The 72,089-nt window shown below is 41.9% G+C and overlaps 1 long non-coding RNA gene across 1 annotated transcript; it reads right to left on the bottom strand.

The window, feature by feature from the left end:
* Positions 1-23,981: 23,981 nt before the first annotated feature.
* Positions 23,982-57,623, bottom strand: LOC142830501 (uncharacterized). The gene is made up of 3 exons (XR_012905798.1): positions 57,466-57,623; positions 47,013-47,110; positions 23,982-24,610 (listed from the first exon to the last, which is right to left on the bottom strand). It is a non-coding gene; the product is annotated as an uncharacterized LOC142830501 (long non-coding RNA).
* Positions 57,624-72,089: the final 14,466 nt, after the last annotated feature.

Genomic DNA, 72,089 nt, shown 5'->3' with positions numbered 1-72,089 from the left:
GGTCAGTAACAGTTAAATATAGTTATTGATTACTGGGTAGTTTTAAAAATTGGAAGGGGTACTAAGAAGCAGAACCAGAGTAAAGTCTTTGTAGGCCGTAGGCACTCTCATAATCGTAGGTCTTTAAATTAGATCATATATAAATATATAAGGAATTCATGGTATCTGATTCTAAAATATGAAGGTTTGACCAAAGACAAAGAAAGGCACGTTTATAAGCAAAGTGAACAAAGCCATCTTGAACAAGAACTTTCACTGATTAAATTCAATTTTAGTCTTAGAAGCGTATTTTTCCGTTTGTTGGTTTTTTTTATCGCCATTCTTTCTACTTGCTATCATTTCAACCTATGTCCTTTTGTTAAGGAAACTTGTTTTTCTTCTACCATAAGCCAATTCAGTGCTTTGACCGAAGTGGAGCATGTGTCAACCACATTAATGTTAATAAGCTGCAGTGTAATGTCTTTTTAAAGAAGCAGCAAATTGAACTTCTGTAAGTTTTAAACAAGAGGGTTGAACGCTACTGTATAGGGAAGACAGTTTTGAAGAAATTTGGGACTGGAAGGATGCTGGGGTCACCCTGCAAAAAGTAACTAGGCAGTGGAAGTCAGGGTATGACCTGCATGCTTATCTGTCAGCTGTTGGTGTCAGGGCTGTGAGACACAGCTGCATAGCATTTAAGAAACCCAGAGTTGCAGGGCAAGCAGTGACACCACCCCTTTTGGAGCTCAGCTGAACCGCAAAGCATCACAGTGGGTAACCCAAAGCATTGCACATACAGTGACAGTGCTTAGACTCATCAGATATAACATTACACCTGTGTGTTTGTTGACTAAAGATAGAAAATTAGCAAACTATTATGTTTGACTTAGCAGTTTTCTTATTTTTGAACCAAATATGAATATTTTAGGCCCTCAACATTTCATAGGCTCTGAAATTTTTCATGGGCCCTAGGGACTGTGCCTATTGTAGCTAATGGATAATCTAGTCCTGCTAAGAGGACATGTGATGAGCACTCCTGGTATGCATGTGATGGGAGACACTCATTTTTTGAATGCCTCCTAGAAGATAGGTACAATACTGCAATCTTTCCCCCACTCCTGGCTCCCCCAGTAGGGTTGCTATCGTTGCCAGGATTTTCCAGTCCTTCAATGACTCTGCCCTCCTGCCAAGTCATATTGCCAAAAATGGACCCTCTTCCAGAATAAGGAAGTTCACCAAACTGTCTGCTCTCATCAGGGTCTTCATCTCTATCTCAGCATCTTTTAGAAGCCCAAGCAAAGGGCTGCATTAAAGAAACCTTGTCCCATTATGAGGGCTTAGACTACTTTCTCAGTGATTGGTGGGGAAACCCAACTACTCCAGGTTCCAACATTGGGCCACTATAAATACAGTAGCCACATACTGCTTTCTTTAAGTAGTTGCATCTGTATTCCTGGTCCCTCTACCTTTGACCATTACCTTAGAGTTAAAGTTTTCAGGTTTTTCTTTCCGAGCCAGTCAAGGTCCATAGAGCAGCACTCTTACTCACCCCTCTGATCCCAAGTATGAACTGATCTGCTAAGTTTCTGCAATTCCTTTTATCTGAGTCTTCTGAGCTCTGATTGGCTGATTCTATGAAGCCTTTTTAGGCAGGCTTGGCAGACTCACCTCCTCTGTGCCTCTCCTGGGACAGCATGTGGTAGTATTACAGGGCCTCCAGCAGGGGCCCAAAAGGAACCAGGTACATCAAGTCACAGTATGTATTAAAAATGAAAATAAAGATACAGATAATTCACTTTCAAAGCACCAAAATTCCATAAAAAGTACCAAAAAGGTTATTCACTCTAGTCACAAGAATCTTTCTCTCTACTCCAGAGTTTCTACAATAAACTATTGCTCTTGTCTGCAGACAATTTCATTTGATTGATCTTATTTTAATCTTTTGCAATCATGTTCTCCAGAATGAATTTATGACTTTTATTTATGTGAATCTTTTCAGCTCCTTACTAAGAAAAAAAATAAAATCAGGGTACAATTAATTCTTTTACTGATACTTTATGAAATGAGTGCCAACTCTGTCTTTTCCTTTACTACAGTCTGGGAGGCCTTAAAAATGTAATTTAAGAGGTGATCTTATAATCACTTCCTCATTCAGGAAAAAGCAAGAGGAAGAAAACAAGTCTCAGGAAATATAAAACGTATAGAAGATGATTATTTTGTAACTATAGTGAGGGGAAGTAGTCTATGTTGTGCCCTTTTAAAGTGGATTATGACACTAATTAAGCAACTAGTCAGAATTCTACTTTAGAAGGTTAAATTATGCATAACATACAATTAAAAGAAGTCTCAAAAGGCAGGAGTCAAAACCTTCCACTTAAAAATAAACCAGACAACACCAAATCAATTATTTTATATGGTCAACAGGATACAATGTTCACTTACATGTAATTCATCATAAGAAATACATAGGAGGAGGGGGCAGGAGAAAGAACTCTGAAACAGTCAAACCTGAAATAATTCTCAGTTGTCTCAAAATACATAGATGAGAATCATGGAACTTCATAAATAAATTTGATGCAATGAGCTTTTTAGTCACAAATCAAGGTAATGATTTTGCTTAGTTTTTAACTGTAATCAGTATTTTTTGCTGAATCACAAGTATTTCTTCAGATAATGTAGTTTTAAAGTGGATCAGTTAATAAGAAATATTTTTTTAATCCAAAGAAGAGTTTTTGTTGGCTTTTACAATTTTCCATTGAAGTGTTGGCAGTCCAAACAATGTAATAATGTTCTAGAGCATGAAATGAAAAAGAAAAATGGCTTGAAATAAACTATAAACAGAAATGAAACCCTGATTCATCAAGTGAAATTCCAAACCTGGAAAGTATTAAAAAGATGAAAAGTTAATAAGATTTTTACTTTTTTCATTTAATAATGAATTGTTAAGAGGGAAACACTTTTATTCTTTGAAAAATGTATGATTTTGCAAACTATAAAAAGAAAGATTACTAGGTGTTCTATAATAGTACTGAAAACCCAGGTGGTGCTTATGGCATAATAACAAAAGGACAAAACCTGTGACCTATCCTTAACACAATTTACCAGAATTAACCAAGTATTCACTGAGATAAGCGTTTTAAGCTTCCACATTACCAAAATACCTTTTAAGGTGATCAATCAAAAAATTGTGATCAGTAATGTCAAAGGTCACTGTTAGATCTAAAAGAACAAAACAGTCACTCCCCCCACCCACGCCTATCTAAACTGGTCAAAAGGTCATTATATTCTGTAAGAAGGTTTTGAAAGCATGCCACAACCTAGAACCCTAGATGATACCCAGGTTGAAACCTAAGCCTCGCGCTGCACATTTGAATTGGCTGAAGATACGTTATTTAAGTAACAGTACTGAATATACAAAACATTATTCATTATGAGTCTTCTATAAGCATTCCTCTTTATACAGATTCCATGCTGGTTTATGGGGTGCAATAGGGTTCCTAGAGACCCTGAGTCTTCTGAGGGAACAAGAAGATTTAAACATGAAGTGGGGTGAAATACTCTATCCACAACACACACTATGGAGCAACCTAGCTGAGACCATAATTTCACAGCCATTTCCTACTGGACCTCTGGTACAGAGCCTACAGGCTCTGTCAAGGGAAGAATGCCCCACACTATGTATCATAGTGGGCATTTCACAAGAAAGATGCCTCATGCTTTTGAATGGAGCAGCATCAACAGAGCTAATATTCAGTCTTTGTGACTACAGGCAGTCCCCGGGTTACGTACAAGATAGGGACTGTAGGTTTGTTCTTAAGTTGAATCTGTATGTAAGTCGGAACTGGCATCCAGATTCCGCCGCTGCTGAAACTTATCAGTTTCAACAGCTGCTGAATCTAGACACCAGTTCTGACTTACATACAGATTCAACTTAAGAACCCCAGACGTCCCCAAGTCAGCTACTGCTGAAACTGATCAGCAGCTGATTCCAGGAAGCCCGGGGCACAGCAACTCTGCATCGGGCTTCCTGTAGTCAGCCGCTGGTCAGTTTCAGCAGCGGCTGACTTGGGGACGCCTGGGGCAGAGCAGCTCGGGTGCTGCTGGGTTGGTCCCGTAGCGCGGCCGCTCCTCGGCGCTACTGGACCAACCCAGCAGCACTCTAGCTGCTCTGCCCCAGGCGTCCTGATTCAGCCGCTGCTGAAACTGATCAGCAGCGGCTGAATCAGGACTCCTGGGGCAGAGCACCTGGGGTGCTGCCGGGTTGGTCCAGTAGCACCAAGGAGCGGTGCTGCGGGACCAACCGGCAGCGCCCCACCTGCTCTACCACAGACCCCGGGCTTTGCTCCACATCTCCCTGGTCTGCTGGGGGGGGGGGCACTAGGTGCGTCCCCCCCCCCCCCCAGCAGACCAGGGAGACACGGAGCAAAGCGGCGGAGGACCCGGGGCCGGACCCGCGGCGCTAATCTGGAAGCGTCGCGGGTCCGGCCCCGGGTCCTCCGCCGCTTTGCTCCCCGTCTCCCTGGTCTGCTGGCTCCCCCAGCAGACCAGGGAGACGGGGAGCAGCTTTTCTCGCCCCGGAGGAGGCGGGCGGCGGGACCAAGTGTCCCGCCGCTCCAGTCCTCCGGGGCGAGAAAATCCCCGTTCGTAACTGCAGATCCGACATAAGTCGGATCAGCGTAACTCGGGGACTGCCTGTACTGTATAGCTCTTGGGAAATGGGACAGGAGAGTTTGAAACAGCCTTACAAAAAGAGATTGATTCTCTTCTCACCACAAAGGGAACCAGGTTTCAATAGGAATGTTTCAATTGCTTTTAATGGATTTTGAAGCAGGCTTAGGATGTTAATACTTTTTTCATCATAGAACCCAGGTTTGCAGAGATGTTTGTATAGATGGTGAGGTGACTGGATTTTTTCACTGTAGAGATCCACTGCATCTATTCCATGCAGAGAAGAATACAGCAACTGCAAGAGGCTACAGAAGCCCTGAAGTAATGAGTGCTCCTCAGTCAATAGATAGGAGACTCAGACAAGATTTGAGAGAGATACTATTCTCCTGTTGGATTACTGTTTTATAATTATTAATAATGTATACTGCAGCAGCATTTAGAGAGGCCCAGTCATGGAACTTCACCACTGTGTTACACACTAACCAAAACCAGAACTTAACAGTTCCCCACTCCCATATCCACTCCCCACAAAGTTTATGGCTTGGATGAGACACAAGAAAGCAAGTCAACACAGACAGCCATTGGGGAGCACAAGAAATCAGTGAGACAACACTGGTCAGGGCATTAGGCAGTAGTCATGTCACACCAGCCGTTAACCACTGTGAAGTATTATTAACCATTGTTTTGCAGTTTGCCTAAACTACCTTTATAACCACTACTAATTGCACTCACACAGCACTTTATGAACATGGCTACAAACAAGTGATTAATCCCATTTTCATTTTCTCTCTATATATCAATTATCTGGGCACTTGCTTTGCCAGAAACCCAAGTACCCAGAATAAGTGTTGCATTATTTCATCCATTTATAGAAGTAGAAGTCCGGGAAATAAGGTTCTAAAATCTAAATGAAAGGTACATCAAGGGTCAAAATTATAAGCAGCTTTTATATACAAAAATGGCCTTATATAAACCTAGCTAAAGCAGCCACAACATTATTGTAGATAATGAGTTAAAGCTATTTATACCATACCAGGTCTGAATTTTGCTCAGACAACAGCTCCAGGTCATTTGCTTTTTTGAGGCATTGATATATTCAGACTATACTGCCAGGAATCTTCAGGAAGCTCTATTATTATCATTTGAAGCTGTGGGCCACAAACTGTTGCCTTCAAACTGGACCAATCTAGCATTTCAAATTTGCCCCAAGTTCCAGGAATTGAACCATTTTATGCTCAACAGGAGTGAATCACATTTTTTAAATGGCTAGAAAGCCAAATCAGTCAATAAATAGTGTGTGCGTACACTATTACAAACACATTCTTGTGTTATCAATAGATATTATTTGAAGCTAAATATTCAGAGCTGTAATGCATGGAATAAAGTCATCTGTACCTATGATAGGAAATGAAGAAATAGCTTAAGCAGCTGGTGAGGTGTGTAACAGAACTGACTGTAAAAGGATTCATATCAGAGTTAATGCAAGGATTGAGAAAGATGTGATGTCTAAAAAAATGTTGGTATAGATTAAGCATGTCCAGCTGCAGGAATCTGCTATAATGTACCAATAGGCACCCTTAAAGTAGACAAATGCAATTTAAACTTACACAGACAATAAAGCACTCATTCAGAGCAACAAATATATCCGGCAAGGCTCAATCAGTCACTGCATCAGAACAAGCCAGAGTCTTTAATTTTGGCACATCACATATAAAAAATGCGATTCACTTAAAATGGAGTACCAATACTTATTCCCAGTTGACAAACTGCAGCAAAATCCACTCGCCAGCCCCACACTGCGCATGTGCCAGACCCGCATTGCACATGTGCGCACCGCTGGTGAACGGGGCAACCGGCTGAAATCTACTTGCCATAGGCGAGTAGATACACTGATCTGTCGAGCCCTACCTATTTATTATAGCAATGTGGCACCTTGGAGTTGACAAACACACCATATACATAACTCAAATTATGGGATTTCACGTACATACCAAAATGCACAGTTAAACCCATTAGTGAGATTCTAAACAGGAGTGGGGGCAAATGGATTTCTGATGGTGACTATATCTGGGACAGCAAATTCACGTATATCTGTGGCTCATTTTTGTGGATATGGATAGAGCTACAAATTTTGTATCTAAAACCCTGCAAATTTGCTAATATGTGTTTTATATCTGTGGGTACCGGATGTGGATATCTGCAGATAATTTTTGTGGATGAAGATACAAATTTTGTATCCAAGCAGGGCTCTAACTAAAGGTGCCATGCTGCTAATTGTCAGAGAGCATGGCCGTGCATATGGTTTTACAGCAATATCCTAGGTCAAGTATATGCATAAAAAGCCACTGAAGGGAGACAGAGTCTCGGCTAAGAGCCAGCCTACTGCAAAATATATGTACAAACAATATTAAAAGGAATTATGTATCTATTCTGAAAATTATGTCCTTAAAAAGGTACTGAAATTAAGGTGGGTTACCGGGAGGTGACATACAAAAGCTACGTTCTTCTGAGGCAGGAGGTAACAGACACTTATCTCCCTGTCTAGTCATTTGGATATTGTATGTAGCAGGCCTGTCACAATATGCTTATTGACGTGCTAAACCAGTAGCAAATGAAAGACTACAAAACCTTCAAGTCACAACAAACTGCACTGGGTATTCTGTTTATGAATACAGACAAAGAATGGGACTGATTTGTGATGGAGGACGAAGAAATGAAGTAAACAGTGAGGTGACAAAATCTGCAGATGATACAAAACTGTTCAAGGCAAACTGAACTGTTCAAGACAGTTAAGTCCAAAGTAGACTGTGAAGAGCTTCAAAAGGATCTCAGAAAAGTAGGTGACTGGGCGGCAGATGAATTTTAATGTTGATAAATGCAAAGTAATGCACATTGGAAGACATAATCCCAACTATACATACAAAATGATGGGGACTAAATTAGCTATTACCTTTCAAGAGAGAGTTCTTGGAGTCATCATGGATAGTTCTCCGAAAACATCCACTCAATGTGCAGCAGCAGTAAAAAAAGCAAGCAGAATGTTAGGAATAATTTTAAAAAGAATAGAGAATAGGATAGAGAATACCATATTGCATCTAAATAAATCCATGGTATGCCCACATCTTCAATACTGCATGCAGATATGGTTGCCTCATATCAAAAAAATATTTTGGCATTGGAAAAAGGTTAGAAAAAGGGCAAAAAAAGTGATTAGGGGGTTGAGCAGCTGCCATACGAGGAGAGATTAATTCAAGAGGGACTTTTCAGGTTAGAAAAGAAGAGACAAAGGGGGATATAACAAAGGTCTATAAAATCATTACTGGTGTGGAAAAAGTATAATGAAATGTGATTCACTCATTCCCATAAAACAAGAACTAGGGGTCACCAAATGAAATTAGTCGATAGCAAGTCAACCTGTGGAACGCCTTGCCAGCAGACATTGTAAATCCTTGATCTAGGAGTCAAGATGATGGCATGTATGGCTCATGAAAGCAGAAACATGGCCAGACCTTGCTGTGAGCGTTTCAAAGATTTTAGGTGAGAACCAATCTCTACATGACATGAAAATATTTTCTTAATTAAATCTAGACTCTAGAAGCATGTTTTGATTTTATTTCACATGTAACCCTTTGTTTCCAGTGCTGCTTCTACTTGCTATCAATTAAATCTCTGTGCTTTGTTAAATAAACATATACTATTCATTATAAACATAAATAAGTGCTGTGTGTTAAGTGGACTGGTGAGCGGAGGTGCTCTGTTTCTTTGGAAGCAGAAAATCTGAAAATTCCATGTGTGGAGCAAGGGCTAGACACTCCAGGGAAAGTTAGAAAGGGTTGCAGCATGTCTCTTACTGACCTGTAGCTTAACTGCAGGCCTTATAAGACCAAGAGGAGAGAGGCTGCGTTCCCTATCAAGTTGGGGAATTGACTTCTGGCAGGCACTGACCAGGTTTCCTCATGTTAAGGGCAGGTAATAGCAAGATGCCTCACGATCTTGGGTAGCTCTTAGGAAGCATCGCTGATTTACCTTACTTAACTATAGTCTTCTACAGTGAGCATCTTAGCAGGCTTCATAGCATAAAGCCAATTTACCTAGCAGGAAAATCAGTTACATGAGTGTATTTGTATCTCAGGGTATGTCTACACTACCCTCCTAGTTCGAACTAGCAGGGTAATGTATGCATACCGCACTTGCTAATGAAGCCCGGGATTTGAATTTCCCGGGCTTCATTAGCATAAGCGGGGAGCCGCCATTTTTAAATCCCCGCTGCTTCGAACCCCGTGTAGCGCGGCTACGCGGGGCTCGAACTAGGAAGTTCGGACTAGGGTGCCTATTCCGAACTACCGGTACACCTCGTTTCACGAGGAGTAACGGTAGTTCGGAATAGGACCCTAGTCCGTACTACCTAGTTCGAGCCCCGTGTAGCCGCGCTACACGGGGTTCGAAGCAGCGGGGATTTAAAAATGGCGGCTCCCCGCTTATGCTAATGAAGCCCGGGAAATTCAAATCCCGGGCTTCATTAGCAAGTGCGGTATGCATACATTACCCCGCTAGTTCCAACTAGCGGGGTAGTGTAGACATACCCCCACTTCCTCTAGCCAATGTGTGGGAGGGCTTGGGATTACAGCCCTTTGTCCTCCTTTCTCAGTTGAAAATGGTATCACCAATATGTCTTGGGAGAGACGGGGACCCTGGGTAAGTCACAGATTATCTTGCTGATCCGGCTGCTCTTTTCTTCACTACAATGTTTTGCACACAGTACTGTATGGCATGCAAGAAGAGCACCCAGGGTACAAAGATGAGAAGTAGCATAGAATTAAAAAGTAGATAGCCACATCTTCCAAGACTTGTTACTCTAGTGACTTAATACCTTGGCCTCATGACAAAAAAATGGCAATACATCATTCTACTACAGAAAAAAAACAGAGGTCTTCTATTCAAACTTCATTCTATTCTCCATCAGTTCCACCTAAATACCTGTCCAGACATAAATTGGATTTGGGGGAATATGATGGGATGTGTAGCTCCTACATCTAAAATCCCTGGGTGCATAGTGACACATGTAAGGCAGGGGTCTGAAGGACTGCTTGCAATGCAGCCAGCTGAAGTTGTTGAGCTCTGCAAAATAATTAACTGTTCATATGTAAATACAGCTCTCACTGGGATGGGGAAGGAATCCGGGGGTGTGGTTATGTAAATCAAATTCAGCCAAGGCTGATGTAGGATAAGTTGTTAGAATGGAATGTGATGTACTGTAATTAATTTGGGCTGTTGTGGGGTCACAAACCATGTTACCCCTAAATGTAGGAACAGTAAAATATGACACCAGTGCTTGCAGGAGAGACACCATCATTATAAGTGGTCTCAGATAAACAAGCCTCCCCCTTCCAGAGTTGAGAGAACTGAGTTGGGGGAAAGGGCTTGAGACAGCCTGCTTCATGCCTACCAGGTGTAAGCTGTAAGACTGGTTCATCTTATTCCTCCCCCCCCCCCAAGGATAGACCTAAAGCAGATTCCATCAGGGCTATGTCTACACTCACGGCTTCTTGTATGAGAAAAATGCAAATAAGGCTAAGCATGGAATATTGCCGAGCCTCATTTGCTTACCTAGTGAGCTGCCATTTTTGCAAAAGAAGCTCTTGCACCAGAAGGCGTTGTCTACACTGTCCTTTCTTCCGCAAGAAAAACCCTCTTGCGTAATGCTGTTATTCCTGAAAATAATCGGCGTAGTGGCACTGCACAAGAGGGTCTTTCTTGTGCAAGAAGGGGCAGTGTAGACAGCTCCTTCTGGCGCAAGAACCTCTTTTGCAAAAATGGCGCTGACTGGACAGAGCTGTAAGTGGGGTATTTGAAGTGGGGTACATAGAAAGTTTGGGTAAGTGAATGGGACCCTTACAATGTTGGACTAGTGAGCCTGAGAGGCAAAGGACATTGCTCAATCCTTTTGAGCTGGGATGGTTACTCGTGAGTGGTTATGAACTCTGGTTATGGTATTTTCCCAAGTTAATGCTGTGTGATTTCTCTCGATCTTTCATTAAAAGTTTCTGTTCTACACTCAGATTCTGCTTGTGAATGGGGAAACATTGCCTCTCAGAGGTGCCCAGGGGAGTGTGAATTTCCCAGTTACTGGGTGGGGGCTCGATCGAGTTCTGTGTGAGATGGGTGAAAAGGCACCCCTACATATTGAACCTGGCCCTGGCTGCTGCCGGCACTATCCAGCAGAAGGATTACACATACAAAAACCCAGGTAAAGGGCCTCCAGTGACAGGCATGTCGTTCTTTCAAACAATGCTGTCTGGAATAATTGCACTTAGAAAAATAAAATAGTGTTTTTGAATAAAGCAGACATAAGAATATCTGAGTAGCATGCTTCTTTACCTTACAGTCCCATGGCTTGAGATCTCTCAGTCCTGCCCATTTTCTAAGATGACTTATTCAGTCCTTAAGGTTTCCATTTTAATGTTTGATGAGCTATTCTCCCAAAGTCATATTGTCTACATTTACATTGTAGCCTTCTTCCAAAAAAGCTTATGCAAATGAAGCGCAGAGTGCAATATACCCGTGCTTCATTTACATAATTGATTAGCAGCCGTTTTTGCACAAGAGGCTTTGGCACAAAAAGGAGCTGTGTAGATGGCACCTTTTTGCACAAAAAACCCCTCTTGCACAAGAGCCGTTCTTCCTCATTTATTCAAGAAGAATGGCTCTTGCGCAAGAGGGGGTTTTGCGCAAAAAGGAGCCGTCTACCCAGCTCCTTTTTGTGCAAAAGCCTCTTGCAAAAAACATCTGCTAATTAAATATGCAAATGAAGTGCAGCAATATTCCACTGCATGCTTAATTTGCATAAGCTTTTCCGGAAGAAGGCTACAGTGTAGACATAGCCATTATGTCTAGATCAGTGTTTCCCAAAACTTCTGAAAGCTGAGCCCCAGTTCAGCCAAATGAAATCTTCATGCTCACACCTAATCCCACCATGTTTTATGAAAGGTTTATATCCTAATTTATAAATCTTACATGCCACTCAAAGCTAGATCTCTTCACCCCTTTACTTTGGGAAACACTATGATAGCTCTTCATATTGTGACACTTCCTCTTCTTTACATTCTTTCAGGAGCAGTGAAGTAGTTCAAAATGCTGCCCTTTAAAAGTATCAGTTCTCACCTCAGATCTATTATTCTCTGCATGTGTTAAATTAGCCATGTTTTCGAGATTCCTAGCAATTGTAACAACTTGAAATTCTCTCTCTCTCATTCTCTCTTTTAAATTAAAAGAGCGAAAGATAACACCTTGGAGAACTGAGAAATCTGTTCTTACTCCTCTTCCAGCAGGGCATGCCCTACATTTTGGCAAACATTGATGATGGTAACAAAATTACACCTGAAAGAGTAATGCAAAGGCCAAATCCTGGCTTTATTCATCATGAGAAAATTCCACAGAAATCAGTGATATTTGCCAGTGTGGCAATGGCAGAACCAGGAGTGTTGATTTGCAACTGAAAGGTAGAATTTTATTGCTTCTTTTCCACTAATTCCGCACTGAACATTATATTTATAGTTTTACGAATTAGCACACATCTTCCTTTCTTCCAAAAAATTCCACTCAACCATTGAGAGTATCTATAAACAAGATAATTTTATGATTAATCATATTTTTAGATGTTTCTCCAAAACATCATTAGCAAATTTCTTGTTGTTCCCATGTTAATCTACAGACTTATTGTTGGCATACTGGTCTGACATGTCAACATTTTCATTCTGGCACGACTGCAAATACTAGATCAGATAGCTTACTAATACTGCCTCCCGGAAGAGACTGGTTGCTGAAAATACCACTCTTATGATTCAGAAGCATGAGGTCATATGGCTGTGTTAACCACATCCCGCCATTACAGTTATTCTAACAGCAGTATTGTTGGGGACCAATGGAAGAAAATAAGTTCCTGCTGGAAGCAAGAATAAAGAAACTAAAAGATCTTTAAGTGCCCTTGGAAGCATTGAGTGTGTATACACGTATACCATACTATTCCTCCTTCCAATTATGTACAGGTAGAAGCTATAAAGTAATATTCTTTTGTGGTTTGTATTAAATGTTAAATTACTAATATGGCACTAAACAGAGAATACATTTATTTTTAACCTATGGTTATCCAAAGTTTTTTTAAAAAAAGAAATAGAGGACTAACTGCTAGTTATATTGCAGTATAACTGCTTCCATTTGGGAATACTGTGACATTTCTTATTAGCAAATGAAAGTAAATTGATGTTTAATGCTGACATCAGCAGTAATAGGACTAAGTAGCCACAGTTTTAACTACAGATTATATTATGCTTTATTAACTCCACATATCCTGGTTGTAAAATCTCTAATACCTTTTTTTAAGTGGCAGCCAGTGCATTTCCTGTAATACCACATAAAATTACCTATTACAGGACTATAAGGACTAGGTGGGCAAATTCATCATCAATGTAAGAAATTACTTTTAATTCAGCAAAACCAATCAAATTACAGCAGTTATGGATTTAGCCATTTGTGAGTTGGTGGGGTGTTCTTTTTCTTGAAATAAAGTTTTTGGCCAGGCGTTGGTGTTTTTCTGTGTTTCTTAAATGCTACAGTTTTGCTCGTAGAAAATGCAGCATTCACATGACCAAACATTGAGCAAACAGCTTGTAAGCATCACAAGTTTTAAAATGGATGTACCTTTGACAATTAAGGACTACAATGTAATACTTCACTGATTGACAAAAGCACACATTAGTTATGTTTCAGAATAAGCTCTACCAACCATTTCTCTGTCTACCCTATCCTGTCCTGCCTTGGTATGTGAAGAACAAGGAAACTGGCAAGTTTTGAAAGCTGCACAAGGTGATTATGTTACTAAAATGCTAAAAACATGACAAGTGTGGGCTTGCTGTATGTGCAGATAATAAAAAGTTTCTTTTTAGCTAACTTTATTATTCAGCAAGAGCAGGGCAGGATTGGGGGGGGAGCTAGCCGGGCAGCAGCCCAGGGTGCCTACGTATGGAGGGCGCCTTTTGGCAGCTGTAAGGGGCGCCGTGCACTTGGCCGCGCAGGGCCTCTTAGAGCTGCAATCAGGAGCCATGCGGCGCCCCTTAGAGCTGCCATCAGGCGCCGTGCACCCGATGGCAGCTCTAAGGTGCGCAGCATGCTGGGGGGCGGGGCTGCACATGCGCCTAGGGGTGAAGCTGCGTATGCATCACGTGCCTGCTGCCTGGGGCGCACGAATCGCTTGAGCCGGCCCTGAGCAAGAGCTGTATGCAGTCTGGGTGCCTCATTTCAAAAACGATATAGTAGACATAGAAAAGATACAGAGAACGGCATCGGAAGTATGGGGCAGCGTGCATATGACGAGAAATTCAAAGTCTGGGACTATTCAGCTTCGAAAAAGATGTTTAAGGGAGAATATTATAGAAGCTATTAATGGTGTGGAAAAAGTGAAGAAAGAAGTGTTATTTACCCCTTCACATAACACAATCTCCAAGAGTCACCCTGAAATTAACAGGCAGCAAGTAAAAAACTAACAAAGAAATACATCATGTGACATAGTCAACTTGTGGAACTAATTGACATGGGATATGTGAAGGTCAAAAGTATAACTGGGTTCATAAAACTTAGATAAGTCCAGTGATGGCTATTAGCCAAGATGGTCAGGAATGCAACCCCTTTTTCTGGGTGTCCCTAAGCCTCGGACTGCCAGATGCTGGGACTGGATGACAGGGGATGGATCACCTGATGATTGTCCTGTTCATTCTCTTTGAAGCATCTGGCACCGGCCACAGTCAGAAGACAGGATACAAGAATAGATGGACCTATGGTCTGACCCAGTATGGCCAGTCTTATGTTCTTAGAAACTGAATGAGAAAAAAACAGCCTCAGATATCCTGTCTCAACAAATATGTAAACATATCTGTAGTGCATCAGTCAACTAGGAAAACAGTGAAAAAGCAAATACTGAAAAAGTTTTTTTTTTTAAAGCCTGTGTCAACAGTTAAGTGGAACCTGAAAGTAACTTATATGTAGGCTCTACTTCAGGTCACTGTCTGGACCACAGAATTATGGGAGCTAATTTGGCAGCAATACTTTAGGCAGACTGCTATCATGAGTATATCTGAAATAAATCAAGATTCTTTATCCATTCAAAATAAGCATTTATGAAGAGTTAATATTAGTGACAGGCAAACTTCAAATAAGTTTGCAGATCTGTGAGACATTAAAGCACAAATTATTGTTTAAACTTTTCAGCAGAAATTAGAAAGAATTAAGATATTAGAAAGAAAGAAACTAGAAAGAATTAAATGCTTAGAGGCTTTGATAGGTGCAATACATATAAACATTGAGTTTGTTCAAAGACAATAATTGTAATAAGTTTTCTGAAGAACAGCATACCTGGAGAACTGTTTTAACTCATGGGAAATATCTGTTACTGTCTATTGTATTTCATTAACCTTTTTATTTTTTCTTAGGAAAGGCTGTACACTTGAGAAATATTGTGAGGAAGCAACTGACGGGACAGGATAATACAGATATTTAAATTAAAAATAATCAAATAAATAAAGTTTAGAAGCACAAGAGCATGTAATTTCTTGGTCAAGAATAAGAATTTTTACATGTCCAAAAAAATTGGAGAATGTATGCTCAAATTCTGTAATGATGAATGGCCAAGGATAAAAAATATATCAGTTTGTTTAAAACAACAATAAAAAGAAATTAGGGCAATGCAACCTCCTACACACACTTGACAATTATTTTTGAACTTTTCAATCAAAAAATCTTTCAGTAATGTTCTTCTCTAGACTAAAATTTAGACTAATCTTATATATCAAAAGCTTTAGGGGGTAGCTGTGTTAGTTTGTACAGGATAAACTTAAACAACTAGGCATGGTGTGGTAGCACTTTAAAGACTAACAAAAAGGATGACCGGAAGAAGTGGGCTGTGCCCATGAAAGCTCATGATAACATCTACATGTTGTGTTAGTCTTTAAAGTGCTACCGCACTATTTATTGTTTTTTATATATCAAAATTATCCATCAGAACACAAAGACTTCCCACTGGATAGATGGCATGAAAATGTGATTAAAATGAGTCATTTCCAGGTATGTAATTAACAGAGCTGGAGTTGTGTATCTCAAGTCATCTTTCCCCTTTAGCATAGACTGAGCCTAAGGTGACACAGGACTACTCGTTTTTAAAGTTACAGACTAACACGGCTATCCCTCTGAGACTATCTTTTTGTTGTATTTATTTTGTACAACTGCTGATTATCAAGAAATTTATGGACAGCACTGGATGGCTTCATTTTAAATTCTCACAATTAATGGTAATGTGAAATGAAATACAGAAAAAATACAGTTTTTAATCAATAAAATGCTAATACTTCACACTTAAATGATGTAGACCCTTCTATAAATAGAACTAACAATGGCACACAAACCTTATAAAAAACAACCAAATTTCTTTTCTTCCTTTAATGAACCATGGGGTTTCATACTTGCCTTCAAAGTAACTTGGCAGTGGTAAAGTAGCTGTTAGTGGATTTAATTTGATATATTCACGGGCTGAGTCTAGACTGGTCATTTTTTCCGGAAAATCAGCCGCTTTTCTGGAAAAACTTGCCAGCTGTCTACACTGGCCGCTTGAATTTCCGCAAAAGCACAGACTTCCTACTGTAAGAAATCAGTGCTTCTTGCGTAAATACTGTTCTGCTCCCGTTCAGGCAAAAGTCCCTTTTGCGCAAAGCTTTTGCGCAAGAGGGCCAGTATAGACAGCTCAGATTTGTTTTCCGCAAAAAAGCCCCGATCGCGAAAATGGCAATCGGGGCTTTTTTGCGGAAAAGTGCGTCTAGATTGGCCATGGACGCTTTTCCGCAAAAAGTGCTTTTGCGGAAAAGCGTCCGTGCCAATCTAGACACTCTGTTCTGAAAATGCTTTTAACAGAAAACTCTTCCGTTAAAAGAATTTCTGGAAAATCATGCCAATCTAGATGCAGTCATGATGTTTTGACAAAGCTGCAATTTCAAGTATTCAGTCTAAAATATGAATCTTTCACAGGTCACCATTTACTACTAAGTGTCATATTTTCATTATAGATGGTAGGATCAAATGTAAACTCCACTCTACCTACCTGGAATTCTGTATATAAATTCAAATTTGCATCTTAGACCAGCTCAGATCCCAGAGCATTAGGAAAGTATCCCGCTGTGTCAAGTTGATCAGTGCTATTTCCTAGTTTGTTTACTTTTGAATAAATACAATTGTTTTGTACACCATTCAAAAATGTTTCAAATTCACACTTTAAAAACAGAGTAAGCCTTGAAGACACAGACTTAAATTAATCTCTTCACAGAGGGATAACATAACAACTGAGTATCATTTACATCTCATTTAAGGCCTTGATCCAAAATCCATTTCAGCAAATGGGTCATTCCATTCATTTCATTTGGAATGCTAGGCACTCTACCTTTATCCCACTCAGAAGCCACAGGGACAACTGGGTCTGCTCCCTGGAGCAGTAAAGGTGGCAACCAAAGACCTACCACCAGTATTTTCCCACAGAAACCAGGGAGAATCTGCAGGTACATTGCATTGGTTCTCTCTATCCCCACAAATGTCCTCTGACGATACGGTGTTGACATGGCACCTGAAGTATTAGGTCTTCAAATGACTAAAGCAATTCACCCTTCTTTGAGCTACTGTTTCAGGCTGCCTGCAGATTTGGCAGACATAATAATATCAGTTACATTCATTTCACATTTTCATGGATGCAAAGAAAAGATTTAGAGCTAGACACTGTGAGGCAGAGCGCCAGCTGGCGTAAATCATCATAGCTCCACTACAGTCAATGGACCCATGATAAATCACAAAACTAAGGATCAGCCCCTTACTTTTCGATGAAAACTAACATTTTAATGTAATCACATAACTTCAGGATTTGAGGCTCTGAATAAAAGTTCTCAAGACCTATGGTTTTGTTAAAGGTTCAGCAGAAAGGTAAAAAAAAAAACTCCTCTCCTCTTATACATTAAGACGAGTATATATATGGTATGATATTGTGGCAATGGTTCAATGCAGAAAGTAAGCAGAACTATGCTGAGTGACCTTACTCTAACAGTGGTTAGCAGGGCATTGAAAAAGATTTAATAATAATCTGAGATTTTATAGGGTGATTATCCCCCATACTTATGAGTGTGCAGTGAATGTGAAACGTAGCCATGGAAGATATTTTACTTTGTGGGCTTTTTGTCCCAAAAGTAGATTAGGTAAAGTAGGACTACTAAAATGTTACTTTTGGCTAGAGGGTGGCAACCGGCACAAAACATAACAATAATGGTGGCAGGAGATTTATTTTTTTTTAAATGTTTGAGGCTAAAGATCCTGGAGCAAATTCCTTTTATGAAAAATGCCATAGTATCTAATTTCCACACAGAACAAACAAAACCACAGTTTTAAGTGTATCATTTAAAATTAGTCTCTGCTTCATAACATCTTGATTCATTCCAGAGCAGATGGTGGAAAAAGAAATAGTAACAGTGCAATGTACATGGGAGAGGTACAATGTATCCTGAATGAACCTATAATAAAGGTTGCAACTCCCCAAACCGGAATTCTCTGGTCCGGCAACATCCATGGTCTGACAGGACCACAGTTGTTCCTTGATCAGAGAACCTTGGTAGGCTAGTGGCAGGAGGGCAATTCAGGAGGGGCTGGGTTGAAACAGAGGGACAGGGCAGGAGCTGGCGGCAGCCCGTGATAGCCTGTGGCACTGGGACCGGGTCGGGGCAGCCCCTGGCAGCACAGAATTGGGCCAGCAACAGCCTGTGGCAGTGCTGGGCAGGGGCCAGAGCCCCAGGGAGCCCATGGAGGTAGACCAAGGCCGGGGCTGGTGGCAGTCCTCAGCATCGTGGAGCTGGAGCCCCACACAGCCTGCAGAAGTGGGGCCAGAGCCTGTGGGCTGCAGCGGAGCTGGGACCAGGGCCCAGGTGACTGGCAGCCCAACCAGGGCCACAGCAAGTCCCCAGGAGTCCGTGGTAGCGTGGGGCTGGAACCTATGGAGCACAGGCTTATAGAGCCAGGCAGGCAGTCCAGCTGGGGCAACAGCAGCAGGATAAGTGACCCAGCTGCAGCAGTTCAGCAGAGGCTGGAGGAAGTCCCTCCGCCTCTCCCTGCCTCCCCCAGCTGGCAGAGTTGGCAGCTGAGGGCTATGGCAGAGAACCATCTCTAGTCTCTCAAATTCCCTGGTTTGAGTCTGGTCAGGTTCTGAGGGTGCCTGGATAAGAGATGTCCAACCTGTACTTCTCTATCAGTTACATCTCTGTAGCTAATGTTATTCATTTTTAATTTTACGGAAATCCATTAAGTATTTGGCACATTTTAAGGTCTGTAACCACATTGAAAAATTTACAAAAAAACAAACAAACCCTCCATAGAAACTTTGAAACTACGTGTGAGAAAAATAAATGGCCAAGGAACATTTTACCTTTCTCAGTTGTAGTGGCCAATCTGAAAATAATGAATGTACTATGTGTCACGTTGCTGAATTGGAGGGAAGCAGCCAGATCGCTGCTGCACCCCTAGGTGGGGGTATTGGCCCCAGAAATTGGTGTGGGGGGAGCCATGTGGGGTATTGAATGGGAGATTATTGTTTGTTGATCTTATGTACGCTATTTATGTGAGTGTATAATGTCTGTGTGTGTAGGTAGGAATCTGTAATCTGTGTGGAAGCTGAATATTTCTGTGAATGTGGTTAAGCATGGCTATGGACAGGCTGAGTAGCAAAGCCCTGTGGAACAATGACTCTCAATAGGCTATGGACACACCCAAAGAATGGGATTTGTCACCTGAGGGCAGCCAGCAGGAAACATAGAGATTGGCCTCTGACCAGGTGACTTGCTGCAGACTAGAAGAGGCCAGGAAGGAGTATAAAGAGGCCATGTGGTCGATGCCATTTTGTTCTCAGCTCAGCACTTCATCCCAGAGGCAGCACTGCAGGGATTGAAGAGCCCAGAAGACCTGTGAACCCATCCTGATCGCAGGATGTGCAATAAGGACTTTTAACCAGCAGCTGCAACATCTCTGCTAGAGCCTGCATCGAGGACTGGGAGATTCGGTGCACGTAACGTACTGTACTTTAATAACCTTACTCTCATGCTTTTCTTTCTTGTAATAATAAACCTTTAGATATAGATTCTAAAGGATTGGCCCAGCGTGATTTGTGGGTAAGGTCCAGAGGGTAAATTGACCAGGGATCTGTGGCTGGTTTCTTGGAACCGGACAGAACTTGTTCGGGGTAGGTGGGATTGGGTGCTAGGACCCCCCACCTGTGTATAGGCCCGGGGCCATCTGGGGCACGGATATTGCTGGGGTGTCGGAGGGGTTTTGCTCGGGAGGCTTCAGGCAGGCTGCTGAAGCGCTCTGTGAGACTGGTTTGTGGCCTGTTTGGAGAGGTCACCAGTCAGGGGGACTGTAAGGAGCCCCGGATTTGAGCAATTCGCCCTGAGCGGACGCCCTAAGCTGTGCCCAGATACGGCCCGGTCTGTCACACTATGTAATAGATATTTTGTTATAATGGAAATTTAACATTATTGCTCTCTTATTTTCAGCACTAAATGTTTCTGAAGGACTGCAAAACAATATAGCCAAAAACAGTCCTTTAAAATCAAATTGTTCTAGTACATATGTTTTGCATTTTGAAGGAGTCACTCTGGCAAATGATTTAGTGGCATTATTTGTTAATTAAGTCTTTATCTTGAGAAATCATATCAACAAAGAGGATAGCTCTATTTCACAGTGGCTATGTCTAGACTGGCCCCTTCTTCGGAATAGGCATGCTAATTTCGAACTTTGGAATAGGGAAATCCACAGGGGATTTAAATATCCCCCGTGGGATTTAAATAAACATGGCCACCGCTTTTTTTCAGGCTTGGGGAAAAGCCGGAAAAGAGCGTCCAGACTGGCGCGATCCTCTGGAATAAAGCCCTATTCCGGAGGATCTCTTATTCCTACTTTCAAAAAAGCGGCGGCCATGTTTATTTAAATCCCGCGGGGGATATTTAAATCCCCCACTGATTTCCCTATTCCAAAGTTCAAAATTAGCATGCCTATTCCGAAGAAGGGGCCAGTCTAGATGTAGCCAGTATGTTTCAGTTGGAAAGCAAGTAACATTATAGGAAGAAAATAAGACAGCTAAAAATATCACTGCAGAATTAAGAACTACATTTAAGAAAGTGACTGAAACGTCTCTGTTGAATGCAAATAATTAAGTTCAGTAGACACTTTCTTGTATTATTTTTACAGTTAAATTTTAAAAGCATTGCATGAGATCAGAGCCACCAATAGCCACACTGGACTCCTAGGCAAGGATGGGGGCAGCTCTGCGCTCCTGAAAGGGGTGTGGGCTCACGCAGAAGGGGTAGGGCAAAAATATTTGAATACATACCAGATGCATTATCTTGCACTGAAGTATTACACAGTTATTTAACAAATAACGGATAACAGAAGTTTTCTGAAGTCTCAGCAATACTGTAACTAAAAATCTGCGCTAACCTGTTTTTTTTTGGGATTACACTAGATTTACCTTTTTTCTTAATCACCTACCGCAGGTTCTTCAAATATAAATTCTAAGTGCTCTTTTGTAGATTTAAAAACTCCCTACAAAGTATTCTGTAGAAAGCATGACAATGTCTTTAAAAACATGAATGCAGTATCATATATTTCTATTTCTTAAACTAGTTACACTTGTTAAAGGTTAAAGGAACATTTTTTTTAAATGTCAAAAATCACATAACCATACTATCTATCCAGACAGTAGCATTCATATGATCTAAACATGGAGGGATAAAATACCTTGCCATCAGCCAATTTGTATTTTTTCAGCATAAAAGCTTGTGCTCTACTGTACATTGCTCAAGCTACAGTAATTTCCTACAAACCTTGCCTCAAATTTCAAGACAAACCAAACTCTCAATACTTGACCATTCACATTTAGGGGCTTAAGCCAGTCTCTAGCCATCAGGGATAGATAAAACCATGGAGGGACAGAGTATACCTCATCTGCCTGGTCATTACATACCTCTGACAGATCTGCCTCTGGTAGAAATTGGATACTGGACTAGATGTCCTGGTGCCTGATCCTACATTCCTACATTCACTTCATGGGACAATAAACTAAAAGGATGGCCAAAGGGTCAAACAGGCTTGCTTTACCTTTGGGGTCTAGCAATCCGGAAGAAAAATAAGTTTTTAGGGAAAGGTTCCCTGGTTTCCTAAATCAACGGTACGCAGGAAATAAAGTAAGCAGAGATAAACTTCAAGGAAATTATGATGTGGTATATATATATTTACTGGTGGTCTCACATACCCTACATAATAGCTCCCTTTCAAAGACCGTGGAACCACCAACCTGGCACTCAGTATCATCTGAATCAGTCCAACAACAGTCCCCAACAATTAACATAATCTCTCCAAGCTGGGTGACTAGACAACAAAATGCCAGTTGAAATACCGTGCTGATAAATGCAAAGTACAGTAAACTTCCGATAATCCGGCACCTTTAGGACCCAGAGGGTGCTGGATTATCAGATATGCTGGACTATCGGAAGGGGGGGCTATGAGGAGTCTGGGGTGGAGTGGAGGGGATGCACCCTGATCCGGGACCAACCCGGCAGCACCCCAGCTACTCTGCCCCTGGCTTCCCCGAGTCAGCCGCTGGTCAGTTTCAGCAGTGGCAGAATCGGGGAAGCCGGGGGCACAGCAGCTCCAATTGTCCAGCTGCCCAGAGCACTTCTGGGTTCCAGATGGTGCCAGACCATCAGGAGTGCTAGACCTTTGGATGCCGGACCACTGGAGTTTTACTGTAATGTACACAATCTCAGCTATACACATAAAATAACAGGGCCCACATTAGCTGTTACCACTAAAGAGAGAGAGAGATTTGCACTATTGTGGATAGTTCTCTGAAAACATCCACTCAGTGTGCTGTGGCAGTCAAAAAAAAAAAAAAAAAAAAAAAAAAGGAACAGAATCTGTTGAGAATCTTTAAGAAACGGATAGAAAATAAGACAGAAAATATATTCCCTCTATATAAATCCATGATATACCCCCACCTTGAATACTGCAAGCAAATGTGATCACCCCATCTCAAAAGAGATGTATTGCAATTAGAAAAGGTTCAGAAAAGGGCAACAAAATTAGGGTTATAGAATGGCCTCTGTATGAGGAGAGATTAATAAAACTAGGACTTTTCTATGGGGAAAAAGAATGACTAAGGGGCGGAGGGATACTATAGAGATCTCCATGACAGACATGGAGAAAGTGACTAAGGAAAAGTTATTTACTTGTTTCCATAACATAAGAACCAGGGGTCACCAAATGAAATTAATAGGCAGCAGGTTTAAAAAACAAAAAGGAAGTTCACACAAAATACTTCCTTCACACAATGCAGTCAACCTGTGCAACTCCTTTCCAGAGGATGTTGTAATGGTCAAGACTATAACGTGGTTCAAAAAAAAGAGCGAGATAATTTCACGGATAATTAATTGCCATTAATGACTATTAGCAGGAGAGCCGACAGAAGCTGGGAATGAGTAACAAGGGATGAATCACTTGATGATTATCTGTTCTGTTTTCTCTGAGGCACTTGATACTAGCCAATGTTGTAAGACAGAGTTCTGGGCTAGAGGACCTTTGGTCTGACCCAGTATGATGGTTCTTATGTTATTATTCACAATAATCTCATAAAAGTCATTCAATCTGGCCTGCATAACTGAGATCATGTTGCATGGCTGCCCAACCTAATGTTAGTTCAGCTCATTCCAGCAGGCTTCTCAGTGCAGCACAAGCCCAGAAAGTGTAAAGAAGGTATAACAGTCACATGACCAGCATTCCTTAGTAACAGTGTCATTGAGGGTAGGGGATGAGGAAGGTGACTTGGAGGGAGGCCTGATATGACTTGAAGTGAGTTGTGCGGGATGACTGAGGGAGAGGAGATAAGTGGGGGATAGTTGTGATGGGTAAAGAGATGAGTAAAAAGTTTAGTGGATTATGGGAGGGGGAGAGAAAGAGCGAGAGAAAGAGGGGTGCTTTAATATATTTGTTTTCTTTAACAGCACATACAATGGACACATCTACTATTTTTGCCTTACTTGCCCAATCCCATGCTTGCGATGCCAGCCTTATACCAAATCAACTCATCTGGAAAGTTTAAAAAGAAAACAATATGCTGTAGTTAAAAAGAACGTACTTTGTGCAAGTTTCATGACCTGTGTTACAAGGAGGTCAGACTAGATTATAACAGTCCCTTCTCACCTTGGAATCTATGAAGATTTATATAAATCAAGAACCAGAAATACATACTTGTTACAGAACTACTGGGAGTTTGTAAAAACCACATATGCCAACGTTTAATTATGCGGTTTCCATAAGTTTGGTAGCTGGGAAGAACAGATGAAGGGGAAACAGCAGAAGAAGCAGCTCAGCACTTCTACGTTTTGTCCCACACTACTTAAATCCGGACACACAGAGTGGGGTATATTAGCAGGATCAGGGCCATGTGTGCTCATATGTGCATTCTTTCTCTCAACTATAAAAGGTTTTTTTCCTATTACCATCTTAAGCATTTTGTGAAAGGTTTTGTAAATTGCGTTTTTGTTTTACCACAGACTCTGAATGTTCTACAACATTCAATTCCTAAAAAATAAAGTTGTACAGATTAACTATCTTAAATGGATTAACACAGGAATAGTAGTATTTTATACAGAGAAAAAGTCAGACATGATACAGCGTCTCAGGAATTCTATGACAAAATTAAAAAATGTTGATCCATCTAGAGCAATGCAACAGATTTGATGAACCTCAGGCAGGGTTCTGCATAGTCTTCTCCAGCCAGCAAAACTGTAAGTTCAAGCTTCCAGGGTAGCATTGCTACATTACCCTGATGTTGAGTGGTGGGCAGCTGTGAAGCCAAGAAGAACCATGCTAATTTCAGTCAGCAGCTGTTGGGACTCTGGTGAGAATATTTTGTTTTAGAAGCACCCTGTGTGGGTGATTCTAAAACCAAATTTACAGAATTTTGTAAAGAGATATATTTGAGATTCAACTGGAATGAAACCAACATTTCAAAAAGGTTAAAATTTCCTTTCAAATAGAGATTCCAAGTTAGGTCATGCTCTACTGCTGAGACTAAAAGTCTTGGAAAGACCATTACAAAAACTTCTCATATTACTTTAGTGAGCAGATATTTATGTACAAAACAAAATACTATAAAGTCTATTCTGAGAAGGTTCATTCTCATTTCTTAAAATTGGTGTTTACTTACTCACTTTCACCTCATGCTATAGCCACAACATTCGCAAGCCTATATAAAATTAAATTACCTGAAAAAATACAAGTTTTAGGATGACATTGGTTATTATGTCATTGCTTTTATGAAATGGGAATGGAGAAATGAGACATACAGATCACAGACATGCTTTTGCACACGAGTATGGACTCGGATTCTGCATGATATCACTGACAAACAATCGAAAGATTCTTTCTGTTAAGTATTTTTTAAATCATTTAATGATCTGACATACCAACTGGGAAAAAAGTCTTGATGAATGCTTGTGCTTAAAAATATCTGTTCTACTTTCCAGTCATTTTGCAGCAGCACAATGAAAGCATTAATGAAACATTTAATAACATATGCAGTCATTGGTGTAATTTCTTGTGTGCTATTTTTTACAATACCTTTCTGTGTCAAAAGTACATTTGTTCTGAATCACATGATAATCATGTCCATAATACATGGAATCTGACAAACTCATTGTTTTAGAAATAATGCTACTTTAATTTTTATGAATTTATCTCACTGGTATTTCAAACAGAAAAATGTAATAACATACAGGCAGTCCCCGGGTTACGTACAAGATAGGGACTGTAGGTTTGTTCTTAAGTTGAATCTGTATGTAAGTCGGAACTGGCGTCCAGATTCAGACACTGCTGAAACTGACCGCCAGTTCTGACTTGCATACAGAATCAACTTAAGAACCCCAGGCGTCCCCAAGTCAGCTGCTGCTGAAACTGATCAGCAACTGATTCCAGGAAGCCCGGGCCAGAGCAACTCTGCCTGGGGCTTCCTGTAGTCAGCGCTGGTCAGTTTCAGCAGAAGCTGACTTGGGGACGCCTGGGGCAGAGCAGCTGGGGTGCTGCTGGGTTGCTCCAGTAGCGCCGCTCCTGGGTGCTACTGGACCAACCTAGCAGCACCCCATCTGCTCTGCCCCAGGCGTCCTGATTCAGCCGCTGCTGAAACTGACCAGCAGCGGCTGAATCAGGACCTGGGGCAGAGCAGCTGGGGTGCTGCCGGGTTGGTCCAGTAGTGCCCAGAGCGGGCGCTGCAGGACCAATCGGCAGCGCCCCAGCTGCTCTGCCCCAGAGTCCAAAACAAAAGCCTGGTCTGCTGGGGGGGGGGGAGCACACTAGCTGCCCCCCCCCCTCCCCAGCAGACCAGGGACACGGGGAGCAGAGCCTCTGAGGCTTTGCTCTGGCAAAGCCTCAGAGGCGAGGGACCCCGCCGCGGCTGCGGCTTCAGTCCGGGAGCCTGTGGTCTGCTGGGGACGGTCCCCAGCAGACCACACGCTCCCGGACTGAAGCCGCAGCCGCGGGGGGGTCCCGCGCCTCTGAGGCTTTGCCAGAGCAAAGCACCCAGGCACCCAGATTGAAGCGGCAGCACCCAGATTGAAGCGGCAGCAGCGGCGGTTTCCCGCGCCTCTGAGGCTTTGCTCTGGCAAAGCCTCAGAAGCGCGGGAACCCGCCCGGTGCCCCTGGTCTGCTGGAGACGGTCTCCAGCAGACCAGGGGCACCGGAGCAGCTTACCAACGGGGCTTTCTCGCCCCGACTTCCAGGGCGAGAAAGCCCCGTTCGTAAGTGCGGATCCGACGTAAGTCGGGGACTGCCTGTATAGTCAGCATGAAATAGCACTTCAGTTACTATTCTTTGGTTTCAAACCTTAGGCTTAGGTTCTAATGTTTATATGAATAGGATTGTAGTCCATTTATCACAGTAACAGAAATGGTGAGATGGTTAAGTTCAGATGATTACAGAAAAAAAATGTTCCCAACACACAGGCATCATCTTAATCAGGATTTTTTTTCCTCCAACAGAAAAAGCTAATAAAAAAGGAGAAACCCCCCCCCCCCCCACCCCACAATTCTTTGCTTCATCATGCTACTCACTATAATAGTATTATTTTATTGACATAGCCTTTGTTAATTTACCTCACCTTCCACCCAATCCTTACTACTGTTTTGTTACTTTTGTCATGTCAAAAATGCATTTGTAATCTCCTCAAAGCACATATATTGTTTCATCTCTGTTTTAGGAGTTGCTTTCACACTTTTAGGGGATATCAAAAGGGAAATTTTTATGAAGAAAGTGAAATATGAAAACAACTCTTAATGTCTTTAAAAATTACTCCCATCTAATCTAGGACTAGAAGAACTAAAATTAATTAATCATCATATGGTTGTCAAATAGAATTAAGTACAGGGCACAGTTTAAATGGTTTGGTTGCCTTCACTGTGTATTTGCATGCTATTTACATACACACATTTGGAATTTTCTCAAGCTTAACCTTAGTTAAGAGTTGGTAACACTTCTGAACTGATACCAGAACTGTCTTTGGAGGATAACATCCCACATGGTTATTTTCTATTATATAAATATTACATTTTCTTGCAGCCTGTTGTCCTCCCTTGCAGCCTTTTAGGTAAGATGAGGAAAGGAGAAGAAGAAATTGGCTGGCTGAAAGTTGTTAGCTAAATATTTCTAAAGGATTTCCAGGCCATAGAAAACAATAGATTGACAGGTAGCTTAAAGGCAGGGGAAACTAGTCACAGCAATCTCACACTTTCAGCAAGAATGTATTTTAAACAAATACTAATACAGTAAATTAAATACATTTCTATCTTGGTACCACTGTGATGCACCATTTGGCAGGATACTGCTATTAATTTTTTGCTAGCTCTGTCATTTTCACATATAAAAATAAATTGTATTAATTATTTCTGTAAGATGTCAATAAAATTTGCTAGTGTTGTGGACTTTGCTAGTGTTGGAAACCTTCTGATTAGGTTCTGAGTTTCTTTGCATAGTTTTTGTTCATTGACAATTGCAGGATTTTCAGGAAGAACCACCTTCATTGACTGGTTGGAAAAAGATGGATTAATAGATGTGAATTGTTTAGAAGCAATACTGAGATGAGGAGTTATAAAGGTTTTATCCGCTCCCCCCCCCCCCCAACTCCTGCTATGGCTGAACCTTATATTAAGTTCAAAAGAAGCCAATTTACTAAGGCCTCAATTCAGCAAAACAATAAAGTATGCACAAATATATAAGGGTATGTCTACACTACAAAGTTAATTCGAACTAACAGACGTTAGTTTGAATTAACTTTGATAGGCGCTACACATGCAAACCGCTAGTTCGAACTTAATTCGAACTAGTGGAGCGCTTAATTCGAACTAGGTAAACCTCATTCCACGAGGACTAACGCCTAGTTCGAATTAAGTAGTTCGAATTAAGGGCTGTGTAGCCACTTAATTCGAACTAGTGGGAGGCTAGCCCTCTCCAGCTTTCCCTGGTGGCAACTCTGGGCACCACCAGGGAAACTCTTCTGCCCTCTCCCGGCCCCGGAGCCCTTAAAGGGGCACGGTCTGGCTACTGTGCCCGTGCCAGGTGCAAGCCTGCCAGCACCCAGCCAGCAGACCCTGCAGCTGGCACCCGCTGCCACCCAGCCCTCCGCCTCTTCCCGGGACAAGGCTGGCGGCTCCCAGGAGCCTGCCCGGGACCGCAAGAGGCGGGCGCCTGCCTGGTCTAGTGCAGACATCGTGGACCTCATCCACGACCTCTGCACTAGGCACAGGAAAGTGGCCATCTAGGGCAGGATAGCTGCCAGCCTGGCCACCCAGGAGCAGGTTGGCATGAAAATCAAGGTGGTCAAGTGAGACCCCGACCCTGAGCTTAGAACATAAAAACATAAGAATGGCCGTACTGGGTCAGACCAAAGGTCCATCTACTCCAGTAGCCTGTCTGCCGACAGCAGCCAACCCTAGGTACCCTGGAGGGGATGGATCAAAGACAGTGACCAAGCCATTTGTCTCGTGCCATCCATCTCCAGCCTGCCACAAACTTTGAGCAGGGACACCATTTCTACCCTCTGGCTAATACCACTCCATGGACCCAACCTCCATGACTTGATCTAACTTCTCTTTAAACTCTGTTATAGTTCTAGCCTTCACAGCCTCCTGCAGCAAGGAGTTCCACAGGTTGACTCTTTGCTTTGTGAAGAACAACTTTCTGTTATTAGTTTGAAGCCTGCTACACATTCATTTCATTTGGTGTCCTCTAGTCCTTCTATTACGGGAACTTTTCTTTATGCACCCTCTCCAGCCACTCATGCTTTTATAGACCTCTATAATATCCCCCCTCAGTCTCCTCTTTTCTAAGCTGAAAAGTCCCAGTCTCTTTAGCCTCTCTTCATATGAGACCTATTCCAAACCCCTGATCATTTTAGTTGCCCTCCCCTCTCCCACCTCCTTTTCCCAGTCTCCCCCAGTTTTATTCAATAAAGAAAGTTTCTATTTTTGAACACACGTGTCCTTTATTTTGTACATCAGGAAGGGGGGCTAGAGAGGGGTAAGTGGAAGGAGGTGAGGGAGGAATGGGTACGAGCCCCCGATGGGGAGGACTGGGGTGGCTCTATGGGCTCCTCGGGGTGGAAGCTCTCCTACAGCCCCTCGAGTGCCCCTCCCCCCCGATGGCAGCCTGCAGCAAGTGCAGCCGGGCTGATGGCCGAGTGCTGTGATGTGCCGAGTGTGGGCACCCAGGGCACTCCAAGCCAGTACTGCTTTGCAAGCGGGGAACCCCTGAGAACTGTCTGTCCGGGGTGGGGGTTGGGTCCCTTTAAGCACAGCCCTCGGCTAGCCTGAGACAGCAGCTCCACGCTCTAAGTCCTAACCTGATGCCCTGCCAGCACTGCTTCGGGCCAGCCTTAACCTCGGTTCAGGGTCCACTCAATGTGGACATGCTAGTTCAAATTAGCAAAACACTAATTCGAACTAGTTTTTAGGTCTAGTTGCACTAGTTCAAATTAGCTTAGTTCGAATTAACTAATTCGAATTAAGTTAGTTCGAATTAGTGCAGTAGTGTAGACATACCCTAAGAGTGCAAGTGGTGGGATTATTCACATGCATAAAAGTTATGCATGTATTTCAGTGTTTTGCTGGATCAGGTCTAAGTTTAATCTTAAGATATGTTATGCTTCTAATAAAAACAGCAGGATGGAGCCAGGGAGAGAAAAAATAAACAAAAGAATAGTTAAAATAGTCTCTTCTCTCCCTCCTATCCCCAATTCCTAGAAGACCTCTAAAAAGATCTCACTTATTTGAACAGAAACAGGAATCATAGAAACTTCATGAGCACCCTCTACTGTTTACTTTTAGGAATGTCACTGTAGAACAGGGAAACGTATGTAGGCGTAATAACCAAATTGCCATTCATATTTTTACTAGTCTAAACAAATAAGGAGCTTCTTACTATTTTTTTTCCTTTCTAGAGGGAATCCATTTGAAATATCTTTTAGGTTGGAAACTTTAGGGGAAGAGTTTCTCTACCTGCATACTGTGAAAAATATAATTTGATCCTGATAAAAACTAATACACTTACTATGCAAAGACTCACATATTTGCTTAACTTTATTCACTGGCCTTCAGATGCATATATATTGGAAGGATTGATAGCAGTGAAAAAAAAGAGAAATAAAATTTCACTAAAGCAGTGAAAAAGCAAGAGAAATAAAATTTAGCAAGTCATCAGGAATGGCAAATCTGCCAAAACACACACCCTGCTTGCTGTCTCAGGCAGACGGGATTTGGTTAGCTCAGCAAAGGCAAGAAGACTTTAAAAGAGTCTCCCCTTCCTCATAGGCATTCAACTTCTTCTTGGTCTGCAGAGGGTGGCAAGGCAGCATCTTCTGATCAGAGAGTCACTGAGGAAGTCTCTGCTCCCACTCACATGAGGGCATATAAATCACTGTATCCAAGCTAATTGTTGGTGCCTCCTAGTGACAGGTATCTGGTGAAGGTAGCCATTCCATAGGAGGCCTAGTTCCCTCAAACCGGTATTAGAACTGGACTTCAGGGAGGGTATCTGAGGAATGGAGTGAGACTCCTAAATTCTGATACCAAGAGAGACAATTTTTTCTCTTGCCCTTTAATACAAGGGGAGGGAAGTTGGGTCCTAGTCAATGTTCCCTCTAATTTTTTCCATCTATGTGTAGAATACATTTTGTTTCTACTGATGGTGCACCAAGGCTCATGTGAATGTGCACCATCAGCAGAAATACATGCTGCCGGCTCTGAGCATTGTGCTAATCAGCAAACAGCACCTGAATCTCTCCTGGATGACCACCCAAACACACAGCTTACAGGGAAATCTGCAAGGTGAGGAGCTGATGGAACCCTTTCCACAAGTGAACTGCTATGGGAAGGAAAGGTGACCTGCACTGTAAAAGTTATAGTCAAATAACTTATCTGGGTACAAGTTAATGGCAGCCTAGTGAAATCACATACCTTGCATATTGTTTTTCTTCCTGCTCATCTGAGGCAATACCTTAGGTAGTAATCTTTGATATTTGTTGAAGCATTATTTTATTCAGAGTGCAATCTGAATGGGAGAATGATTTGTGCTATATTAGTCTATATCTAGACTGCAGTCTTCTTTCGGAAGAAGCTTTTCTGGAAGAGATCTTCTGAAAAAACATCTTCAAAAAAGATAGCGTCCGCACTGTGAAAATGCATTAAAAAAGTTATCTGCTTTTTCAACAGGGGTATGTCTACACTACATGGCTCCATCTACAGAGCCATGTAGATTACCTTTGTAGACATAGGAAAATGAAGCGGAGATTTAAATAATCGCCGCTTCATTTAAATTTAAGTAGCTGACTCACTGTGCTGATCAGCTGTTTGTCAGCACAGCACTGTAGTCTGGACGCTCCGCGGTCGACATCAAAGGCATTTGTCAACCTCAACGGTAAACATCATCCCATGAGGCATACCGGGGAGGTCGACAAATGAGTTGACCACGGAGTGTCCAGACTACAGCTGATCGGCTGATCGGCACAGCGCAGCAGCCATTTTAATGTAAATGAAGAGGTAATTATTTAAATCGCCACTTCATTTTCCTATGTCTACAAAGGTAATCTACACGGCTTTGTAGATGGAGCCATGTAGTGTAGACATACCCACAGTGTCCACACTGAATAGACACTATCTCATATGTAAGCTGTGATTACTATGGGCGTAATGGCCACCAGGACACCTGTGTTTTTTCCTCTTTCATCTTCTTGCGAAAACTCCCTCTTCTCTGTCCACACACGCCTTTTTGCGAAAGATCTCTTTCGGAAAAAGGCTTCTTCCCTGTATAAAGAGGTTTACCAATGTCAGAAAGACCCCTTTGTTCTTTCGATTTTTCTTCCGAAAGAACACAAATACAGTCTTGACGTAATTGAATTTTTTTCAGAAAAAACGCCATTTTTCCAAAAAAAAAACCCTCTGTAGTGTAGACATACCCTATATGAGGTCAGACTAGATCACAATGGTTCCTTCTGGCCTCAGAATATCAATTAAATCAACTCTGCATTGGCACAGAGAAGTGCATTAGCAGATTGTATTGCAGGGATGACACCTAAAATAGAACATTTTGGCAAAGCTAAAAGAGAAACAGAACTGAATCTAGAGGTTAAATTTCCTTACTCCTCCATCTTCAGAATAGCCTCATGTGAATATCTGTTCAAGGAACCATGACTCCAATAGCATAAGATTTGCATTGAAGATGTATCCATCTATTCAAATCATATTGTTGTGTTTCATTTTTTTCCTTCAAGCTAACATAGGCTTTAGGCACTCCTGTCTACAAAATTCAGGTCTAATAAACTGCATGTAACAGTAAAAATAAAGTATTCCTTCACCTCACAAAGGCTCATGGAATCCAAGATTTAGTCTACAACTACAGACAGAGTGGAGAAGGCATTAGTTGCAATAATTCTTGTTTTACTATGGGTTAATTGATATTACCAAGACCTCTCATCAGGGTGCCTTGCCTTTTTTGACCTTGCTAATGCCAGATCAGATTCTTTGGATCCATGTCTGAGCTCAGATGAGTACCAGACTGATAACTCTTGACCCTATCATTCATATTACTTCAAGATTTTTTCAAAGATTCTCTTCTATGTTTTGTATTCATTTAGCAAAGCCAAAATTGTTACTGTATCACTTCATTTACACAATTGACAAATGGCTTGATAGCCACAAACATTTCGCATCTAATAAAGCAGTTTTACAAGGCCCATAAAAGGTCTAAAAGTAGGAGTTTTTAAGATATTTAAGTAAGTTCTTTAGTATGTGTCAGTGAAGTAGACCATTTGAACTTTATCAAAGTTGTCATTCATAGACCAGCATTTCCTTGTATTATAGCATAATGGGGGTAATTAAATTTGCATAAAGTAGATGTTGGATTTAGCTCGTATTGAGAGTCTATTAAATAGTAATTTCACGTTCGCTATTTTAGCTTCATTTATTTGAGGGCTATTCTTTTCCCACACATCTCAATTTTTGCAAGAAAGGTTAATCTTTGAAAATGCTTGTCAGTATGGAAATTGCAAGACTTTCAAGAATGCTTTACAGATAATTTTAGGTAATTCTGTACAACCAAGCAAAATCAACAGTTCCTCTCCAGTCAAAAGTAGTCCTTGTGGCTACGTCTAGACTGGCATGATTTTGTGGAAATACTTTTAACGGAAAAGTTTTTCCGTTAAAAGTATTTCCGCAAAAGCGCGTCTAGATTGGCATGGATGCTTTTGCGCAAAAAGTGCTTTTGGGCAAAAGCATCCATTGCCAGTCTAGACACGATTTTGCACAAGAAAGCCCCGATCGCCATTTTAGCCATCGGGGCTTTTTTGCGCAAAACAGTTCTTCCCTGTCTCCACTGGCCCTCTTGAGCAAGTATTCTTGCACAAGAGGGCTTTTTCCCCGAGCGGGAGTGTGAAAGTATTTGCACAAGAAGCATTGATTTTGTATATTACAAAGTCAGTGCTCTTGCGCAAATTCAAGTGGCCAGTGTAGACAGCCGGCAAGTTTTTGCGCAAAAGCAGCCACTTTTGCGGAAAATTTTGCCAGTCTAGATGCACCCTGAGGTTTATGAAATTAAATGATGTTTCCATTTCCTCAAAAAATATCACAATGCAAAGTGTAACCTACTAGTTTAAATTGCAGTATCTTGATAGAATTAACATTTATGCCTCTAATTTCAATCACTAGGACAAAGCTTGTTCTCAGATACACCAGTGCAGCATGGGCATTCTTGTGTATGACATCCATTTCAGCTAATAGTACCAAGAGAGCCATTTTATCTTAGAACAGAAGAAAACTTTGTCTCTTTTACTTTGCAAGGGCAAACAGTTTATTTTCTTGTGACATAGGAATTGCCCAAATTACAACATTTCATACATTCTCTAAATACTATGGACCCAATTTTGCTTGAGAGTTCACAGTGCATTCTGGGTACAGTTACTAGTAGCTAATCTCTTTGTTTAGTACTAGCATACAGAATTCCAAACATTAGGATCAATATTAGGTGTGTATAGTAGATTAAAATGCCTATTTGAAATGTAAAAGCCTTTAACAAACTTCAACAAACCTTCAAAACTAAGTAATAAACAACTGCATCTACTCATCACACAATCACACACAAATGTAAACAAAAAGCCCATTAAACTATGTTATGTAAAATACCCTACACCACAGTTACACCAATTTTCATGTTTCTATCACACGTGAACAAAGATGGAATTTGCAACAAAATAAAACTATTTTGGGTACAGAACACAGAACGCCCTACCAGCAATCCTTTAAAAAAAAAAAGAGTGCGGGGGGGGGGGGAGGAGGAGGAAATCTAGCAAGTACTATCCTGAGTTCCTCTGTTCTGTTTGGATCAACTACAGTATTACATGATCAAATGAATGGCCTTTTCAGCAAGCAGACCTCAATTAATGTAAGGTCTATACAAACATCTTAATAATCATCTTGAAATCAATAGGATATCAATGTAGATCATAGTGTAATGTGCTCCCAGTCTTCCTTACCAAGAATGCAACTGATCACTAGCATTATAAACTGGTGTCTGAAGCAGTTTTTTAGTTGTTTCACAAAAAAAATTAAGACTTTACTCCCTCCCACCCATCAAGAAGGGTTTTATTTGTCTGTTGAGAGGTCAGCCCAATACAAGCATTTTAAATTCACTGCTTTTGGAGGAATAAAACAACGAGCTTTACATAAATAAAACAAGTAACAAGGAGAAAGCACCAAGATCTATGCCATCCTAAACTCTTATCTGCTAAGGGATCTGAAAATGAAAAAAAAAAAACCCATTTGCTGACATCTGGGTTCAGAAATCAAATTAATGGGTTAAAACAGTGTTTCTCAAAGTGGTCCATGAAACCACCCTGAGAAACCTGCCAACTGGCTGCTCCAGCCTGTTTATTTACTGGCTCGGCAGCCATGGTGCCTCACAGCTCCCATTGGTTCCAGTTTGGTGTTTGCAGCAAAGGGGAGCAGTGGAAAACAGCACAGGCTGGGCTGCTACCATGGCTCACCTTGGCTGTAAATGGTGACCCGGAGCCAATGGGAGCCATGAGGCTCCATGGCTGCGGAGCCAGTAAATAAACACATAGGAGCGGCCAGTTGGCAGGTTTCTCAGAGTGGTTTCATGGACTAGTTTGAGAAACATTGGGTTAAAACATTAATAATACTTTTTAAGGGCCTCCTGAGACCCATTATTAAGGTGATGTTAAAGGAGATTTAGTAGGCCCCAAATAGAGCTCTCAAGAGAAAGTCTATTTCTAGAGCAGCTAATCTTCCTATCCAAATAATTATATAGCTCCCCTATCACCATACAATCTGAATGCTTCAAAAACATTAATGAATTTGTCCTCTATTACTCCTGGACTAGCATTTCTAGCAACAGACCAAATTTATTATCCTGCTTAATTAATAGCACCATTTTCAAGTTTAACTTTTTGCAGTTTTAAACAGGAGCTAAAACAATCTTTTCAAATGCAAATTTAATAAATTAACTGATATTGTAGTGTCTAGAAATAAAGGTAGAACAACTGCTAGTTAGATATTAAATGGGATTGGTGGTCATTCCGTCGACTCCCGTTTGGCCAGACTTAAGCTTTAGGACTATAATGCTAATTATGGTTTCAAAAATTTATTGTTTTAACCAGGCAGACAGGCACTCTGAAGGAACAAAAGGATCATAGTAACAAGTATCAAACCTTCTTTAATAAATGATGGGAAAGAATTTATCTTCTTGTCTAGACATAACTGCCTTTTTGAAGTGATGTTATTACCATGGGTGATGATATGATACATAATAGCTAAAATACATTACACTCAAAAAACTACTAAGGGGTTTGAAATTTTACTAAATAGTGGCCCAGACTGGGTTGTGAGCAAAAGGGAATGTGTCCAGTGGGCTATAGTTCCTTTGGCTGGAGGTCTGGTGTGCATGAGTTCTAACTGAATTACTAAACAATAGTTCTTTCATACTTGTGGCTGCCACTATTTTTTGTAAGCTCAGTTTCACCCATTTTTAAACTTCCCTCATACTAAAATAGTCCTACTAAAATTTCAGATGCCAAATATCGTATCAGGGTAGAATTTTTCTGGGAAGTGTGGAAATAATCACATAATAGATATAAAATACATGGCTAGGCCATAAAGGCATAAGCCAGTATAGTTCTGGTGAAATTAGTGGACATATGCCAATTTACACAAGGGGTATGTCTAGACTACATAGCTCCGTCGACGGAGCAATGTAGATGAGTTTAGACATTTTGCTATGTCTAGTAAACTCATCTACATGGCTCTGTTGATGGAGCCATGTAGTCTAGACATACCCTAGCTGAAGATCCTGATCATGGCATTTTTTCCCCAAATATCTTACCTAATGGTTTTGACAAATTTCTGAATAGTTTTCATACCTTTATATTTCCAAAATTTCTCGAGCTAAAACATCCACAAAATTTCTGTATTTTAGGCTAAGCATGATTCAAAACAAGACATTCAACTGAAAAAAAAACCATTAAAAATCCCATGTGTTAAAAATCTGGAAAAATCATAAGCAAATTTATATCTGATAGTTTTCATATCTGATTCTCATAATAGAAATTTTGGCAGTTAGTAGTGCTTAGAATTTGATTTTTCCAACCTTTTTATTCTATGGAACACTTGGTAATCAATTCTCTTGTCAATCACTTCCACTTACTCCTGCCCTCAACTTTCACTGCTTGATTCTCAAAATAATTTATTCTTCAGATCCACAGCCAAGTCTGAGAACTTGAGTCTTGAAAAGAAAAAAAAAGAAAGAAAGAAAAAGTGGCTAAAAACCATTCTACTCATAATAATCTTTTCTGTACTAAACTTATTCTGGGATTTTATATTGAAAAAATGAAAATATGATTACAAAAGCAAACACTGGTAAAGAACAGCACAACTGTCTGAAGCCAGAAGCTTTATTTATGATATCTAGAATTCTGTGTTATGTGAGAATCATTAAAAATAAATTGACTATATACCATTACCACAACTTAACCCTTTCACTGCTGTAGTTTAAATGCAATCTTCCTTTTTAAACAAGAAATGCTAGCAGTTAGAAAAGACACAACCAAGTGCAGTAACTTTCAACAGAAGAAAACTTTGTTCTTCAAGGGCTTCTATACATTCCATCTTTCCAGATATGGCATCTAGCCATCAAATAGGAGGAATAGCTTTGAAAAGTCGCGGCATGCATGATAGTTCTCTCAAGAGGGAGTCGTCACCCTAATATATTTGCAGAAGTGCACATTCATCCCTGAATTCACAGAAAGTGAAGAGAACTCTCGTGCATGTGCTCAGCACTAGACTTTTCCACAAGCCTAACTGTAGAGCAAGGGTGGGAAAAAAGGCTTCCACGGGCCAGATCCAGCCTGCCAAATGGGTTTATCCAGTCCGCGGAGGCCCTGCCACTCTCCTATCCGCAGGCCAATTTGGGTCCTGCAAGGAGCACACCGCCTGATTGGCCTGGGGATGGGAGGAGCACGTGAAGTTTCCTCTGCCCTCCCCCCCTCCCTGATAGGAGCGTGCGGCACTTCAAAGTGTCGTACGCTCGCGCAGCATGGGGGCAAGGTGAAGGAAGCTTTGCGCAGCTTCCCTGTCCCCAGGCCCTGATTGACCTTGGGGAAGGAGAGTGCGCAAAGCCTCCTCCCACCCTGCGAGGAATGCGTGACACTTTGAAGTGCCATGTGTGCCGTGCAGGACAGGGCAGGGTAGGGCAGGAAGAGGCTTGGAGCACTCTCCGCCATCCCCAGGCCAATCAGCTTCCTTTGCCCTGCCGCGACCCTGCAAGAAGCGCATGGCACTTCAAAGTGCCATGCACTCCTCGCAGGGCAGGAGGAGGCTTCGCATGCTCCCCTGCCCTCAGGCCCTGATTGGCCTGTGGGTAGGGGAGCATGCCAAGCCTCCTCCCACCCTGACAGAGACATAGGTGCCTAGTGGGAAGGGGGGGGGGGAGACAGAAAAAATCATGGTTTGTGGATGGGGAAGCCCAGAAGTATCCTGGTTTAGGCCCTGCCCTTTCAGGGGCAGCCCGGGACAACTTCAAAAAAATTTTAAGTGGACCCCCAGCCAAAAATTACTGCCCATCCCTGCTTTAGAATTTTCTGTATATAGCTATTTTATAGTAAAAGACTATAGCCCTCACCAACCCAGAAACAATTGGCCTTAACTGGGACTATGTCAGGCCTTGAGAGCGCCATAAGGACTCAAAGTGAATCTATTGTCTACTGATAAACCTGGAGACTCCTTACCACTACTTTTGGACTTCCTGAGCCTGAGTGGTAGCTTTCCACTGAGGTTGCCAGCCACTCCTCAACATGCGTTTCTACTATCTCACTCTACAATTTGTACTTATTCTTCTAGTAACAATTCACAGCTACCTCAGAGTATCTTTGACACTTTCACAGAAAAACCTGTAGAATCTGTAGGAACTGCAGTTTAATGTTACATGGAGTCCCAAGTTTCTAGGGGCTTCTTTATATAACTGAAAATCTAGGTTAATTTTCCAATTAAGTGAAATCTGTCTGAAATGTGGCTGTGAACCAGCTAAATTATCTGGCAGTTAATTCCCTGCTCCTGATGATTTTATTTACGCTATTTGGGCCAACAACCCTTGCAAACATGCATACTATTGGGTTTACTATTACTAGCTAGCTAGGAAAGATAGGTGCTCTCTCAGAGCCCAGGGAATTAACCACACAATGCAATTTGTGACCTTAATTACAATTGTAGCATTGTAAGCATGCCTTAATGGGAACATACAAAATAATTAATTGCAACTAAATAGGAAAGTGTGCTCCTATAAGAAGGCCAAACCATTATGCTTACTTACAGCAATAAAGCATCTTGTAGAGCTGTGATAAATCTGACACGCAGCAGCATTTAGTAAAGCTTAATAATTAGAGCTTTTTGCTCAAGGTTAAAACCTGTTTCCCACTGGTGAAACAATATCCCGTTCCACTTAATAGGGGTGCTCTTGTACTTCTGTAGAGACAAACTGGACATGCACTGAAATTTATTCCAGCGCACACAAGCAGTGTTATGATATTTTCAGTATCTCTGCTGAACTTACAACAATTCAGAGGAAAATATTTTAAAGAGCTTACATTCTGTTGCAGTCATTGTTAGTTGAAATGACACACCAGCTTTGTGTCAATTCAGGCCTACTCTAGGATTCCTCACTGATACTGAGCTGTTATATAGCAGCAACTGCATGTCATAATTCTACTAAATCTGCTTTCAAGGAAACTCTGTCCTATCCTGACAGATGATGACCTGGCCTCAATTTCTCATGCCTTCATCACTTCTTGGGTAGATTACAGCAATGCAGTAAACCAGGGTATGAAGCTTTAACCTTAAGCAAAAATTCCAACTAGTTCAGAACAATGCAGTGCATGTCTTCAGCCACACAGGCTACTGCTAACATATCAAACATGTCCTTCATTCTCCTCACTCCCTTTCCACAGTATCTAGATTCATATTTAATGTCTCACTTCTTATCTTCAAAAGTGCTCCATAGCCTAGGGTCCAAAGTCTCTAAGGGTGTGTCTACACAGCAAAGTTATTTTGGAATAACGGCTGTTATTCTGAAATAACTATGTGAGTGTCTACACAGCCATTCCGTTATTATGAAATAATTTCAAAATAATGGACAGCTTATTCTGACTTCTGTAAACCTCATTCCATGAAAAATAATGCCTATTCCAAAATAGGCTACGTCTACACTACATAGTTATTTTGGAATAGGGGCTGTGTAGACACTCCACTTCTGCTATTTTGACATAGCCCCTCACCAGGGCTATTCTAAGTTATTCATTGTGGGGCTCTAAATCGAGATATCACATCTACATTAGGAAAGCCTGCATTGGATTAATTTTGAGACTTCCCTATAGTGGAGAAGTGCTATTTCGAAATAAGCTATTTCGGAATAACTATTCTGGAAAAGCTTATTCCAAAATAACTGTGTAGTGTAGATGCAGCCTAAAAGACTGCTTATAGCTCTGGGATGAAGATGGTGGTCAACAACTATGGTCCTCTAGCACAATGAAATTTTCAGCAATAGCACTAGAGCTTATCTGTGTGGGAAACAGAACTTTCTGTGGGTGTGACCCAAGACAGTGGAATGGGGTGATCCAAGACTGTGGAATGAACTCAGCCAAGAGTTAAGGAACATCACAAACCTCACAACTTTGTTCCAAATACAAGGCACATTTCTTTGACCTTGCATTCACTAAAAATTATACAGCAGCAGATATACTTACATTTAAACAAAACAAAAAGACATGGCCAAAACAGGACATTCCACTCCATGCACTTCTCCACTAGGGGAGAAGATGAGAAAACAAACAACTCTTGACAGATATGTGATCATGTTGCTTAATGCACTACATCTGTGGAACGCAACTTTGTAATCCATCAAGATAATCTGATTGTGGGCTGTGAAATACTTTGCTGTCATTGACTGTCTGCAGGCACCACACCTTGAAGCTCCCAGTGGTTCTCTGTTCTGGGCCAATGGGAGCTGTGGGGGCAGTGCCTGGAGGTGAAGGGGCTCACATACTGGCTGCCACTTTCCACAATTCCCTTTGGCCAGTGCCATTTCCCATTTACAGTTACTGTTTGAAATCTATCAATTAACAAGGTGTTGATCCATTTAAAATGGGCTATGTAATTTTTTATCATAACTTATTTATTGTCATATCATGTGGCACTATGACAAATGCCTTACAGAAGCCTAGGTATGTTATGTTGAAAGTTAGTTTTTATGAAACAGATCTGTTAATCTAACAAGCATGGTTTTTCACTTTTCCAAAACTTTCTGGAGAGACTTTAAATATATGCTACAATCCTTTAATGTTTTTACGGATTTCATCATATATCAACCTTTCAATGATTTTTCTCAGGATCAATGTTCATTCACTAGTTTATATTTACTCTGATCAACATTTTTAATAGGGCTGTCAACTGATGTGCATTAACGCCTGCGATTAATGCAAGGCAGGATTAACGCATTAATCACAGGTGTTGCTGCCCCTTTGAAGTGCCACTCTGGTGCTTCAAAAGGGCAGTGCATGAGGAGACGGGGAGTCCCCAGCTGACCCCAGGCTCCCACAGTGATGCCCCTTGGAAACACCGCCGCTGCATTTCAAAGGGGCAGCTTGTTGTATCATGCAAGCAAGGTAGTAATAAACTTCAACAGGCCTTTATTTACCAAAGGTGAAATCTCTTTACAAAGCTGCTGCTGCTCCCTTCTGTAGCTCTCACTCAGGCCTGGCCCATCTCCTCCCCCCTCCTTCCTGTTTCCTGTGCTTCCAGATTCCCAACAGCCAGTGCTTCGAGTTCTAATAATTACAAGCAACACGGCTGCATTAGCTGGAGGACTCCAGCTGATCCTGGGCTTCCGCAGCACTGCACCTTTGAAACGCCACCGCAGTATTTCAAAGGGGTAGCGTGCACGATTAATCGTGATTAAATTTTTTAATTGCAATTAATTTTTTAACCGCTTGACAGCCCTAATTTTTAACTGTTGGTAGTCTTTAGACTTATGACACAAACGGTTCGTGAAAATTGCATTGCAAGTCAAAACATAACACAGAACTGCAATCCACTCCATTATGGAACCAAGTGTCATGAAGTTGAAGCCAATATTGTAAATTGAATCAGTATCAATTCAGAAATTACGTGTCAACTGTCAGAGATGGAACATTGTAAAGTCAAGGACTGCCTGTTTTAGCTTTCAACAGTTCTCTGGAACATCTCTAGTGTTATAAGATTTAAATTTTAAATGGAGTGGTTTAAAATTAGTGAACATGAGAAAGTTAAAAAAAAATCTAGATAAGGCCAACAGTAGCAGAAGCAAATCCTAGAGCCAAACACAGGGCAGATTATATTATAAACATTTTTAATATGAATATATTTCTGATTGTAGAACTATTAGCTCTATATATCTTTTTAATTCCTACACTTAGCAAAAAACTAAAATATATATAAAAAAATCCCTCTCCTAAAGGACGACAATATGAAGCAGAATCTAAAGGTCATCTAAAAGTAACAGAAAGACTCCCATTGCCTACAATAGGCTTTAGATTAAAACATTGATAAGCTTTAGAAAAGTTAGAACTGAACGCTTCCTCTGTTATTGTTTTGTAGTCCTCAAAATGCTTGTCTAATTTCAACTAAAACTTTAAAAACTAACAAAATCTAACCTTAATAAACTTGTAGTGTAAAATTTAAAACAACTTGGTTGAGAGTACTGAAGTTAGAGAAGGGACCAAAAATCTGGGGAGTGACAGGAAATTTATTTCAATCAACTAGTCCTTTCACAAAAAGCAAAGAAAAATAAAAAAGTAAGGACTTCATTTCCAAAAATTTTTATTTCCAGATAAATAACACTGAGAGCATACCCCATGTATGTATACCTACTACTGATAAAAAAACAAGGTGCAGACTAGTAACCACAGTCTCAAAGTAGGCTGACTCTGCCAGACAGATAGAAATTACAATAGTCAGCATTGGAGCCAGACTGGCAAACACCGAATTGCCATAAGCGAGAGAATGAATTCTTGAGATTGGCATGTGGATCTTGTAAGATCCAAGCTTGTGTCCTAAAAGGTTATGACACGGTTACTCAAAGTGCTGTAAAAGAAACTATGGTTTCAACAGATGATGCAATGCCCATAAGTAAAAATGTACTATATGTGTAAGTGTCCTTGGGAATTGCTTCAGTGTACATACAGTATCTGGAATTGTTAGGAATTGTTAACTGTGACGATAAAAGGCTCTAGATGTAGTTTATATGCACCAAACCTTACAATTCTATTGAGGTTATGAAGGATAAACTATTAGTTAATAGGAATTGTGTCTGTATAGACCACCAGAAGAGAGAACCACATACTGCTACATACAACTGTGCACCCAGAACCTACTCACTACTTATATAGACATGCATCTAATTTTGCAAGCCCTTATCCCAAAAGCAGAAAATGATAAAAAGTTTACAATGCAAGATTATGTATTGATAGAGCTAATTATACCAGTGGCAGAAATGTTTCAGATAAAATGAGAAGAGTCCTGTGTCTTCATCCATCTCAACTCCCAATTCCTCTCACTCGCTGCCCATACTCACAACTGCAGTACATTTGCCTTGATCTTTAGGAATGGCATGAAGGCTTATTTCCCCGACTTTCCACAGTAGCAGTTCAAGGAAAGGAAATCTTCCTCTATCCCTCTGTAGTGGCATAGGTCATCAAGTATGATCCAGTTTACTTAACACCAGCTCCTGCTACTGTATTCCAGCATGAGCAGCAATAAGGGGGGCTCCCAGCAAGCACCTCCTAGAGAAGGGGTGAAGCAAAAGAGCCTCCATGGGCCAGATCCAGCCTGCCAAGCAGGTTGATTCGGCCCATGAAGGCCCTGCCGCTCCCCTGCCCCCAGGCCGATCAGGGCCTAGGGACGGGGGAGCGTGCAGCACTTAGAGTCAACCCTGGCAGTTGACTCTGAGCCCCATGTGCCAGAGGACAGGGACGAGAGACTTAGCGATCTCCCACACCCTCAGGCCAATCAGGGTCTGGGGAGAGGGGAAGCACATGAAGTCTCCTCCCGCCCTGCCAGGACTTCACATGCTCACTCCACCCCCAAACCCTGAGGGGCCTGAGGGTGAGGTGAGTGCACAAAGTTTCCTTCCACCCTGCCTCTGTAAGTAGTGTGCCACTGCTCAGCTGGCGGTTAACTCTAAACTAGGGATGTAATGGTATAGTTGGTTAAACAATTAACTAATAAGCAAAAGCTTATAGGTTAATGCTACATAGTATACACATTTTCCACCACCTCTACCCAATACATTTTTTAGCAGGCTGGCCAGCAGCCCAGCTCAGTCCTAGCTTGTACTGGGTCCTGGACCTACCCCTGCTGCAGCTCTGCATTTAAAGTGTATTAAGAGCCAGGTGAGCAGGCAGCTCACTCAGTTCCAACTTGTACTGGGTCCAGGGGCTCAGAAATCTCCCCCTCGGACAGGGGCTGCCCAGGGACTATAGAATGGTTGACTAACCGATAAAAATTCATGAGGTTAATCGACTATTCAATTAACCGATCCCTAAGATCCCTATTCTAAATGCAATGCTCCCTTGCAAGGTGGGGGCAGGGAATGAGAGACTTTGCATGTTCTCCCTCCCCCAGGACCTGATTAACCTCAGGGCAAGGGGAGCTCACGAAGTCTCCTCCCACTGTCAGGACCATGGATATCTAGAGGGAACCACCAGCTGTTCAGAACAGCTGGCCGTTCAATGCGTGCTCCCCCACCACCAGGATCTGTGGATGGGGAAGCAGAGAAGTGTCCTGGCCCAGCCACTTCTGCCTGATGCCCCGCCTCTTTCAAGGCAGCCCAGAGCCACTTCCAAAATTTCTGAAGTGGCTCCTGATCAAAAATTATTGCCCACCCCTGTCCTAGAGTATCCATGCTCATCTGAAATCATACGGGACTGAAATTGGCATGCCGCAATGGAAAACAGGCCTGTGGTAATGAAACACTTTATAAAAAGGGAGAAAATCAAGACAGTCTCAGGAAAGTTGTGCATAAAATGTTCAGGTCTTGGATAAATCCTGGAAGAGCATTTAACTTTTTGTATTCATTACCAAAGAGAGAGCCTGCAAACATCTGAAGGTCCCTTCACCACTAATTACACCTCAAATTAAAACGAAAAGAATGTTTAGAAAGAGAGATTAAGGGCCTCATCCTTTTCACACCAAAGTCAATAAGCATTTTGCCAATGAGCTCAAAAGCCAACTCTGTGGCAGTTTCTGATCTTAATTACACTAGTGGAGGGAGCTGACAGACTTGCAAAGTCCCTGAACAAAGTGTGGGGGGCTTCGGCTCCACACTCTCAAAAGGTGTGGACCTTGGGCAAAAGGGGCAGGGCTGAGGCAACCAGCCCTCAGCACCACCCAGAATATACCACGTCACAGCCCCACTTCCTATACAGCTCTCAGAGACACCCAGAGCATGCAATACAGCAGTCTGCAGAGATTTAAAGGGCCTGTGGCTCTGGTAGTGGAGGCTGGGAGCCCTGGACCCTTTTGAATCACTAGGCCCTAGGGCACTTGCCCTCCTGCTCCCCTCTGTCAGCATTCCTCCACTACTGCAAAAACAGATTCAGAATCTGGCTGTTTCTCGCTCTTTGGAATAATTTCTACACTATAAATAACCTTTCGATACAAGGATTGTAATTTGTTTAACACATATTGGTATAATTTAAGAATATGCAAAACACAAAAAGCATTTTTATTTTATTTTTAAAACAAACCCCTTAAGATTTCAAAGTACTTGTAGAGATTTCAGGCAAGTCTTTCCTCTAGTCCCATGTCTATGGAAAGGGAGAGTTAAATTATAAAATTTGCACAAATAAGACAAAGGAAGGGCAGATGTTCAGCAAATTGATCACAGGAATTACAGGAAACAAGCTTTTCAATAATTTTCAAGTGTAACGTACAGTCTCCTCATCAAACAAGATGATAAAACATTATATATCTCAGTTCTTTTTACTTTCTTAAATCCAAATTCCTCTCTGAACAGTCCTTAAGCTAAATATTTCAATAGTTTAAAATCATTGAAGTTAGAACAGCATACTTCCCTTTCAGCATACTTCCCATACTGCCAGCATGTATGAAAATGTCACACTGGACTTGGAGAAGTATGCATTGTTTTATATTACAATTTGATAATATTCTGTTATCAGTTCTGCTATGGTTAGCTATATAAACACAGTTATACAGTTAGGCTACGTCTACACTGGCCACAATTTCCGGAAAAGCCATGCAAATCTGGTAAGTCAGGATAGGGAAATCCGCGGGGGGATTTAAATATCCCCCGCAGATTTAAATAAACATGTCCAACGCTTTTTTTCCGGCTTTGAAGTAGGAATAAGAGATACTCCGGAAAAGGGCTTTGTTCCGGAGGATCATGCCAGTCTAGACGTTTTTTTTCTGGCTTTTCCCCAAGCCGGAAAAAAAGCGGCGGACATGTTTATTTAAATCCGCGGGGGATATTTAAATCCCCCGCGGATTTCCCTATCCTGACTTACCTGATTTGCATGGCTTTTCCGGAAATTGTGGCCAGTGTAGACGTAGCCATACAGTTCTGCTATGGTTAGCTACATAGAATGTAATGTACCATAACTCAGGACGTATGGCAGTTATTTTCAAATCATGCTCTGTGTGATGAGCGTTCTGAGTAGGAGCTTGCTGAGTCATCCCAGAACCTGAGGAGTCACCTGTGAGTCTGAGGGTTCTAACCCTATTCACACTGAGCCTAATTGGACTCAGAACCCTCTGACTCAGGGATGATTCATGGCACTCCAGGACCTTTATCACATAGACTGCTCGCCAGCTTTTCCTGGAGAGATGACCAAACACATGATCATCTCTGCTTCCAGTTGCTGAATTTGACTACTAGACAGTTAAAACTGTATTCACTTATTGCTTGTCACTGTAACCAATTGCTAGTGTTGCCACAGTTCAATTTTATTGATTGATATTTCTTAAAAGCATTCTGCATCTCTAAAAACTGGCAGAATTTCTCAGATAGATGAATCTATCTTTCTGAATGTTGAGGTTTGGGTCATAGCTAGTTGTTATTCATATTACTGAAAATTCATGAGTTTTCACACAAACCCGAAGGATGTATCTCAGGCGCATGCAGGTCAGGTGGATGTAGGCAAGGTACCCATAAAACCTCCATCAGGAGCTATGCTTCTCTGGCAGATTTTATCCTATGAAAGAAAAGGGTTGTGTAACTACCCATACATATGTTCCAGCAGCTGCAAATGGACCTATAATAGTTAATGCACAGCTGCTAATGAATAATGTATTTTATGTCAACAGGTGAACTTCCCATAAGTTTTCTGCTTGCCTATGTAGAATCTTCATCCTCTCATTAAACAAAAAACAAAACAACACCCCCCCCCCAAACCACAGACCCACTAGCTAACCATATCTCAGATATTTGTGTAATATTTTTATGGCTCTTATACACTTTATATACCTGATCCAAATACACTTGCAATTACACTCGCAGGGGTTCAGTTACCAAACATTACACACCCTATTTTCTTCTACACACATACATGAGCCTCAAAGCAACACTAAATCACAGCCCTTGCACCAAAACTTCTACTCTAGCAGGCTGTGTCTACATTGGCACCCCTTTCCGGAAAAGGGATGCTAATGAGACACTTCGGAATTGCAAACTCCACAGGGGATTTAAATATCCCCCACGGCATTTGCATGAACATGGCTGCCGCTTTTTTCCGGCTCGGGGTTTTGCCGGAGAAAAGCGCCAGTCTAGACGGGATCTTGCAGAAAATAAGCCCTTTTCCGGAAGATCCCTTATTCCTACTTGAAAGTAGGTTAACTTGAAAGTAGGAATAAGGGATCTTCCAGAAAAGGGCTTATTTTCCACAAGATCCCATCTAGACTGGCGCTTTTCTCCGGCAAAACCCCGAGCCGGAAAAAAGCGGCAGCCATGTTCATGCAAATGCCGTGGGGGATATTTAAATCCCCCGCGGAATTTGCAATTCCGAAGTGTCTCATTAGCATCCCTTTTCCGGAAAGGGGTGCCAATGTAGACACAGCCGCATTGTTTTCCCTGTATGCCCTTTGAAAAGGTCCATCCTGTACACTGAATCAGGCAATTAGATTGTAGCACGGTATTTAAGTCGCAGGGGGTAGAGCACTAAGGGTACATGGAAAATATATATTTTGGCATTTCCTAATTTTCAAGAACTTTGCTTAGCAATCTAAATAATATTCTTTTTATTTAGTACTGTGGTACAATTTATTAGGCTTTGTTAAAAGGAAAAAGTAATAAAGAAATCTTATGATGTGCAACTGCAAACATCCCTGCATAATTCATAACTGAGAGGGTTTAAATCCTGAATCATCAGCACATCATGAGTTGGTGACATAATGTGGCTATTATCCAGGTTAGTGAGGAGGAGTGAAAAGAGGGGAGATTGTGCTACTGCAGTCCTTGCTTGTTCTCTCTCCTGCTCTGGCTCCTGAAAGTGAGGGCACTACTTCAGCACATGATCGTCTACATATATTGGAGGACAGCAACTCAGACAGCATACTGAGAACAGTGTGGAACTTTTGGAGCAGCCCAGCCATGTTCTATTCCTACTCTCCTGAAGAGGCTGCCTGCTGTCAAGGTTCCTAGTGCATTTGCTTTGGAGGTGGCATGAGCATTCTTTTTCCTTTTTCAATTAAAAACATGTGAATTAGTAAAAGAATATCCAGTTATTTTTGGCATAGTCTCAAAACATAGCTGACAATGCAAAAAGACAAAATGGAAACAGTTAATTTCAACGTTTCTATCTCTGCTAAGCTAAAACATACAATTCCATGAAACAAAGAAAAAAGACTTTTTGCCCCTTGTACTTTTTCCCGGACAGATCTCCAAAACCTGTTGTAAACAATGGTTGTGTTTTGCCAACAATGGTGGTGTTTTAGCCTCTCAAAAAATATGGAAGGAACTTTTTTTATGATGGGAAGTGTAGGATACCTTAAATACCAGTTCCCCTTGATCAAGTGTGAGAAGTCAATCAATAAATGTCCTCTCAGCTAGCCTATACAGGCAGTCCCCGACTTACGCGGGTCCGCACTTACGAACGGGGCTAGTGTGCCCCCCCCAGCAGACCAGACTTTTGTTTTGGACCCTAGGGCAGAGCAGCTGGGGCGCTGCCGATTGGTCCTGCAGCGCCGCTCTGGGCACTACTGGACCAACCCAGCAGCACCCCAGCTGCTCTGCCCCAGGTCCTGATTCAGCCGCTGCTGGTCAGTTTCAGCAGTGGCTGAATCAGGACGCCTGGGGCAGAGCAGCTGGGGTGCTGCTGGGTTGGTCCAGTAGCGCCGAGGAGCGGTGCTACTGGAGCAACCCAGCAGCACCCCAGCTGCTCTGCCCCAGGCGTCCCCAAGTCAGCCGCTCTGCCCCAGGCTTCCTGGAATCAGCAGCTGATCAGTTTCAGCAGCAGCTGACTTGGGGAAGCTTGGGGTTCTTAAGTTGAATCTGTATGTAAGTCAGAACTGGCGGTCAGTTTCAGCAGCGTCTGAATTTGGACGCCAGTTCCGACTTACATACAGATTCAACTTAAGAACAAACCTACAGTCCCTATCTTGTACGTAACCCAGGGACTGCCTGTATATACGGAATTTGAACCTGATGGGACCATATGACACATGCAAATTTTGTAACTGTCACAGAAAGTCATTTCTGAGTAGTCTTACAGAGCTTATTGCCCATTGGGGGTATGTTTGCCCTAAAATAACACACTCGAAGGCAATACAGATCAGAACTGAGGCAATGTCATAATGCATTCAGTAGAAGGCAGTGACCCAAGGAAATGGGGTACAAGTAGCAGCTGGGAGCTGAGAGAGTCCAACTCAAGACAGAATGCACGGTACACATTACTTTACTGATACAATCATGGATGAGATTATCAATATTCTATATGCGGACTTTGCAGGATAAAAACCATTAGCACTAGTTTATGTGTGTAAATAAACTCCTGAACTTCTAATCAAAATGAAGTATTGGTTAATCCCATGCTTGGACAGAGAAAGCACAAGCGAAAATACCAATGGTAATGCCCAAAAAAAAAACCCCACAAAAACAAAAACCATGTTGTTTTTATAAAGTCTACTCAATTGATCAGTTGACCAATCCTTTTGTGAGCAAAAATCATGTTTTTCCCATAACTGGTTTTATTGTTGCACAAAAGCAAACATTCTTCAATTTTCATTTAATAAGTCAGTTATAAAAAATGTATTCCAGAAGTTAATTCAATATTGAATAACTGTAGACAGCAAATATTGCAACTGATTCTGAGTTCTTAGTTTTCGTCTCACCATCAATACAGCAGTTTTAATGTTAGTTTAATAACTGAAAATAGGAGTTTCTAAATATAAAACAAAGAACAGCAACAGAGATTGTTAATGAGTTATTGCATGCACAGTCACATTACATTAATTTTTAAGGTATTTACATAGATTTTTTTAGATTGAAAGTTTTTGTTGTCCTGTAGTGCCACCTTTTGGTAATAACCAGGACTGCAAACTATACATTTTGTGGAACTCACAGAAGTTACTTCCATATAAGTTCTGCAGAAGCCCCCAATTTTGATATGAAGTGACCTCACGTATACAGAAATTCCCTCAATCCCCTGTTTTTCATTGGGATTTCTGGTACAGGGAATTGCCTATTTGTCCAAAATAGGGCAAGTCTCAGAATATTCCACTTTTTGGATGCTAAGACATCCAGGGCTATTTCTTTGGCTGTAGCAAAGTGTGCACACAACACACTTCAGCAATGGAGTGTCTGGAAAGATGGCTAAGTCACCTTTTCACTCTCCAATCCAGTGGACTGAGGCTGGTCTCAATATAAATTACAATAAACTAATGTACAATTGCCAAGATCCACAAGTAGCCACTGCAAGCAGCTGGTGTGTATTATGGTACTGAGCAGCTCTAGCTATGTTCCCTTTCTCTGAGGTGTTGGTGTTCATTCCATGGGGATTAAGGGCAAATGGGGGCTGGGTATACCTATTATTCTCTAGTCTGCCAATGGTGGGTGCTTCAGGATGGGCTGCCTTTTTACAGAGAGATTACACACATCTCTAGTCTGACTGCCGTAAATCTCTCCACTCTGATTGGCTCTCCTTTAGAACTTGCCCTAGACATGCCCACAAGAATGGCTACCTCAGCTTCACTCATCCAACCTAACCCCAGATATTCAAGGACATTTCTTTAAAAGTTATTCTCAGTTTAATTGTGTTGCCAGATAATTAAGGTCTTAACCATGAAAAAGTGACATGCTTGCTCTGAATCCAGACAAAGAATTCAGTGTAATATTGCTTGCTGGCTAAAGAAGCAAGACGCCAGATTGACTAACCCAGATATGTGGTTTTCCCAAAGTGATTGAGTGAAGGTCTCACTTCTACTTTGTATTTTTTTTATTGTTAAGATCCAAAGGGAGTGCTCTTTAGTAACTGAAAGCCAGCTTATACTTGTTTATACCATTGGGTGAGAGAAAACTGAGGCACGACTCATGTGAGGAACCATGCCTGACTGCAAGGGGACATCCAAGGACAACTTGTAGCAGGATAATGCCTAAATGAATTCTGCCCAAAATATATGAGCTGTCTCCATTGTTTAACTTTTTTTTTTTAAACAGTCACCCAAGACTGTTTAGAGAGCAACCCACCAGATCTGGTCACAACAACTGCTTTTTCATAAAGTTACAAAATAGCCCTCAGCAACAAAACAAAATCCATAGCCCAGAATACATGTATTAGGATTATCCTAAAATAACTATACTCAATGATCAGGAATCAAAAATAACCCAAGGATACTATCCCTCCCTGACAAAGTTCAACAAAAGTTCATTGATAGGAAAAAGTCAACAGCTCAGTATAGTACAGGTTGGCCCTTCCTGCTCCAGCTCCTTTGGGATCTGACTGGACCCAGCTGAGGGATTTTGCCATAAAAGGAAAGGTGATTTCTGACCCCCTTGCTGCTGTCCTCACCCAGCTTCCTGGCTCCCCTGGGCAGCCCAACTGAGCCATGCACCAGGCTTCCTGGTTCCTGCTATCCCTCCCACTGCCCTTCCTGAAGCCCAGTTGGGCCACATGCTGGGCTCCCAGCATGCTCCACCTTCCCCTGCATTACGCTGGGCTCTTGACTGTCCCCCCTTTTCTCTACAGCATGCCAGGACTTGCTGATCTTGGAACATCCATGGTCCTACCGGACCATGGATGTTGCTTGGCCAGAAAGAATCACAGTTTATAGAAGTGCAACTTGGAACTAGAACTAGAGGTGGACGTAGACTATCCAGCCTTGTGTGTTTAAAAAAGGTGATTATTCTGCCCCAAGTCAGTCCCACATACTATCTATGAATTCAAACAGAAACAGCGTTTGTGATGTCTTGTGGAGCAGACATCTCTGGCATAGCCAGAAAAAGCAGAAATCTCCCAGGCAAGTTCCTAGAGAGGTCCACTGGAATACCTGATCCAACCAGAAGCAGACTTTAACTTCCTCTAACTCTGAACATGGGTGACTCATAGGAAGAGTAGCACCTGCTGATCGACCATCACCTGTCAGAGATTAGTTCTTTGGATCTAACTCAGGTTCTTCAGAAGACAAAAATCGTCCAGTTGGTGGTCATGATTGTTTTCCATATTTTCTCAATGTTGACTATTGTTTCTTCAGACAATGTTTCAAGAAAAACAAGTGTGTATGCATCAGTGGCTTCATTAGTAGTTCCACAGGTAATGCCATAATGGGGGTTTGAGAGATTGTTCTATAATCACACAAGAACCAAGACAGCCTCATGTGCAGTGATCCTTTAGTATCTTTCTCCGGTACCTTCTTAAATGACAAAAAGCCCTCTCCGCTAGCCTGTTCCTGGATTGGTGATAGGCCGCAGATGCCCACTAGCTCTCAATAGGGGCTGGAATTCCACAATCTCAGACAGTCTACATGTGTTAAATGAGAAACTAAACTTCTCAATAGTTAAAGATGAGATACTTTGGCCAGAATGACTTAGAATGGGCATCCATCTAAGGAACACCAATTAAAGAAAGAGGCCAACATTATGTAGTCTGAACCTGCCCATTCGCAGGGTGATACGTCAGATACTGGAGACCCATAGTCTTAGTTGTTGGCATGTGGCTACCTGACATAACTTCTGGCCAGAGTTTTTATACTGGTAACCTAGAATTTGTTCTGTGTAGTTCCTCCAGTGTTAACTTTCTTGCCTTGTGAGATATTATGACTCATGATGCTCAGTGAAGAACTTCACAGTTTTAGTTCCAAATACTTGTGAAAATAAGCGCATAAGTCCAAAGATACTGTCAGCTGGGCCATTAAATGCTTAGATATACCTGGGACAGAAAAAAGGTTTCAGTGGGTCCACTGAATTATCTGCTTAGCTGACAGTAGAGTGCCTTCTACTCTAGCTAAAGTTAGGACCACTTCTTGAAGTGGAGAAGTGATTTCTGAGTTTTACCCACTGGCAACTGATTGAAGCCATCTATGTTAGCAGTTACTGGTCCAGGCTTATAGTTTAGGTAAATATTGTTAGGCTGTTAACAGCATTTTCCATGCTATACAAAAGTACTGCCCAACACCATATGGTAAATGTCACAAGTATTCAACAGGATATGGTCAGATTTAAAATGCACCAGGTGTTTGGCTGATTTCTCTGAAAGCAATCTCCTGATTTTTACTCTAGTGCCACCTTTCCACTTTTTTGAGCATTGCATAAAAGCAAGCCACCTTGATAGATTTGCTAATAATATTTTAAGAGGCCAAGATATGCTCTCATAGTCTTCATATTCTCATTTTGGAAGCACTGCTTTTTTATTGTGCTGAAAGTATTTTTGTTGTATTCTGGGCATTCAGGAGAATTATTTTAGAAGTTCTTAAACATGTATTCCCAAGAGGGAAGTTTAGTCTGATTCCTGAAAGTCATTTTGAAAGTTAATAAAGAAGCAGTTATGGAGACCTGACCTGCTCTGTTGCACTCTCTGCGAATACTGAATGGCAGCATTATATTGGTGATGAGACCCTGATCCAGGCAAAGCACTATATGTGAATATACTGTAAGAGGTCAAGGTGCTCCTGAGGCACTGTTTGCTGGGCCTGGCTGTCTTTTGGAGTCGAGAGAAGGGACCTACCATCCTGAAAAGCTTTTGTGAGTACCCACAGTTATAGAGATGAAGACTCTCTTGAGTTCTTCAACCACACAAGGAATCAGTACTCTACAACAGGATGCATCAACCTGAACTTCAAAAGGAAACAAGAACATGTCTATGGAGAATATGTCTGCTTCTATATATTGCTTGATGATGTAACAGGGGAGACAAAAGACTAAGTTTATCATCCTCAATATTATGGGTTGTGAGACCTATGGACTGATTCTTAATCTTCTGGAGCCAAATATTTCTGAGACTAGATGAAGCCCTAAGAAGGTTAAGGGAAGCCAAGCTGTGATGCAAAAGTTCAAAGTGCGTTTTCTTGGAGGAAGAGATATTTAGGACCTCATGTTTTGGGAAAAAGACTACAACCACTAAATGAGAAGGCTAAGGTCATCAAAGAAGCTCCGTGAGAGGTATAAGGATCTTGCACAGAAAGGGATTTTTGCATAAAAAGGAAACGTCCACGCTGTTTGTTTTTGTGCAAAAACGGAACAAGAGTATGCAAATGAAGTGCGAGAAAATACTAATCCGCGCTTTATTTGCATTGCCTCTTTCGGCGAACCATGTAATGTAGACGAAGCCAGAAAGTATAACTTTGTCGTAACCGCTTGAAGAAAGCTTATGTCAGTGTGCTGGCAAACTCCTTTGCAATGAAGAAAAAAGAAGTGTTTTGATCTGTGGCAATATCCTTACAGGAAGTATGAAAAGTATTAGCATTAAAATGTTAGTCATTTTTATCAATAAGCATCATTCAATTGCATATTTCTATTGGAAACCCATATGATTCTTTTATTCTCTAGAATATATTAGTGTACTTGGAAATCAATATTTTCTATCCACACAACTTCTTGCTATAGCTTTCAAATACAATGTTATTGTTGCCATTATGTCAGTCTTTTAGCTGAATCCCACTTGTTAAATTCACCTGGCATCTAGAATTTAACATATACAGCTTTACAATAGGAGAGTCACACACAGAGAAACATCATTACTTTGTATATTCCTAAAGGGGTAGAATTTTGAAATTTGATACTTTCACTTACTGCTTAATATCGAAAAACACTAAATGTGAAATTTGACCTTTCCATCAGAGGTTACAGCAAGTTCAATACTTACTTTAAATGAGATTGCAACCAGTCTAAAGGTCTCTAAAAAAATCACATTAGGGATAACTATACAGCTTAAATTATTTTCTTCAATAAATCAGCCACACTGGGCATGAGGCCTCCAAAGTATGCTAACAGGAAGGTCATTAATTCTATTTACTAGATTTTCAGTAAAGAAAATGTTCATGAGACTGGCACTTAAAACTTACACTGCTCAGTTTTGCATGATGCCATCTAAAAGGCTATGCTGTAGTCACAAATGTGGTCACTGGCTATTATTAGCATTCCAGTGAGACTAGAAAGCTGACCTAAGTGTAATGAGGGAAAGTTAAATAACTACTAAAGGACCCCTGTTAAAATCCTGCAGGTATGGGGTTTTCCTGAATTAGGATCCATCACCCATTTGGTCACTGACAGGAGAGAGAAAGAGTAACTGTAAGATAAACTCACAGACATTTATGTTAAACAAGGAAAACAGCTTGACTCCCCTTTTCCTTCACAGATAATGGTTACAATATCCTATACTTAACAGGTAAATTTTCTTCGGATCACCAAGAGCTGATAGTCTCAGCCTGGACCCAGACCTACAGCTGCACCTGGTGAAATGGTACAGCAGGAACTCAGGCACTGCTGATAGCTATGGGTATGTCTACACTAGCCCCCTAGTTCTAACTAGGGAGGCTAATGTAGGCATTTGAACTTGCAAATGAAGCCCAGGATTTAAATATCCCTGGCTTTATTTGCATGTTCCCGTCCGGTTGCCATTTTTAAATGCCACTAATCCGGACTAATTGCCCATGACTACACGAGGCAGTTAAACGGTAATTCGAACTAAGTCCTTAGTTCAAATTACCCATTACTCCCCCTGGAATAAGGTGTAACAGGTAATTCGAACTAAGGACTTAGTTCGAATTACCATTTAACTGCCGCGTGTAGCCATGGGCAGTTAGTCCAGACTAGTGGCATTTAAAAATGGCGACCGGACGGGAACATGCAAATAAAGCCCGGGATATTTAAATCCCAGGCTTCATTTGCAAGTTCAAATGCCTACATTGACCTCCCTCGTTGGAACTAGGGGGCTAGTGTAGACATACCCTATCAGATTCAGGTAAGTGAATTCATCAGGGTAGTTGAGGTGTTTTCAGGCTCTCTCAGTGGGTCTTCATCCAGGGAGGTGAACTGATCTTATGCCACAGTGCCAATACAGTACAACTTTTACCATATTCTGCCTACCTGTGTTTAAAGATTTAATTACTTCTGTTCCTAACAACATTATTAAAAATATATGTTAGTAAGCTAACTGCATATATCTGAATTAAAAAATGATGTATTAATCTAAAGTCACTCTTCAGTTAAAATACCTCCAAATAACGTTACAACAGTAAAAGCCACAGCCCTCCAAAAGAGGAGCTATCAACTAGTAAATTGACAGTATGAACAGAGATTATTCGCACCTCTTTCCCAACTACAGAACTTCTAAGGTCTCCAGGTACTATTATAACCTTGGGTGGGCTAGACTTTTTCCAGTGCCTTTAAAAAAAATCTCATAGAAAAGTAGAGGAAGACCCAGATTTCAAACTTTGTGCAATTCTCACTGAAAATCCTAAATGTGAGCATTTCCACAGGCAAATCCCAAAAGCAACTAAAGAAGTTAATTTAATTAAATAACTTTATAAATTCTTATGACAAAAAACAAACAATAAATCTAATTTTTACAACATAACACAGCTATTTTATAACCCACAGACATTTATATTACAACAAACACAAATAAGGAGAAAACCAAAGAAAAATTGAATAGTTCAGTCCATACAAAACTTAGTAAGAAGAAACTGAGAGAGCCCAAAAGCTTAGGTTTAGTTCACTTAAGTCTACATTAGTGTTTCTGGTCACCAAATATCTGCCCATATGATGATCTGTACCATCTTTCTATTTGCTTGTACAAATCCTCAGCTGGAATTTAGGCAGACTCCTCCTCTGCTGTGGACCACTGCTACACAGCCAGCAAACTGATTAATTAATTCATTAAGTTACAAGTATTCAGATATAAAGAAAACTCAGTTACAACCAAATACAAAAACTGAGAATACCAACATAGAAATAACTTTTGACATTACAACCTTTAAAGAAAAGCATAGAATCATACTAACGGAGAAAGTTAACTAGAACATTTTGGATAAAACCAAACAACATTCAAAACATACAACCAAAACAGAAGTTATTACCCTCCCACTTTCCCCTTGCTACAATTAACATTGCTCATCTTACCTGGCAGACATCATCACAACCTGCTTCAGGAACAAGAGACAACAGCCTGCTTTCTGCTCCTGAGCTCAGAGTCTCACAGAGAACACATGGCCTTAGAAAAACAACCTCCATGCCTGCTTGCTCATGAAGTTTGACACCAGCAACAGAGACAGAACCTATTAGAGCAGACCTCCAAACTACCACACCCAATGCCAGAAACTTCTGGGTGTGGCAGTGCTAAATCTGCCTAGCAACAATGACTCAGAAAACAACTGGCTGGTATGCCCCCCCCCCCCCCCATCCATAAGTGTCTTAAAGAGATATCTCTCTATTAGGTACATGGCAAGAACTCCTTATCTCCCCCCCCCCCCCCACACACACACACACGATCTGCATGAGCACTCTTCTCCATCCAGTTCACTCTCCTAAGCAATGTAGCAATGTAGCTGAATAATCAATTTAGTGAGATGGCAAGTAACTGATTCAACTTCCATTGACTTTAATGTCAGGTGGATCAGACCCCAAAGTAACCATGCCGTAAATAAACTTAGTAAACACAACCAAATATATGATTTTCTTTAAAAAGCCTAACCCTCTGATAACTTAAATCAAAAAGAATTTCATCCCTCCCATACAGTGCTCATCTCTCCCACAAATGGGGTTATTCCAGGCTAACTATCTACTTTCAAACCTTGGTCATTTAAAAAGTAGGGATAAAAGAATTTTTTTACACGAGAAAAGTGTAATTTTTCAGTTTTCCCTCATGCTTCAACTTTAAGCTGAAATCAAACCTCAAAAATTTCAGAAAGGAAAAAAAAAACAGGAACCAAAAATGAATAGCTGCAAATTGGATGACTTCCCTTATATAGCGGTTCCCAACTGCTCAGCTGCGGACTGCTGCTGGTGTAATCATGGGTAGGCTTCACTTCACTGCCCTTCTCCAGTATCTAAAAGAAACCTCCACTCCCATAGCAGTACTGGAGACCCAGAGTTCAGTCTGTAAGGAATTTCAGCAAGGATTGCCCAGTGTCAGCCACCCTATATTCAAGTTCCAAAAGAAACTAAAGAAATGATCCTTAGTACAGGATCTTTCGAAAATGGCTTTTCTTTTCGAAAGAACTGCGTCTAGACTGTGGTTTCACTTTCAAAATAGTGTTTTTCGAAAGAACGACATGATGCAATTATGCAAATGAAACACGGGAAATTCAAATCTTGGCTTCATTTGCAATTTCAATATGTCTAATTTACATCTCTCTTTCGACAGAGGGATGTAGTTTATACGTGCCCCTAGAGCCTTTTAAAAGAAAATCCTCCCTGAAGGGATGGGGAGGAGAGAGTGGAGTGAAAGGAGACCAGAACAGATAGGGAGAGAACCAGACATACTAAGAAAAGTGACATCAACATTGCCAGAGACAGCAAAGGGGGACGAGGAGCTCCAAATGGGTTTCGGTCCCCCCTTTTCCTGGCAGCCTGAGAGCCCAGCTGAGAGCTGGAGAGGATTGTTTTTGCAGCTCAGGCTGACCCCTGGGAATCAGTCCCAATGCTCTTTGTGGCTGAGGGACAAAAGCTCAAACCCTGCCAGGGGCTAATAGCACAGTACAGGCAGTCCCCGGGTTACGTACAAGATAGGGACTGTAGGTTTGTTCTTAAGTTGAATTTGTACGTAAGTCGGAACTGGCGTCCAGATTCAGCCGCTGCTGAAACTGACCAGCGGCTGACTACAGGAAGCCTGTGGCAGAGCTTCTCTGCCCCGGGCTTCCTGGAATCAGCCGCTGATCAGTTTCAACAGCGGCTGAATCTGGACGCCTGGAACAAAGCAGCTGGGGCGCTGCTGGGTAGGTCCCCGCAGCGCCGCACCTCAGCGCTGTGGGGACCAACCCAGCAGCACCACAGCTACTCTACCCCAGGTGTCCCCAAGTCAGCTGCTGCTGAAACTGATCAGCAGCTGATTCCAGGAAGCCCCGGGGCAGAGCAACTCTGCCGCGGGCTTCCTGTAGTCAGCTGCTGGTCAGTTTCAGCAGCGGCTGACTTGGGGACGCCTGGAGCAGAGCAGCTGGAGTGCTGCTGGGTTGGTCCAGTAGCGCCGCTCCTCGGCGCTACTGGACCAACCCAGCAGCACCCCAGCTGCTCTGCCCCAGGCGTCCTGATTCAGCCGCTGCTGTGCAAGTTTAGAATGAGGCCACTGTGAGAGTGTAATCTACAACACATAGATATACATTCACAGACTAAATTGCTTAAAATGAGCTTGAATAAAAAATTGTATTAATATATTTCTTACTACAAAGGAGACAGATGTTCCATTCATTTCAATGAATTTTTTTAAAAGTTTGCTTTATCTATTTTAAGTTATTTAAAGGAAATCCTCTGACCTGGTAATATCTAACCATCAGAATGTGGATGTCTATGTATCCAGTCTAAGACATCTTTCACACTATCATGTCTCTTATGGAAGGTAACTGTTGAGTTCAGTTATAGTTTATTTGAAACCTATCCATATTAGATATAATACTATCACATACTTAATGTTTGTGTACTTTTATGTATTCATGCCCAGGTGTTCTGGAAAGCAACCACTGAGCCTATACTTTGGAAGACAAATATTTTCAAATAAGGTAATGCTCATGGTCCTCCTTCAAGATCCCATCGAATTCAGTGAGAGTCTCTGGCTTAGGACCTCTCTCTACAGAAAAGCTGTGCAAATACCTGAAACAATTCAGTGACTATTTACCTAAGAAAACACTGCATTTGCTTCACTTGTGGTCACAAGCCTTTTATGTACACTCATTGTTCATTGTTGATAAAAAAAAATAGGTATAAACTGCACATGAATACATTTAGTTTGGAAGTCACAACAAGGTTGTTATCCATCAGTGTAGTGAGGTTCTGGGGTGAGGTTCTGGAGCAACTTATTAATAGGAATAATAGGTTTTAAGATGAAGCTTGATAAACTTATGAACTGGATTATATGACAGCTTTTCTGCAGTAGCAGGAGTCTGGACACCTTGACCAGGAGGCACTTTCCAATCCTACCATCCAATGAGTGGTTGCAGAAACAGGAAACTGTAGGTCACTCGTACAGCACATTTATGCAAAGCTAATTTTGAACTCATTATTTAGGATTTACACTCATTTATTCAAAAACAATCAATGGTGGTTTGAATCCAAACAAAATTAAATGAAAGTGTCATTCAGTCTGCAGACAAACTGTCCAAAACCTATGTGGTGAATAATTTGGACAAAGTTGAGAAAAATTAGAAACTGGTCACAGGCAATTTGGGAAATGAGAAGAGAGGAAAAATAATCAGATTCTGGCCCAGACTATGATTCCTCTGTACTTGTGTCTCAGCTCCCTAAGTGGGCATCTTAAGAATTTCTAACATGAGTAGCTGATGGAGCTGAGTATTTAGCCTTTGCTACTAATTATGCTCAGCTCTAGTCTATTGCAGCAATATGGATGATGAACTGCAATAGTACAAAAACTGAGGTGAAGTGTGCACTGGGCTTAGCAGGCAAATGAAGAATACTTTCAGCACTTTTTTCAGTCAATTAAATAAACCTATATACTCTGTGGGAAATAGACTTCATGGTACATAAGCAAGACAATGATAATTTTTTAAGTGGCATTAAGTACTGCAATCTACGTACAAATTCAGTTACAAATCACATTATTTTTAGGTAATGTTGTGCACCGCTAAGCTGGTTGAAAATGGAATGCACATCTAAACTTGTTTCACAAAACTGTAACAATTTGTCAGAAAAACTTTTCAAACTTTTTAACAGAGATTTATTAAATTAACTAAAAGATTTGGATTTCTAATAGTTTCAATTGTGCACTGGTGAGTTATATGTGTACTCACCTTGAAAAGGGCCTATAGTCCCACCTCAGTCCAAACCCACACCCAAATGCTTGTGCTTTTTTTGGATGGTGTAACGGGCGGGCCCAGTCCTGCTCCCCGTTGTCTCTGGTTCTCTGGTAAGCCTCCTGGAGACGCCTCCCGAGGCGGGGTAGGCGGGTCCGGGCCCACTCTCTCTCCCGGACCCCAGCCCAGGGCCCTAAGGGCAGGCGAGTGGCCACCGGCCCTGCTGGGAAGGTGCTCGTCCGAAGCACACCGGCCCGCCGGGTTCACCCCCCCGGGCTTCTTCCTACCCCCTCTTTATTGCTCCCGTGGCCTCCACGGGCTCGTGCTACCCTCACCCACCCTTCCTGTGCTGCGCCAATCTCTCCTCGCCCTCCTCTGCTCGTTCCTGCTTCCTCCGTTCTCCTCTCTCCCTCTCTGTTCCTCTCTGCCTTCCTCCGTTCTCCTCTCTCCCCCCCCCTCGCTCCACAGGGCCTTTTTAAAAAAACCCGCGCTGACGTCCGGCCCTGATGACGTCAGGCGCCGCGTATGTTGGCTCCTCCCCCTCCATGCGTCCCCGCTCCTCCGTCAGCCACACCCCCGCCGTGCCGCTCATCAGCTGGGCCGCGGCGGCGGAGCAGGCACTGCAGTTCGTCTCCGCTCCCCGGGTGGTGCCCAGGAGCGTCAGGGCAACCGCGGGTTTGGTGCGGGGCGGGCGGGCGTCGGTGGGGAAGGGGCGGCGCACCCCATCACAGATGGCTACACCAAGATGCCTTCAATACCACATCATCCATGTTGCTATTTTTAGTACATTAGCTTGACCACAGTTAGGATGAATCTGTTTATCCAACCTGGAACACTCACCTGTCTTCTGCAGCATAGATATACCCAAAATCTCATAGAATCTAACTTGTCATATAACTTCTCTCCCAAATGTGATTTGGAGACCATACTTCCCTACCTCAGCAGGGTATTATCCAGATAAGATCTGTTATTCTTTGTGAAATGGCCACACAAAAAGCAAGTAAGGACCTCAATAGAAATATTGGGCCAGACCTTCCCACCACAACAAGATCCATGCGCTCTTATATAACTAATAATATATAAAAGGACTCTCAATTTAAAATAAATTATTTGATTGCAAGCACACAGAAATATGGAGAGCCCAGGTAAAATATGTCTACAAGGCAGTCTACTGTGTGGAGATCACATGGAACCTGTCAGCTTTCTAAAAGCAGAGGAAGAAATGTTGAATTCCTTTGTCACTGTCTAGAGATGAGAAATTAACATTATGGGAAGTAGCACTTGCTGCATCTGAAGGAGAAGGGAACCAAGATAGGGCAAACAGAAAAGAGAAGAGAGTGCTCTTTTACCGCAGGTGTAGTAGTCAGATTACAAAATGAATCCCTGACGATCTCAGACACTTTTAAAAATAATAGCAAAACAAAACAAAGAAAAAACCCAAAACTTAGCTGGGTTCCTTTCTTTTACTTTAACTTAATGATAGTGGAAGTGACTCAGAAATCTAACAGTCATATTCAGACATGTTGTATAATAAATCATAGCTCAGTTGAAGTTCTTGGGAAGAGAGACTATGAAAGCTAGATGGCACAACAGCCATAAGTAGGAATCAAGAATCTCTCATTAGCACAATAGTTTAATAATTCCCTCAAAGTTATAGGAGAAAGATTCTTGTTAACACAGCTACAACATAGCTCTTTAATGAGAAGAGAAATGCAACAGGGCAGATGCTACATTTCAATATGGACATTGCCCATAAATAAATAAACATGATAAGACTGGTAGGCTTTACACTTTAATAAATAAATGTGAATACATTAAATAATTATACAAATACCTTCTTACACCTCTGAAAAGACAATCAGGCATTTTTAGACAAGAATATGCATTAGTCTCAGAGCTTGGCAGATGTATACATACACACAACATCACAGACTACAATAAGCTTTTGTTTAGGATTCTACATGGTGATTGATGACCGTTTTATTGAATCTGAAAATGTTTAGTCAATAAAACCAATAAATCTCTGAATCTTTAACAACTTTTCCTCTCTGGGTATGTCTAAACTACATGCCTCTGTCGGCAGAGGCATGTAGATTTGTTTGTTCAGCAAAGGCAAATGAAGCCGTGATTTAAATGATCGCGGCTTCATTTACATTTACATGGCTGCCGCGCTGAGACAACAAACAGCTAATCAGCTGTTTGTCGGCTCGCGCTCTAGTCTGAACGTTCCCCCTGTCGACATCAAAGCCCTTTGTCGGCAGCCCTGGCAAACCTCATTCCATGAGGAATAACGGGGCTGCCGACAAAGGGCTTTGATGTCGATAGGGGGAACGTCCAGACTAGCGCGCGAGCCGACAAACAGCTGATCAGCTGTTTGTTGGCTCAGCGCGGCAGCCATGTAAATGTAAATGAAGCCGCGATCCTTTAAATCGCAGCTTCATTTGCCTTTGCCTATGTGACTAATCTACATGCCTCTGCCGACAGAGGCATGTAGTCTAGACACAGCCTCTGGGACTATTTCCTCTTTCACATTGTTCAGCCAATGGCGATGGTTGTTTCACTCATTACAGAAAACATTTTCTCTTTTACTTTCTCAGAATAGCATATTTAGAGGAAAGATCAGGTCCATGGACTACAAGAGAAAACTGTGTACATCTCTTAAATTACAAGTAGATGGGAATCTTTCTCATACTCAGAAACATGAAGCCTAGCCATCTGACCTCTTAGAGATCTTCCTGGATATGCAGTGTTTAGAGGATGGAGCTAGAGTGGGAGTGTCGGAGGCAAATACAAGAGAACATGCATCATTTCCTTCAAAATCAGGAAAATCAAAACCAAAAATTAAACAGACTGAGGCAGCATTAACTTTTCTAAACCCCCATGCAGACCTGTGCAATTCTGTGATCACTGTTGTCTGTGGAAGTCCCAGAGAACAGGAGGCATAAAAGTCACTATGAATTACTCTGACCCCTTGTGGATCTCCAGAACTGCTGGACTTTCCATGGATGAATAAACACCACTGCCTTTTTTCCTCCCTCAGTTCTGAAGGAATAATTTGAGGAAACTCTGCTAGGCAATCCTCACATAGTTTTCCTCCACCCAGAAATATCTCCTACAGGAAGATGTACTCAAGGTTTTAATTCTCTAATATCTAATATTTGTGATAGGTATAGGAAAATTAGACTGCATATGTGTACTTATTAGATATAAATTGAAGTTAAAAAAGGCACACTAATTTGTTAATGACACTGAGCCCACAGAACAATATATACTTAACAGTTCATCGTCTTAAGGGGTAAGTATCTCCCAATACAACTCTATTATGTGTTGTTTATATGGTATAAAGCCACAAGGAGGACTCTTCTACCACTGTTCAGCTGAAGATATTTTCAAGGAGAAAAAAAAGCGTGTGATTAAACCAGTCTTCCAGTTGACTATGCAGAATTCAGTTTAAAGTTTTAATGTATACCCTTTAGGGTTCTTTGGACTAGGAGAGCTGTTCATCTTCAAGAACTAATCAAAGTTTATGTCCCAGTTTGCAGATTATATTCAGCCACTTACTTGTATCTATACAGACTTTGGTTGTCTACTGTAATTTCTATGCTATTTTTCCTGACTTCTGTGGATTTGAAGTACTTTGGGGCCTTGTTGAATCATTAGGATTTAAAATGCTGCTCTGGTTTTAACAAAAGCTATTCATTCTTAACTTCCCTTTTTTGTGATAATAGTACTTTGCATTTACACAAGGGACTTTATGCTCAAAGGACCACACAGACTTTACAAGCAAGTAATGATTTTGCCTACCTCCGTTACTGCCAAACAGTGTGCTTTCACAATGCAAGAGGAACAGGATTTACCTATGTATCCTCAGCCTTGCACAATCTAACTTGTCTATGACTCATGCAAAGCAGCACGGATGATGTTTTGAGGCAGGTAAGAAAGACCCAGAGGAGGGACAAACGGTGTGATCACTCCAACCACCACGATCCATTCATACCTGATAGGAGAAAACAGTTTTGTATGTGCTTTATCATCCCAAAACCATTCTTTCACATGTAATTCCCCCTCAATAGCAGGTATAAATACAACCTTGTCATTGGGAAATATTCTTTCTTTGTCCACTCCTTGGAAAACACCCACCAGTATAGCCTCTGCAAATGTCAGTCTTCACATGATAAGCCTGGCATATGAACATCTCCTGTGCATTTCAGGGACTCTCAAACATTCTGAGCACATTCTGAATAAAGAGAGTGTCTGTGGCTGAATCAAATGCCTTCCAGTACATTTTTTTCCTGCCAACCTGCCAGTAATATCACATCCTGAAAGGGCATAGAAACCTGGCAGTGTAGTGACTTTTAATTGTCCCGGTGATAGGAACACATCTCTGGGGGATATACAGTGATTCTCGTTCCCCACCAGCTTGTACAATAGACTCTTTTGGAAATCTTAGGTAGTACAGAGAGCACTAAAACATCTGTGTCTATTTAGTAGCACCTCTCTGTGGCATGCAAGATAATTTCAGTATTTGCCTCCTCATGGGAACTACGAGGAAATGCCACTGAATAGGGTGAGGCATTTTCATTGCACCACATCTCACGTGTGGAAACTCTGCGTAATGTATACTCTTTGGTTTACCTCAGAAGAAGGAAGAGTTCCTCTTGAAATGCATGTCATGAGACCGGTGGGGATCACTTATGAGGAGAACTAAGAGGGTAGTAGCCCCTCTCCTGAGTTTGAATCCCTGGATTTTATACATGAGGTCTTCTTAAAGCCCATGTCCTGATTCCAAACTCAGTTCTTAAGTGCAACCGAGTTTGAGCTGCTTGCTTTTGGGGCAGGGAGGCAGGGTGATTAAGAATGACAAAAGGCTGGGCATTCCAGCAATTGAAGGATCATTAGATTATCATGAAAACATTGTGGGGTTCTCCACTTAAAAGATGGGGGCGGAGGAGAGTAGGAATGAGTGTTGTGCTGCAGGGATCTGCATATGGACTACTGCTGTTAAACTTATCATAAATGATCTTGAAAAAGGGGTAAACAGTGACTAATCCAAAGCTGACTGCAAAGAGTTACAAAGGGATCTCACAAAATGGGGGGGGGGGATTTAAAATAGCTGTTACCACTCAACAAAGAGATCTTGGAATCCTTGTGGATAGTTCCCTGAAAACATCTGCTCAATGTGCAATGGCAGTCTAACAACTAGAAACCTAACAGAACATTGGGAATCATTAGGAAAGGAATAGCTAATAAGACATAAACCAATATATAAAGTCATTGTATGCCCACATCTTGAATATTGTCTGCAGATCTGCGCCCCCATCTAAAAAAAAGATATATTGTGTTTGTAAAAGGTACAGAAAAGGCAACAGAATAATTAGGGGATAAGGAACAGCTTCCATATGAGGAGAGATTAACAAGACTGGGACCGTTCATCTTGGAAAGAAATGACTAAAGGGTGGGGGGATATGTTAGTTGTCTAGAAAATCATGAATTATGTGGAAAAATGTTATTCATTCCTTCACTTAACATAACACAAGAAGCTGACCCAATTAAATTTATAGGCCTCAGATTTAAAACAAAAATAGGCAACAGGAAATGGATCATGATGATTACCTCTTCTGTTTATTCCTTCTGAAACATGTGGCACTAGCCACTGTTGGAAGAGAGGATACAGGACTAGAAGGACCATTTGTCTGACCCAGTATGGCCATTCTGTTGTTCTTATGTAGAGCTGAAATATATCTGCCCCTTGCTGTAAGCCATTAGATGCCCCCTTCCAGAGCTGAGATAGAACCCAGGAGTCCTGACATGGTCTCTCTCCACAAAATTAGTAACAAAGTAAGACGCTATATTAAAATTGTAAAGCTAATCAGTGTCTCATAAGAGACTTGCTGCAAGATGTCAGACTATGGTAGTATTAGAGCTGAGTGGGTTTAATATTTATTTAATTTTCTGTCTTTTATATAGGAATTAGATGTGGTGCTTCTGTCAGCTAAGTGCACTGCATCTAAAGAGCATGTTAGCTCAAAAAGAGTAGAATTTTCCATGTCCATGAGTGTGTGTGTGTAGGACGAATGGGGTTGGTTCCCCCGACCATTTGGTGCTTGGCTTGTACTGATCATGCTCAGTAACACTGCTGAAATCTTTGTCCTCAGATCAACCCCCTCATGTTCTCACTCTATGCCACCGCCGTGCTGCATGGGGAGCGCGGGGCCCAAACAGCCGCTTGTGCCGCTTGCTCCCACACAGCAGGCTGGCTGAACAGCGCAGAAGTCAGCCGAGAACCATGGCAGGAGGGGAAGGAGGGTGGGGCAGTGACATACACAGCCAGGCCCCGCCCCCTTCACACCCCCGTTCGCCTCCTGCCATGGCGCTTGGCTGAGTTCTGCGCCATTCAGCCAGGCTGCTGTGGGAGAGCAAGCAGAGCAAGCAGCCGTTGGGGCGCCCCCGCGGTGACCTGGCCCTAACTTGAATTAGCTGTTATTCCTCCTGGAATGAGGTTTAATAGCTAATTTGAATTAAGGGCTTTACTTTGAGATATTTGGAGATATTGAAGAGCAGGTTGGATAGACATATACCAGGAATGATCTAGACAGTGTTTGGTCCTGCTGGGAGGACGGGATTGGACTCGAGGTCCCTTCCAGTTTTAGGATTCTATGATTCTATATATGAGTGTGTCTATTTGGGTACGTCTATACTGCGTTGTTCTTTCGGAATATTGGAAATATCCTGAAATAGCAATGCTGTATCTTTAAATGCAACCACTATTTCCCAAAATACCAGGTGTGCTATTCTGGCATACCTATAACCCTCGTTCCTTGGGGGTTAAGGGATTTGTCAGAATAGTGCCTTATTTTGTAATTTGGTACTGTGTAGAGAGCACCAAATTTCAAAATAAGCTCTTCTGACAGACTCGGAATAAGCTATACAATTTGCATAACGCAAATTGAGTAGCTTATTCCAACTGAAGGGTGCTATCTAGACTGCAAGCCCATTTGTTTAAGAATTCCTCTGAAACGATAAGAGCCAAATTTGATATACAGCTTCCTCTTCTCCTAATTTAAAGCAAGGTCAGGGTTTGGCTGTGCCAAGACAACTGAAAGCCCTGAAAAAGGACAGTTTTCCATAAATCAGAAAGGGAGGTGCTTCTGTTCAGAGGGATGCAGTATGGCTTGGAGCTGCCCCCCAGGAACCTCCTGCTTGCTGTGCAGGCTATGGGGGAGAGGGAGGTGCTGATGCCAGGTTGTCCCTCCTCCCCCCACTTCTGTACCCTATCTCCACACAGAGAGAAGGGGATGGAAGGAGGTTGGCAATGCAAATCTCTGTCACTCTCACACACTGTGTGTGTGTGTCTGGCAATCTCACAAACACACACTGTCCTTCACTCACATCTCCCAATCCAACACGTATGTGGGATGTTGTTACTTCTTTTACTGCTTGCAAAGTGCGTTATTTTTGTTTTTTGACTGGTCTGTGCATTTCATCATTTTCATTTCTCTCTTACGCTTACATTTAATTCTTTGAGTAGTGAGTTGTAAAGTACCTAACCTGTCATGTCAGGAGTAATTATCCCTGTGGTAACTGCTGCTCCTGGACATGACTGGCACGACCCTGCAACCCCTGAGAAAGGCAGAACACGGGGGTCTCCATGTGCTGTTCTTGCCTGTAGACACTACTCCTGCAGCACCCATTGATCAGTAATGGGGAACCATGGCCAGTAGAAGCTGTGGGCTCAGCGCCTGTCGATGAGGGGCAGCACATGACACCATGAAGCCATTGTTGTACATGCCAGCTGCTTTCAGGAGTGGTACAGGGCCAGGGCAGGAGTAAGCCTCCCTTTATTCCACTGATTCACCACCCACAAGCCATATCAGTTAAATGGTGACCAGCCAGAGCCTGCTTCTTGAACTCCTGTCCCAGCCCTGAACCTCCTCCTGCACCCAAACTCCTTCCCAGAACTTGCACCCTGAAACTCCTCCTGAACCCCTATCCCCCACCCTAGTCTAAGCATGGAGCCCCTCCCACACTCCAAACCCCTTGGCCCAAGACCAGAGCCTACACCCCATCTCCCTATCACAGTCTGGTTCAAGTGAGTGAGACCGGAGGAGGAAAAGGGATGGAGTGAGGCCTTGGAGAAGGGGTGGAGCAGGGACAGGACCTCAGAGAAGGGGTGGGAAGGGCAAGAGTATTTGGGTTTGAGGTAGATCTTGGATTGCACTTAAATTGAAAAAAGTAATCTCGTAGTTAAAAAGATTGGAGACCACTGCTGTAGAGTGTCCACTGGAGGAACTGGCCCCTGGTGGCTGGGAGTGTGGGTGGGAGAAGAACAAGCTCCTGGTGGACTTGGAGGGTAACTTCACCCTGAACCCCTCTTCATCCCCACAACACTCACTCTCGCATCTTCCTTGGCTCCAGCCTCCTGCACCCTCACCCCACATCCCCAAGACCCTGCCATGAAGGACCTGGGCAATGCTGGGTATGTTTGCTAGTTTATTATAACACAGATGTTATGTAACTATGTGCATACCATTCGCAGATGGATGCCAGATGGATTTCTGTCTGGAAGCTGATATCGTAGCCAGTGCTTCATTACAGCTCTTTTGGAATAATAAACAGAACTGATAATCAATACCGCTAAATCGCTTATCCTTTGGGCCAAAGATGGCAGTATTCTTCCTACTTATAGTTACATTAAAAAATGAATCAAGCATGTTCTGAGCATTAGTTGATGACCAGCAGTACTGTTAGTGAAGAATCACAATTTGACTTTGTGAGAGCAGTATATCTGACAAAGATATTGTTCAAAACTGTATAAAATGCAGCTATTTGAAAAGTAAAAATCCTAAAAGTAGTAAAAACAACCTGCATAAGATACTATATCACCTTCAATAGCAACTATCATCACTGAAATATCACTCAAAAACATCTGAGCAAGTTTATGAACACAGAAAGCATAAAAAAGAAAACTCCATATAACCCTGATTTCCTATAGTAGAAACTTTTTGCAGTTCTAATACATCCAGTGTTGACTTTAAGACTGGCGATTCAGGAAGTCAGTACAGATAACGTTACTAAAAATCAAATGTCTTAATGTTTTATAAGGGGAGTCTAAGAACTATGTTTGGTTACAAAGAATACAGAGCAGCAGGGATCCTGATACAAGAGCTTTCTCAACTTTTCATATCAGATTATTTCCAGAACCCCAAGTTCATCTAGTCAGTCCCTCTCTTGGATTTTTGTGGACCTAACCACGAAGGTATGATTCCCCTGTTTTGATCAGACCACTCCTTCCCCCAAGCAGATATCAGAATTCCCTACATCTTAAACAAAACAAAGGTACGAAGGATGGGCCTTCACTACCACATTACAAAAGATACTTAAAGAAAAAACTTCTAAGACTCCCTAGAGGTTTTTCTCACAAATGGAGGGAGAACCTGACCAAACCTAATTATTTATACTGGCTGACTCCAGCACAGGCTCACTATCTTACTATTGGTAGGGGATCTTAAACTAAAGGGTCAAAAGGAAAGTCAAATCTCCTCATGCAGCCACAGACACCCCCTTCCCAGCATCCCAGGAGTGCTTTGGGGGGGGGGGGGGGGGAGCTACAGTACAGTATTGCCAACAATACAACTTCCACATCGTGAGCTTTGAGAAATCTCTCTGGCTGGGTCACAGAGTCAGGCTTAATTTGTTCAGCTTAATCCTGGGAATTTCCTGCCCTCTCCATAGGGTCAAGATGAAGATATTCCACTTGGCAGCCCCTCCAACAATTTCCCGCCAGCGAGCCTGCTCTTCCCACATAGCTGATGGCAGTTTCCTCTCCTTTGAAGGCCATCTCCCTATTGTACATGATCAACAGAACTGGATCTTGGTACTAGTCCTACCCCCAGGGTGTTTCTGGCAACTTCCTTGTCAATGTAGAGGTCTATGTGACTTTCCACAAAACCTTTTTTATGGAAATGATCCTAAAGGCCCTAAAATAATTTCCTAATATGGACCATCTGTTTTTAAAGAATCTTTCTGTATCTTATAATCCATGTATGTGTGCTATAGATAAAAGAAAAACTTCACTGTTCCTGGTGGAAATATATCAGACCAGAGAATGCTATTCATCTCACAAAGGAAGCCTGCAATGGCTTGAATTGTGCTTTAACCAGGAATTCAAGCCTGAGCCTTGCACTGCTGCTGAGATTCAGGAAATCAGCCTTATTCAGGACAATGCCTATTTTCATGTTTATATCTGCCCCTATTTGGGATGCTATGTGTCATGTGCTACACTGTAACATGTGCTTAAGTGCTTTCTGAAGACTTATCCTTCACCTCTCTAACAATATTTCATAGGAGGAAGACGGGAGAAGATTAGAAGCCATGTGTTCTACGGTACCTTTGGGAGTGTACACAGTGCTAGACAGACAGACAGCATGCCAAGTGGCTAGGAGACAGACAAGGGGTCATCATTCACAGTGATGTGTCCCCAGTGTTACAATCCATGGAGGATCACTTCACTCCCCAGGATTTTTAAGTAGTCCTTATGTCAACACACACAGGTATCGATTGAGCCCAAGCCACAGATTGTGGTATAACGTTAGGGTCATGTAGGAGGGCACGGGGCTCAGGGACACTGTGGACAGTGCTGACTGATCACCTCACTTTCTTCTGTGTCCTCTGCAGTGGGACCAGCCTGGAGTGAGGGACAATCCAGCCTCGTGCTGCTGGCACCGAGTACGCAGGAACCAGCCAGGAGGGCCAGGCAGCACAATCAGCTCCTCTGGCAGCATGTGT

The sequence above is a fragment of the Pelodiscus sinensis genome, chromosome 8, assembly GCF_049634645.1.
Source record: "Pelodiscus sinensis isolate JC-2024 chromosome 8, ASM4963464v1, whole genome shotgun sequence".
Taxonomy (NCBI): Eukaryota; Metazoa; Chordata; order Testudines; family Trionychidae; genus Pelodiscus; species Pelodiscus sinensis.
This window is presented reverse-complemented; position numbering and strand designations above follow the sequence as displayed.